This window comes from Arachis ipaensis, chromosome B5 (assembly GCF_059453495.1).
Source record: "Arachis ipaensis isolate K30076 ecotype BB chromosome B5, ASM5945349v1, whole genome shotgun sequence".
In the NCBI taxonomy this organism is placed as follows: domain Eukaryota; kingdom Viridiplantae; phylum Streptophyta; class Magnoliopsida; order Fabales; family Fabaceae; genus Arachis; species Arachis ipaensis.
The window spans coordinates 94,674,042-94,746,130 of NC_142440.1; the positions used below are offsets into that span (position 1 = coordinate 94,674,042).

The following is a 72,089-nucleotide window of genomic DNA, read 5'->3' on the forward strand; positions in this document are numbered from 1 at the left end:
GTAGCTGAGATGGTACAGTGGGGAGATCAGGAGGGATATCTGGGAAGTAAGCTGAGATCACTTTATCCCCTGGAGAGAAGTCTTCTGTAGGGATCTTCTTGTTCCTCCACCTCCTTGGTACCTTCTTCTTTGTTCCTTGTGATGTTATCTTACTCTTCGTGGCCTCTTCTTCTAAAGGAATTTTGATGTTGTCTTCATGGTACACGAAATTCTGATCTCAGGCAACGGCGCCAAAAACTCTGTACGCACGTCTTAGTAAATTGTTTTTCATTCACAACTTCGATACAACTAACCAGCAAGTGCACTGGGTCGTCCAAGTAATAAAACCTTACGTGAGTAAGGGTCGATCCCACGGAGATTATTGCTATGAAGCAAGCTATGGTCATCTTGTAGATCTCAGTCAGGCGGATAATAATTAATTATGGAGTTTTCGAAATTTAATAATAAATAAACAGAGAATAATGATAGAAATACTTATGTATATCATTGGTGAGAATTTCAGATAAGTGTATGGAGATGTGTTCGTTCCTCTGAACTTCTGCTTTCCTGCTGTCTTCATCCAATCAATCTTACTCCTTTCCATAGCTGGCTTTATGTAAGGACATCACCATTGTCAATGGCTACTTTTCATCCTCTCTGGAAAATGGTCCGATGCGCTATCACTGCATGGCTAATCGTCTGGAGGCATCACCGTGGTCAATGGCTATATCCTATCCTCTTGTGAAAATGGTCCAAATGCTCTGTCACAGCACGGCTAATCATCTGAGGTTCTCGATCATACTGGAATAGGATTCACCCTCCTTTTGCGTCTGTCACTACGCCCAGCACTCGCGAGTTTGAAGTTCGTCACAGTCGTTCAATCCCAGAGTCCTACTTGGAATACCACAGACAAGGTTTAGACTTTCCGGACTCTCATGAATGCTGCCATCAATCTAGCTTATACCACGAAGATTCTGATTAAGAGATCCAAGAGATACTCATTCAATCTAAGGTAGAACGAAAGTGGTTGTCAGGCACGCGTTCATAGGGAATGATGATGATTGTCACATTCATCACATTCATGTTGAAGTGCGAATGAATATCTTAGAAGCGGAATAAGTTGAATTGAATAATAAAATAGTAGTACTTTGCATTAATTCATGAGGAACAGCAGAGCTCCACACCTTAATCTATGGAGTGCAGAAACTCTACCGTTGAAAAATACATAAGTGAATACAGGGTAAGCATGCCCGAGTGGCCAGCCTCCCATGGAGGTCTAGAGATCTAAAAATGATCAAAAGATGTCTAATACAATAGTAAAAAGTTCTATTTATAATAAACTAGCTACTAGGGTTTACAGAAGTAAGTAATTGATGAATAAATCCACTTTCGGAGCCCACTTGGTGTGTGCTTGGGCTGAGCTTTAGCTTTCCACGTGCAAAGGCTTCTTTTGGAGTTGAACGCCAGTTTGTAACGTATTTCTGGTGTTCAACTCTGGTTTGTGACGTGTTTCTGGTGTTTAACTCCAGACAGCAGCGTAGAACTGGCGTTCAATGCCCTTTTGCGTCCTCTAAACACGGCCAAAGTATGAACTATTATATATTTCTGGAAAGCCCTGGATGTCTACTTTCCAACGCAATTGGAAGCGCGCCATTTTGAGTTTTATAGCTCCAGAAAATCGTGAAGGGAGGTCAGAATCCAACAGCATCAGCAGTCCTTCTTCAACCTCTGAATCTGATTTTTGCTCAAGTCCCTCAATTTCAGCCAGAAAATACCTGAAATCACAGGAAAACACACAATCTCATAGTAAAGTCCAGAATTGTGAATTTAACATAAAAACTAATAAAAACATCCCTAAAAGTAACTAGATTCTACTAAAAACATACTAAAAACAATGCCAAAAAGCGTATAAATTATCCTCTCATCACAACACCAAACTTAAATTGTTGCTTGTCCCCAAGCAACTGAAAATCAAATAGGATAAAAAGAAGAGAATATACTATAAATTCCAAGCTATCAATGAAACATAGCTCCAATCAGATGAGCGGGACTTGTAGCTTTTTGCCTCTTGAATAGTTTTGGCATCTCACTTTATCCATTGAGGTTCAGAATGATTGGCATCTATAGGAACTCAGAGTTCAGATAGTGTTATTGATTCTCCTAGTTCAGTATGTTGATTCTTGAACACAACTACTTTATGAGTCTTGGCCATGGCCCTAAGCACTTTGTTTTCCAGTATTACCACCGGATACATAAATGCCACAGACACATAATTGGGTGGACCTTTTCAGATTGTGACTCAGCTTTGCTAAAGTCCCCAATTAGAGGTGTCCAGTGTTCTTAAGCACACTCTTCTTTTGCTTTGGACCTTGACTTTAACTGCTCAGTCTCAAGTTTTCACTTGACACCTTCACGCCACAAGCACATGGTTAGGGACAGCTTGGTTTAACCGCTTAGGCCAGGATTTTATTCCTTTAGGCCCTCCTACCCACTGATGCTCAAAGCCTTGGGATCCTTTTTATTACCCTTGCTTTTTGGTTTTAAGGGTTATTGGCTTTTTGCTCTTGCCTCTTGGTTTTAAGAGCTTTTGGCTTTTTCTGCTTGCTTTTTCTTTCTTCCTATTTTTTTTTCACTATTTTTTTCTGCAAGCTTTGTTCTTTGCTGCTTTTTCTTGCTTCAAGAATCATTTTTATGATTTTTCAGATTATCAAATAACATGTCTCCTTGTCATCATTCTTTCACGAGCCAACATATTTAACATTCTTAAACAACAACTTCAAAAGACACATGCACTGTTCAAGCATTCATTCAGAAAACAAGAAGCATTGTCACCACATCAATATAATTAAACTAAGTTCAAGGATAAATTTGAAACTCATGTACTTCTTGTTCTTTTGAATTAAAAACATTTTTCATTTAATAGAGGTGATGGATTCATAGGATATTCATAACTTTAAGACAAAGTTACTAACTACTAATGATCATGTAATAAGACACAAACATAGATAAGTACTTAACATAGAGAAAACAAAAAACAGAGAATGTAAGAACAAGGAATGAGTCCACCTTAGTGATGGTGGCGTTTCCTTCTTGAGGAACCAATGATGTCCTTGAGCTCTTCTATGTCTCTTCGTTGTCTTTGTTGCTCCTCCCTCATTGCCTTTTGATCTTCTCTAATTTCATGAAGGATGATGGAGTGCTCTTGATGTTCCACCCTTAGTTGTCCCATGTTGGAACTTAATTCTCCTAGGGAGGTGTTGATTTGCTCCCAAAAATTCTGTGGAGGAAAGTGCATCCCTTGAGGTATCTCAGGGGTTTCTTGATGATGAGCTTCTTCATGTGCTTCTTGAGCTCCATGAATAGGCTCTCTTGTTTGCTCCATCCTTTTCTTAGTGATGGGCTTGTGAGATGAATCTTTCCATCTCCTATGGCTCAGAGGTGGAAGCAATTGCCTTCCCTTTTCTCTTTCTTGAGATTTCTCTGGCCTTAGGTGTCATTAATGGTAATGGAAAAACAAAAAGCTTATGCTTTTACCACACCAAACTTAGAATATTGCTCGCCCTCGAGCAAGAGAAGAAAGAATAGATGAAGAAGAAGAAGATATGGAGGAGATGGAGGGATGTGTGTATTTGGCCATATGGGTGAGATTGGAAGAGATTTTGAATTTTGAAGGTAGGTAGGGTGTATGGATGTGAGTGGTAAATGGAAAACAGAAGGGATGACCATGAATGAAGAGAGAGAGGGTGAGGTAGGTGGGGATCCTGTGAAGTCCACAGATGCTAAGATGATCCTGTAGAGTCCACAGATCCTGAGGTGTCAAGGATTTGCATCCCTGCACCAATTAGGCATGTAAAATGCCTTTGCATGCAATTCTGGCGTTTAAACGCCAAATTGATGCTTGTTCTGGGCGTTCAACGCCCAGATGCAGCATATTTCTGGCGTTGAACGCCAGCCAGATGCTTGTTTCTGGCGTTCAGCGCCAGCTCTTCTTCACTGTGCATTTCTGGCGTCTGGACGCCAGGATGCTGCTTGTTTTTGGCGTTCAACGCCAGAAACATGCTCTGTTCTGGCGTTGAACGCCAGACAGATGCTCCTTACTGGCGTTTAAACGCCAGTGAGATCCTCCTCCAGGGTGTGATTTTTCTTCTGCTGTTTTTGATTTCGTTTTCAATTTTTATATTTATTTTGTGACTCCACATGATCATGAACCTAATAAAACATGAAATAACAATAAAAATAAATTAAAATTAGATAAATAAAAATTGGGTTGCCTCCCAACAAGCGCTTCTTTAATGTCAATAGCTTGACAATGGGCTCTCATGGAGCCTCACAGATGTTCAGAGCATTGTTGAGACTCCCCAACACCAAACTTAGAGTTTGGATATGGGAGTTCAACACCAAACTTAGAGTTTGGTTGTGGCCTCCCAACACCAAACTTAGAGTTTGACTGTGGGGGCTCTGGTTGACTCTGTTTTGAGAGAAGCTTACTGTGCCTCTTTTCCATGTTTACAGAAGGATGTCCTTGAGTTTTAAACTCAAGGTAGTCCTCATTCAATTGAAGGACTAATTCGCCTCTGTCAACATCAATCACAGCTCTTGCTGTGGCTAGGAAGGGTCTTCCAAGGATGATGGATTCACCCTCATCCTTCCCAGTATCTAGGACTATGAAATCAGCAGGGATGTAAAGCCCTTCAACCTTTACTAACACGTCCTCTACTTGTCCATAAGCCTATTTTCTTGAACTGTCTGCTATCTCTAATGAGATTTTAGTAGCTTGCACCCCAAAGATTCCCAGTTTCTCTATTACAGAGAGGGGCATGAGGTTTATCCCTGAACCAAGGTCACACAGAGCCTTTTCAAAGATCATGGTGCCTATGGTACAAGGTATTAAGAACTTTCCAGGATCCTGTTTCTTCTGAGGTATTGTCAATTGATCCAGATCACTCAGTTCATTGGTGAACAAGGGAGGTTCATCTTCCCAAGTCTCAATACCAAATAATTTGGCATCCAGCTTCATGATTGCACCAAGGTACTTGGTAACTTGCTCCTTAGTAACATCCTCATTCTCTTCAGAAGAGGAATACTCATCAGAGCTCATGAATGGCATAAGGAGGTTTAATGGAATCTCTATGGTCTCTAGTTGAGCCTCAGATTCCTTTGGTTCCTCAAAGGGAAACTCCTTATTGATCACTGGACGTCCCAGGAGGTCTTCCTCCTTGGGATTCACGTCCTCCTCCTCTTTTGTGGTTTCGGCCATGATGGTCATTTCAATGATGGCCTTGCACTCTCCTTTTGGATTTTCTTCTGTATTGCTTGGGAGAGTACTAGGAGGGATTTCAGTGACTCTTTTACTCAGCTGGCCCACTTGTGCTTCCAAATTTCTAATGGAGGACCTTGTTTCATTCATGAAACTCACAGTGGCCTTAGATAGATCAGAGAATAAGTTTGCTAAATTAGAAGTATTTTGTTCAGAGTTCTCTGTCTGTTGCTGAGTGGATGATGGAAAAGGCTTGCTATTGCTAAACCTGTTTCTTCCACCATTATTAAAGCCTTGTTGAGGCTTTTGTTGATCCTTCCATGAGAGATTTGGGTGATTTCTCCATGAGGGATTATAGGTGTTTCCATATGGTTCACCCATGTAATTTACTTCTGCTATTGCAGGGTTCTCAGGATCATAGGCCTCTTCTTCAGAAGGTGCCTCTTGAGTACTGTTGGATGCAGCTTGCATTCCATTCAGACTCTGAGAAATCATATTGACTTGCTAAGTCAATATTTTGTTCTGAGCCAATATGTCATTCAGAGTATCAATTTCAAGAACTCCCTTCTTCTGAGGTGTCCCATTACTCACAGGATTCCTCTCAGAAGTGTACATAAACTGGTTATTAGCAACCATGTCAATGAGTTCTTGAGCTTCTGCAGGCATTTTCTTTAGGTGAATGGATCCACCTGCAGAAGTATCCAATGACATCTTAGATAACTCAGACAGACCATCATAGAATATATCCAGGATGGTCCATTCTGAAAGCATGTCAGAAGGACACTTTTTGGTCAGTTGCTTGTATCTCTCCCAAGCTTCATAGAGGGATTCACCTTCTTTCTGTCTGAAGGTTTGAACATCCACTCTAAGCTTGCTCAGCTTTTGAGGAGGAAAGAACTTGGCTAAGAAAGTCGTGACCAGCTTATCCCAAGAGTTCAGGCTATCTTTGGGTTGAGAGTCCAACCATACTCTAGCTCTGTCTCTTACAGCAAAAGGGAAAGCATGAGCCTGTAGACTTCAGGATCTACTCCATTAGTCTTAACAGTATCACAGATCTGCAAAAATTCAGTTAAGAACTGAAAAGGATCTTCAGATAGAAGTCCATGGAACTTGCAGTTCTGCTGCATCAGAGAAACTAATTGAGGTTTCAGCTCAAAATTGTTTTCTCCAATGGTGGGGATGGAGATGCTTCTTCTATGTAAATTGGAATTAGGTGCAGTAAAGTCACCAAGCATTCTCCTTGCATTATTATTATTTTCGGCTGCCATCTCCTCTTCCTATTCGAAAATTTTTGAAAGGTGCTTGCTGGGTTGTTGTAATTTAGCTTCTCTTAGTTTCCTCTTCAGAGTCCTTTCAGGTTCTGGATCTGCTTCAACAAGAATATTCTTGTCCTTGCTCCTGCTCATATGAAAAAGAGGGAACAGAAAAATAATAATAATAGGGATCTTTTTTACCACAGGTATAGAGGTTCCCCTGTGTGAGTAGAAGAAGAAAAGAATGTAATGTAAAGAAAGAAACACAAGGGTGAGGAGAGCAGAGATGTGAGATGAAGAGAAGTGTTAGTAGATGAATAAATAAATAGAAGGAGATGAGAGAGAAAGAGAATTTTCGAAAATAATTTTTGAAAAAGAGTTAGTGATTTTCGAAAATAGTTTTTGAAAAAGGTTAGTAATTTTCGAAAATTAAAATCAAAAATTAAAATAATTAATTAATTAAAAAGAAATTTTGAAAAAGAGGGAAAATATTTTCAAAAATTAGAGAGAGAGAGTTAGTTAGGTAGTTTTGAAAAAGATAAGAAACAAACAAAAAGTTAGTTAGTTAGTTGAAACAAATTTGAAAATCAATTTTTATAAAGATAAGAAGATAAGAAGTTAGAAAAGATATTTTAAAATCAAATTTTTGAAAAAGATATTATTTTGAAAAAGATAAGATAATAAGATATTTTTGAAAAGATATGATTGAAATTAGTTTTGAAAAAGATTTGATTTTTAAAATCATAATTAATGACTTGATTCACAAGAAATCGCCAGATATGATTCTAGAACTTAAAGTTTGAATCTTTCTTAACAAGTAAGTAACAAACTTGAAATCTTTGAATCAAAACATTAATTGATGATGTTATTTTCGAAAATTATGTGATAAAGATAAGAAAAATGAAAAAGATTTGATTTTTGAAAAAGATTTTGAAAAAGATAAGATTTTTAAATTGAAAATTTGATTTGACTCATAAAAACAACTAGATTTTAAAAATTTTTGAAAAAGTCAATTCTAATTTTCGAAATTTTGAGAGAGAAAAGGGGGAAGATATTTTTTTTATTTTTGAATTTTTAATGATGAGAGAGAAAAACATGAAAATGATGCAATGCATGAAAATTTTGGATCAAAACAATGAATGCATGCAAGAATGCTATGAATGTCAAGATGAACACCAAGAACACTATGAAGATCATGATGAACATCAAGAACATATTTTTGAAAAATTTTTAATGCAAAGAAAACATGCAAGACACCAAACATAGAAATTTTTTATGTTCAGACACTATGAATGCAAAAATACATATGAAAAACAAGAAAAGACACAAAACAAGAAAATATGAAGATCAAACAAGAAGATTTACCAAGAACAACTTGAAGATCATGAAGAACACTATGAATGCATGAATGCATGAGTTTTCGAAAAATGCAGAGAATTTTTAGAAAAAATGCAATTAACACCAAACTTGAAATTGACTCAAGACTCAAACAAGAAACACAAAATGTTTTTGATTTTTATGATTTTATAAATTTTTTTTTGTATTTTTCGGAAATTATTTGTAAAAGAAAAATAAGGATTCCAAAATTTTTAATATGAATTCCAGGAATCTTGCACTCTTAGTCTAAAGCTCCAATCTGAGGGTTAGACATGGCTTAATAGCCAGTCAAGCTTTAGCATGTAAATCTTTTGGATCAGGAACAGCAGTAGGTGGATTAGCAACAACTAGCTTGCTCTTGATAATGTTGGGTTGGAAGCCCTAGTCCAAATGAATTTAAACATGGCTTTACAGCCAGTCAGGCTTCAACATGCTTCATGAAACACTAGAATTCATTCTTAAAAAATTTTAGAATAATTTTCGAAAACAGATGAGAAATTTTTGAAAGATTTTTGAAATTTTTTTTTTTTGAAAAATTTTTGAAAATAAAACAAAAAGAAAATTACCTAATCTGAGCAACAAGATGAACCGTCAGTTGTCCAAACTCGAACAATCCCCAGCAACGGCGCCAAAAACTTGGTGCACGAAATTGTGATCTCAGGCAACGGCGCCAAAAACTCTGTACGCACGTCTTAGTAAATTGTTTTTCATTCACAACTTCGATACAACTAACCAGCAAGTGCACTGGGTCATCCAAGTAATAAAACCTTACGTGAGTAAGGGTCGATCCCACGGAGATTGTTGGTATGAAGCAAGCTATGGTCATCTTGTAGATCTCAGTCAGGCGGATAATAATTAATTATGGAGTTTTCAAAATTTAATAATAAATAAACAGAGAATAAAGATAGAAATACTTATGTATATCATTGATGAGAATTTCAGATAAGTGTATGGAGATGCGTTCGTTCCTCTGAACTTCTGCTTTCCTGCTGTCTTCATCCAATCAATCTTACTCCTTTCCATGGCTGGCTTTATGTAAGGACATCACCATTGTCAATGGCTACTTTTCATCCTCTCTGGAAAATGGTCCGATGCGCTGTCACTGCATGGCTAATCGTCTGGAGGCATCACCGTGGTCAATGGCTGCATCCTATCCTCTTGTGAAAATGGTCCAAATGCTCTGTCACAGCACGGCTAATCATCTGAGGTTCTCGATCATATTGGAATAGGATTCACCCTCCTTTTGCATCTGTCACTACGCCCAGCACTCGCGATTTTGAAGTTCGTCACAGTCGTTCAATCCCAGAGTCCTACTCGGAATACCACAGACAAGGTTTAGACTTTCTGGACTCTCATGAATGCTGCCATCAATCTAGCTTATACCACGAAGATTCTGATTAAGAGATCCAAGAGATACTCACTCAATCTAAGGTAGAACGGAAGTGGTTGTCAGGCACGCATTCATAGGGAATGATGATGATTGTCACGTTCATCACATTCATGTTGAAGTGCGAATGAATATCTTAGAAGCGGAATAAGTTGAATTGAATAGAAAAACAGTAGTACTTTACATTAATTCATGAGGAACAGCAGAGCTCCACACCTTAATCTATAGAGTGCAAAAACTCTACCGTTGAAAAATACATAAGTGAATACAGGGTAAGCATGGCCGAGTGGCCAGCCTCCCATGGAGGTCTAGAGATCTAAAAATGATCAAAAGATGTCTAATACAATAGTAAAAAGTTCTATTTATAATAAACTAGCTACTAGGGTTTACAGAAGTAAGTAATTGATGCATAAATCCACTTCCGGGGCCCACTTGGTGTGTGCTTGGGCTGAGCTTTAGCTTTCCACGTGAAAAGGCTTCTTTTGGAGTTGAACGCCAGTTTGTAACGTATTTCTGGCGTTCAACTCTGGTTTGTGACGTGTTTCTGGTGTTTAACTCCAGACAGCAGCGTAGAACTGGCGTTCAACGCCCTTTTGCATCGTCGAAACTCGGCCAAAGTATGGACTATTATATATTGCTGGAAAGCCCTGGAGGTCTACTTTTCAACGCAATTTGAAACGTGCTATTTTGAGTTTTGTAGCTCCAGAAAATCTACTTTGAGTGCAGGGAGGTCAGAATCCAACAGCATCAGCAGTCCTTCTTCAACCTCTGAATCTGATTTTTGCTCAAGTCCCTCAATTTCAGCCGGAAATACCTGAAATCACAAAAAAATACACAAACTCATAGTAAAGTCTAGAAATGTGAATTTAACATAAAAACTAATAAAAGCATCCCTAAAAGTAACTAGATTCTACTAAAAACATACTAAAAACAATGCAAAAAAGCGTATAAATTATCCGCTCATCACTTCACATGCCTCTGGTGGTTTAGGTTCCTCCAGCTTTTCCTTGAGCTATGACAACTGCTTGTTTCCTTGTCCATCAACCAAGGGAATCTCCGGATGAGCTTGTTGTTCTTCAGTACTTATCTCTTCCTTCAGTATCTCACTGTGATCCTTCATTGGTTCCTTGTTCTCTTGATCTGTTCCTTGTGAGTGTTTGAAAATAGTGAAGGCGAGCTGTTCATCATGGATCCTCAAGATTAGCTCCCCTCGCTCCACATCTATGAGTGCTCTGGCTGTAGCTAGGAATGGTCTTCCCAATATGATTGGGTGAGTGTGACTCTCTTCCATGTCCAATATGACAAAGTCTGTTGGGAGGAAGTATTTCCCAACCTTTACCAACACATTTTCCACTACTCCTATTGCTTGTTTTTGAGTTTTGTCAGCCAGCCTGATGACTACATCTATGGGCATTATCTCATTGATCTGCAGCCTCTTCACAAGGGATAAGAGCATTAAGTTGATGCTTGCTCCCAAATCGTAGAGTGCTCTATCAAACATTGTTTCTCCTATGGCACAGGGTATGTGAAAACTCCCTGGGTCCTTTCTTTTTGTAGGCAACTCTGGTTGAATGAGGGCGCTGCACTCCTTGTTCATCACTATAGTTTGGCCTCCCTTGAGTGAGCTTTTCCTGGGAAGCAGTGCCTTCATATACTTGATGTATGCAGGCATTTGTTGGATGGTCTTGATGAATGGTATGTTTACATGCAGAGATGCGAACAAGTCAAGAAATCTTGAGTATATTCTCTTCTCGACAGCACCATTGAGTAGTTGGGGAAAGGGTGCATAGAGTTTCAGCAGCTCCTGTTGTGAGATTTTTGGTTCTTGGTGATCTTTTTCCTTCTTCTCTGCTGAGGTATCTCCAGGTTGTTCTGACGGCTTGCTTGGCTTGACCTCAGTCTCCTTATCACTTATAGTGACCATCTTGCAATCTTCCCATCTTACTTTCTTTGTTTCACCTCTCAGATTTTTCTCTGTGTCACTTGGGAAGCTATCAGTAGGTTTGGAAATCTTTTCAGATAAGTATCCCACTTGAAATTCCAGCCTCTTGATGGTGTCTCCCTGGTTCTTGATGCTAGCTCAGACCTCCTCTTTGAATACCTTGTTGTCTTGAATCTCTTTGCCTATGCCTTCAAGTAGATTCTCAATCCTTGAGAGTCTGTCATCAAATGATGGTGGATTGGGATTAGAGGTGGAAGGATGAGGAGTGTTATTTTGGTTTTGATATGGATGTGGAGAGGTGTTGTTATGGTGGTATTGATATGTTCTCTATGTGAATTATTGGTGAGCTGCATTGTTGTTGGGGTTGTGACATCTCTGATCTTGGCTTTGATCTTGTTGATTCCCCCACCCAAAGTTTGGGTGATTCCTCCAACCAGGGTTGTAGGTCTTGGAGTACGGGTCATGATTTTATCTAGGTGAATTCCCAATGTAGTTGGCTTGCTCCTGCTCACTTTCTGCCTCTACATTCACTCCCTCTTGGGTTGTTGATGAGGTGGTGATTGCTGCTACTTGGTTCCTCTCCAACTTCTTGGTGAGGTCAGCTAATTGCTTGGGTATGAGCTTGTTTTGAGCCAGCAGTGTATCCACATTGTTTAGCTCCATTACTCCTCTAGTGTTCCCTCTTTCGGAGGCATAGAAGTAGTCATTTTCTGCTACAGTCTCAATGACATCTATGGCTTCTTCAATGGTCTTCTTCTTATTCAAAGATCCTCCAGATGAATGGTCTACTGCCTTCTTTGATTCATATGACAGTCCTTCATAGAAAATGTGCAGCTGCACCCATTCGTTGAACATGTTTGGTGGACACCTCCTTGTCAGATCTTTGAACCTCTCCCATGCTTCATTGAGAGTCTCACCATCTTGTTGCCTGAAAGTTTAGACCTCAGCTCTCAGCCGGTTGATTCTTTGAGGAGGATAGAATCTTGCTAAGAATTTGTTCACCACATCTTCCCAAGTTGTCAAGCTCTCCTTAGGGAAAGATGATGACATGTCACCATGTCATGTTTTTCTATGCTTTTTCATACAAGAAATTTATGATTAGTGCTTAAATATTGCATTCTTTGGTGCTTAAATGGTATATTTCTTTGATCTTTTGATTTCATAAACTTTGTAGGAAATAAGAAGAAAAAGAAGCAAAAAGAGCACAAAATAAGCTAAAAAGAAGAAAAGAGGAATTTTGGGCACACTTTGAAGTTGGAGCACACTTTGGAGGCTTAGGCCACACTTTTAAAAGCGTGGCTCATGACCAAATCAAGAAAGAGAAGCGTGGCCCAAAGGAAGAAAAGCGTGGCTCAAAACAAGGAGCAAGAGCACAAAGCTCTTGCCGAGAGCTTTAGAGCTCTTGTGGAGAGCTTTACTTCAAATAATCAAAAGCCAAGCTCTTGCCAAGAGCTTAAAAGCTCTTACCAAGAGCTTTTTCAGGCTTGCCTCAAGGAAAATGAGCATTGGAAGCAAATTTTCTCTAAGTTAAAATCTGGGCGCTCACAACATGACCATGCCTCTTTCAAAGGGCTATAACTTGAGCTACAAAAGTCTGATTGATGTGCTTCCAGTTGCGTTGGAAAGCTGACATTCAGAGCTTTCCAACGATATATTGCAATCCATATTTGGCATGAAATTGAGGCACGAGTGAAAGCCACCTTTAAGAGCCAAAAATAAGCAAAAATGAATCAAAGTGCTTCCACCAGGATTCGAAGAGGGATACCAAGGGAAGACACTAGGCGCTACTCTTGTGCCAAGGAAAATGGCCAGCAAGTGCTCCACCCAAGACTTGAACCATGGACCTCAAGGACAAGTAAAGCTCTTGCAAAGAGCTTTCAAGCCCTTGCAAAGAGCTTTGTTCTCTTGTCACAAGGAAGGAACGTGCGCACACGTTGGCAAGGAAGGGAACCAAAGCTCTTGGCCAAAGTTCTTGCCAAGAGCCGAGCTTTGCCCTGGGAGTGTGACCCATGGGCTGAAAATTCAACCAAAAATCCAATTTAATTCAATTCTTCACCAAATTAAAGGCCAACCAAACCCATTTCTCCTCAAATCCAAAGCAAGCAAAGCCCACATCATAACTCAAAGGCACAAGAACAAGCTAGAATTAGGATTTTCATTTAATTTGTTTCTCATTTCAATTTCATTTTATTTTTGCAAAAAGCCTATATAAGGCATCATTTCCATCTTTGTAAAGGGGAGCTTGATTAGAAAAGAGGCTAGCTCCAATAGGGAGCTGTGCACTCTTTAGTTTTCATTTTGCTTTCTTTCTTAGTTTTCTTCTCTGTTTTGAATTTTTGGATTGAGATTGGAAGGAATTCTGTTTTCATTCTCCATCTGCAACTTCTCTTGTTCCTCTTCTACAATTTACTCTTCCATTTTCATTTTGCAATTGTTCTTGTTGGATCAAGGAAGGACTTGAGATCTAGACTTGTTTTCTAGTCTCTTCCACTCCTGAGATCTTGAACCACTTTTAAATTGCTGCAAATTAAGCACTGCTTTTCTGTCTTTAAAATTCTTCAAGGTATTTCCCTTTTTTGTTTAGATCTGTTGCATGATTTTGCATCTTTTACTTCTCTGTTTGATTGCTATTTACACTTTCCTGTTGAATTTTAATTTCCAGCACCCACTCCCCTTTATATTTCATGCAATTTACATTTCTTGTCATTTAAGATTCTTGCAATTTACATTTCTTGCACTTTAAGATTCAGCCATTTACATTTCTTGCAATCTAAGTTTCTGCAATTTATATTACTTGTTCTTTAAGATTCAACTTATTTACTTTCTTTGCTCTTTAATTTCCTGCAATTTACCCCTCTCCCTTTACATTTCAAGCAATTTAGTTTCTGTCAATTACAAACAACTCAACCAATACTTGATTCGCTTGACTAAATCAACCACTAAACTAAAATTGCTCAATACTTCAATCCCTGTGGGATCGACCTCACTCATGTGAGTTATTATTACTTGATGTGACCCGGTCCACTTGCTGGTGAGTTTTGTGTTGGATCGTTTTCCACACATCAAAAGATTCCAGCCACTTGGTTGCCTTATCCTTGAGTGAGAATGGAAATAAGAGCAGTCTATAGGCGTCAGGATGAACACCATTAGACTTCACTGTGTCACATATCCTCAAGAAGGTGGTTAGATGTTGATTGGGGTCTTCTTGGACGCCTCCTCCAAATGAACAGTTGTTCTGAACAAGGGTGATGAGCTGTGGTTTTAGTTCAAAATTGTTGGCGTGGATGGTTGGCTTTTGAATGCTACTTCCACAGTTTTCTGGGTTTGGATTGATGTATGAGCCTAAAACTCTTCTATCCTCCTTATGGTTGTGAGCCTCTTCTTCACGATGGTTTTCCATGTTTTCTTTCATGTTTGGTTCAAAGTATTCCTCCTCTTCCTCAGCACCAACTACTCTTTTTCCTCTTGCTTCCCTCCTTAATCTAAGGAAGGTCCTCTCAGGTTCAGAATCAAAGGAAGTTGAAGCCCCGCTTCTCCTCCCTGTCATACAACCAACAAAGCTCAAGCAAGAAAAAAAATACAGAAAGTATTTCTGTTAGAATTACTGTTAGTGTGAGTGATGCAATATATCAAACAGTTAGTGGGTGAGTAAAACAGAGTGTAAACAACTGGAATTAAACGAAAAAGAAGGGGGAAGGGAAGAAATTAACTAAACTGAAAGTAAATTACTCAAACAGAAAATTAAATCAAACAAAATAACAATGCTCAATTTAGTTATCCTCCAACTTAATCATTGTTGATACATAATCAATCCCCGGCAACGGCGCCATAAACTTGATACGCAGAAAACTTGTCTCGTAACAAATTTCCTTCGGCAAGTGTACCGAATTTGTCGTCAAGTAAAAACTCACAATAGAGTGAGGTCGAATCCCACAGAGATTGATTGATCAAGCAACTTTAATTAGAGGAAGGTTCTAGTTGAGCGAACCAGAATTTGAGTTGATAATTGCAGAAAATTAAATGGCGTGAAAGTAAATAGCAGAAACAGTAAATACTAAAATTAAAGAGCTGAATGTAAATGGCGGAAAGTAAATTGCAGAATCTTAAATGGGAATGGGATAATTGCTCATAAAAGTAAATGGCATAAATTAAAGAGAATGGGTAAGATCAGAAATGGGGAGTTCATTGGGCTCAGGAGATGTTGCATTCTCCGGATCAAGTTCATTTTCATCTCTTCCTCAATCAATGCATTCATTGATCTCCTTGGCAATCTTAAGTGATCGAATTACAATTCCTTGTAATTCAATCTCTCAAATCTTGATCAATAGCCAATTCCTTGGTCAATTGCTCATGAGAAGAGATGAAGTATGGTCACTGATTATACCACATCCAAACCCAATTTGGTCCAGCATGAGAAAGCATTTCTAGCATGATGCCTTCATTCCTCTTTCAAGGTTCAGAAGAGATCCAAGTATGAATAGTTTCTTTTCCAAGATAACAACCCAATTAGATGAAGATCGAAAGCTTTCTAGTAAAATCAAGAGAAAAGATAGAAGAAGGAGAATGAAAACTAAAATTGATCCAATGAAAGGGGTTTAGTTGTTCATAGCTCTGGAAAATGAAAACAAAGATGGAGAATACATCATGAAAGTAAAACTAGAAGTGCAGAAAAAGTAAAATACAGAGAGTAGTTCTATGCCCAAAGGCTCTCTAAAGTTTCTAGCTCCTCCTCTAATTCAAAGCTACCCCTATATATACTACTCTTCTGATCTTCTAGTTGGCTCTTCAAGTCTTTGGTATGGGCCTTTGGATCCTGAGTTTGAAGCAGTTATCTTCTTCATTGGGCTTAGCTTTGCTTGCAGAGAGAAAGTGTGAAGTAGGCAGGGACTTTTAGCTCAGGACGTTAGTGATGTTAACGTTAAGTGAAAGTGTGGGTTCGAGAACGTTAGTGACAATTACCTTTTTCACTAACGTTGTTCACCCAAGTATGAGTCACGTTAACCTCAACGTTAGTGGCACAAACATTACCACTAACGTTGCCTCTTGGTCCTTCGCACACGTTATTGGGACTTACCTTTCCCAATAACGTTGATAAGCCTCTCCCTTCCCTACGTTAGAGTCCACGTTAACTTAGTTAACGTGGCTCGTAACGTAAGCTTGCCAATCCTTCGAGAACATTAGTGACACTTACCTTTGTCACTAACGTTTCAATGTGCCCATCTTTCTCACGTTAGAGTCCACGTTAACTAAGTTAACGTTGCTTCTAACGTAGTCATGCTAGCCATCTCCAACGTTAGTGACAAAGGTGAGTGTCACTAACGTTGGCTCATCATCTCTTCATCCACGTTAGCTTTCACGTTAACTAAGTTAACGTGGGAATTAACGTTGCTCATGGTGGCTCTTGGTGGTTCACCCCAACGTTAGTGACAAAGGTAAGTGTCACTAACATTGGCGACCCATTGCTCTCTCCACGTTAGCTTCCACGTTAACTAAGTTAACGTGGGAGTTAACGTGGCTTATGGAAGCTTGGCCAACGTTAGTGACAAAGGTGAATGTCACTAACGTTAGCTTCCCTTTTGCTTCTTAACGTTAGAAGCCACCTTAACTAAGTTAACGTGGCAAATAACGTGGCCAATTATGAGCTTGGTCCAACGTTAGTGACAAAGGGGAGTGTCACTAACGTTGGCCTTATTGTCTTCTTCCACGTTAGAGTTCATGTTAACTAAGTTAACGTTACTCTTAACGTGGGCTATGATGGCTTCGAGGGCATTATTGGCGATCACTTTTCTCATTAACTTTGCAAGTTAGCTCCCATTCCACGTTAGAGGTCACGTTAGTTAGATTAACGTGGCTGCTAACGTGGTTCTTCCTTGCTTCTTTTGTCCTGAAATAAAGCAATAAACTGCATCAAAGTTCTAATCCAAGTCATGGGAAATGCAACATCCAATTTGTCATTAAATTCATGCAAAATCCTCATGAAATCATGTAAAGTGCACAATGTATGCTTGAATCAAGGTGTAAGTGAATATCTACCCAAGACTAGCTTATTTTATAAGAAAATGCATGAAACTACCCTAAAAACAGTAAAGAAAAGGTCAGTGAAACTGGCCAAAATGCCCTGGCATCACTTTTGGACTTAAAAACGCAGGAGCTACTTACCAGAGATTGATGAATAAGGTCTTTACGGATCACATCGAAAAAATCATGGAAGTCTATGTGGACGACATGTTAATAAAGACATAAAGTGAAGAGACGTTACTGTCTGACCTCACCCAAGTATTCGACACTATAAGAAGGTATGGCATGCGACTTAATCCTGTAAAATGCACCTTCGCAGTAGAAGCTAGAAAATTCTTGGGTTTTATGCTCACACAAAGAGGAATTGAGGCAAATCCAGATAATTGCCAGGCCATACTCGATATGAAAAGCCCGACTTGCGTCAAAGAGGTACAACAGCTCAATGGAAGATTGGCAGCCTTGTCCACATTTCTAGCGGGATCAGCGATAAGATCTCTTCCCTTCTATGCTACTCTAAGGAAGGGAAAAAAGGTTCAAATGGATAACGGAGTGCGAACAGGCCTTCCAAGATTTCAAAAAGTTCCTGGGACAACCTCCTATCCTAACTCGGCCACGGGAAGGAGAACGCCTCTATTTTATACCTCGCAGTAGGAAGTCGGGCAGTAGCCTCAGCATTGGTCCGAGAAAGCGACAGTGGGCAACAACTTGTATACTTCATTAGCAAGGTACTACAAGGATCTGAGCTGAACTACCAAAAAATAGAAAAATTCGCCTATGCTCTCATCTTAACATCTCGACGACTTCGTCCATATTTCCAAGCCCACACCAGCAGGGTTCGGACCAATCAGCCAATAAAAGGCATTCTGCAAAAAACAGATTTAGCAGGAAGAATCTTACAATGGGCAGTCGTGTTGTCTGAATTTGACCTTCAATACGAAGCTCGGACAGCCATCAAATCCCAATATTTGGCTGACTTCGTTGCAGAATTTATAGACACCCCAGAAATCCCCACAGATTGGAATCTCTATGTAGACGGTTCCTCAAACAAAACTGGAAGCGGCGCGAGTGTGATAATTGAAAGCAATCAGGGAACTCAAATCAAACTTTCCCTCAAATTTGGGTTCCCTGCCTCAAACAACCAAGCTGAGTATGAGGCGCTACTAGCTGGTTTGAAGCTGGCTAAGGAGGTTGGAGCTCAAAAGCTTATCATCTTCAGCGACTCACAATTAGTCACTTCACAAATAGCGGGGAGCTACCAAGCCAAAGATCCCACCATGAAAAAGTACCTGGACAAAACCAGGGAACATCTCGGACAACTCGGGGAATATGAGGTCCGCCACATACCTCGAGAACAAAATGCCCGAGCTGATGCACTCTCAAAGCTAGCCAGCACCAAACCAGGGGGCAACAATAGAAGCCTCATCCAGAAAATACTGCAAAACCCGTCAATCTCGGAAGAAGAAAAAGTCCTAGCCATAACAAACCTGGATCAAGGATGGATGACTCCCATAATTAACTACCTCAAAACAGAAGCACTCCCCACAGATGAGAAGGAGGCAAAGAGGCTAAAAAGGGAGGCACAATACTACACTATCATAAACAATACTCTATACAAATGAGGGATTTCAATACCATTGTTAAAATGTGTACCGACTTCCAACACAAAGGAAGTTTTAGAAGAAGTACACAATGGCATCTGTGGCAATCATCTCTGAGCGCAGGCACTTACCAAAAAAGTACTCCGGGCAGGATTTTATTGGCCAACTCTACAAAAGGAAGCCATAGAGTTCGTAAAGACGTGTCCACCATGTCAGAAACATGCCAACTTTCACATCATCCCGCCAGTGGAGCTCATCAGCATAACCTCGCCCTGGCCATTCGCAAAATGGGGACTCGACCTGCTCGGACATTTCCCTCAGGGAACAGGACAAGTCAAATTCCTCATAGTAGGGGTAGACTACTTCACAAAATGGATCGAGGCAGAACCTCTAGCTAACGCCACTTCTCAAAGAAGTCGAAAATTCCTATATAGAAACATTGTCACAAGGTTTGGGGTTCCATACTCCATTACCACAGACAATGGCACCCAATTCACATATGCAGGCTTCAGAAAGTTAGTGGCTGACTTGAACATAAAACACCAATTCACCTCCGTAGAACATCCCCAGGCCAATGGACAAGCCGAAGCTGCCAACAAAGTCTTATTGGCTAGTCTAAAACAGAGATTACAGGACGCAAAAGGAGCCTGGGCTGAAGAACTTCCACAAGTCCTATGGGTATACCAAACAACGCCACATTCCACCACAAAGGAATCACCCTTCCGATTAGCTTATGGAATGGAGGCAATGATCCCAGTAGAGATTGAAGAAGGGTCGCCCAGAGTGATCCACTATAATGAAGAAGCCAACTCCCAACTTCAAAGGGAAGAACTCGACCTACTTCCAGAAATCAAAGAAAGAGCTCGGATTAGGGAAGAGGCATTGAAACGTCGAGTGGCTTCGAGATACAATCAAAGGGTAGTGCCGTGAAGTTTTACCGAGAACGACCTCATCCTAATCCGAAGTGATATCGAAAAAACTCGACCTGGAGAAGGAAAGCTAGCAGCAAACTAGAAAAGACCCTACCGAGTCATAGAAGTGCTTGGAAAGGGCTACTACAGACTGTCCAAACTCGAAGGTCGAGAGCACCCTAGGTCGTGGCACGCCTGCAACCTGAGAAGGTACTATATTTAGGGGTGATAAAGGATCTTAGGATAAGGCGCACTCTTTTTCCTGAAAAGGTTTTTTAATGAGGTGCCAAGCTAAAGACCTACAAATTGCCCGACTTAGAGGGATAAAACCCCCACATGTATATATCTGCATTTTCTTTCGAATAAAATTTGTTTAGATCCTCTACAAATTCTCAAGATGCATTAATCTGAAATGCTCATCATCCGATTATAAAGCCACAGATCGGCAGAAAGTGAAAACCAAGTTCACTGCACGATCACGATAAAGACCAACAAAGATGAAAACCAAATTCGTCAAAAGGTCGACCAAACGGGGATTAAACCCAATTTCTACAAAATCGGCAAAGATGAAAGCAGAATAATGCAAGAAGTTATCGAAAGTGATCCATAGAAAGGACCTGACGAGGTCTTAATAAAATGGATTGCTATAAAATAACTTAAAGACTGGCTGATGTAAAGAAGTCAGATCAGTCACAAAACCAAAGTTATAAAAGTAAATCCCTGGAAAGAGGTCTGGCCAGCCCTATAAAAGAGGATTACTAAAATAACTTAGAAGGGCTCGACATGATGAAGTCGGCCCAAAACATAAAGTTATAAAAGTAATCCCTGAAAGAGACCTGAGCAAGGTCCAAAAAAGAGGATTACTAAAATAACTTAGAATGGCTCGACATGATGAAGTCGGCCTAAAACATAAAGTTATAAAAGTAATCCCTGAAAGAGACCTGAGCAAGGTCCAAAAAAGAGGATTACTAAAATAACTTAGAACGGCTCGACATGATGAAGTCGGCCCAAAACATAAAGTTATAAAAGTAATCCCTGAAAGAGACCTGAGCAATGTCCAAAAAAGAAGATTACTAAAATAACTTAGAAGGGCTCGACATAATGAAGTCGGACCAAAACATAAAAGTAATCCTGAAATAGACCTGAGAAAGGTCCAAAAAAGAGGATTACTAAAATAACTCAGAAGGGCCCGACATGATGAAGTCGGTACAGAACATAAAAGTAATCCTTGAAAGAGAAAGAAGATTACTAAAATAACCTAGAAGGGTCCGACATGATGAAGTCGGCCCAGAACATCAAGTTATGAAAATAATCCCTGAAAGAGACCTGAACAAAGGCCCACACAAAATGGATTACTAGAAATAACTTCAGACTGAAGTGAGGAAGTCAACATACAAATTGGACTCAAACATCCACAAACTCAAAAGAATCAAGCGACAAGTATGAAAATACAAAGGCAATCCAAAGAGGTCAGACAATAAGACTCCAACACTCCCAAACAGATGCAGACAAACATGTTATGAAAAAGCAAAAGTTATAATAATAACAAACTCAAGAGGCTATCAAAAGTCAGCCCCAAAGAGCTTGAGAAACCACTTTGTTTTTCAAAATAAAGTTGCTAAACAAGCAACTAAGAGAGTATCAAAAAGTCAGAGCTACCAATTACAACATATAAAAGGTTCAAAGCCCACAAGCCGGGCTATCTACACAAATGTCCAGGATAATCATTGAGGATCTGAAGGCTTCTCAGCAGCATCAACACGGGGTGAAGGAGGGCGAGTCTGAAGAGGCACCGCATCCACTGTCCCATCATCCCAGTTCAAGATTTGACAATCAGGATCCGACCGGGGATGACCAGCCTCAGCTGAAGGAATTCAAGAAATCGGCACAACAGAAGTCTTGACGGCAGGCACAAGAGGAGGTTCGACATCATCATCATCATCAGGGTCATCAGGGACAATCTTGCCGTCCCTCACAACGTTGTCCAGACTGAAGAGAGTAAGATCGAGCTCGAGTGCAAGAACCCAAACCTGCTCCTTCAGGTTCTCATAAGCATCATTTACGCTGCCTACAAGGTGACCCTGGAGCTCGGTATAGTCAGCTCGGTGATGCCAAGGCATCTTAGGCTAGTTTCACTAGCATTTTTCTGTTAGTTTTAGTTGTTTTATGCATTTTCTTGAGCTTAAAGTAACCAAGAATGGTTAAATGAATAACAAAGCAATGAACCATCCAAACAGTATGATTTTGATGCAAATTCCATGAGTTTTAGTTATATTACTTGAATGCTATGAATGGAAGAATTCTCATGAAATTTTGCAAGACTTTGATGCAATTGTTTGGATGATTTCAGGAAAGAAGAGGCTAGGCAAGGAAGCAACAAAATCAATAAAGGAAGCTTGAATATCACATGTGGAGTTTAAGTTCCAGTTTAAGCTTAAACTGGAACTTAAACTACCAAGCCATATAATGCTGGAAATGGCGTTTAAGTTCCAGTTTAAGCCTAAACTGGAGCTTAAACGCCAGAATCTTGAAGGTTAAGAAATGCTGAAACTGAAGTTTAACCTCCAGTTTAACCTTAAACTGGAGGTTAAACGCCAGAATGAAAGTCTCACCAAAGAAGCATTTCCACGTTTAACCTCCAGTTTAACCTTAAACTGGAGGTTAAACGCCAGAAATGGGAAATGCACCAGGGAGCCATTTCCACGTTTAAGCTCCAGTTTAACCTTAAACTGGAGCTTAAACGTGTTCGACCAAGTTTTCTCCTCCAGGGTTGCTTTCTCCATTTCCACGTTTAAGCTCCAGTTTAACCTTAAACTGGAGCTTAAACGTGTTCGACACCTCCAGGGCTACCTTTCTCAGCTTCCACGTTTAAGCTCCAGTTTAACCTTAAACTGGAGCTTAAACGTGTTCAACCTCCAGGATGGCTTTCTCTATTTCCACGTTTAAGCTCCAGTTTAACCTTAAACTGGAGCTTAAACGTGTTCGACCTCCAGGATGGCTTTCTCTATTTCCACGTTTAAGCTCCAGTTTAACCTTAAACTGGAGCTTAAACGTGTTCGACCTCCAGGGCTGCCTTTTCTATCTCCACGTTTAAGCTTCAGTTTAACCTTAAACTGAAACTTAAACGTGTTCGACTAAGTTACCTTCCAGGGCTGCCTTCTTCCATTTCCACGTTTAAGCTTCAGTTTAACCTTAAACTGAAGCTTAAACGTGCTTCCACAAAAGGCATCACTGGAAGTGTCTGGCGTTTAAGCTGCAGTTTAAGCTTAAACTGCAACTTAAACGCCACTCTTGGAAAAGGTTTCTGGGCCAAAAATATTGCGGTTTAAGTTAGTATTTGAGCACAAACATCAACTTAAACTTACTCTGGTATGAAACCCAATTGAATATCATGGTTTATGGGATTGGGCCTGAAGGATTGATGAGTCTGAAATTTCAATTTATTGAGTCATGTGTCATTATTTGATTATCACTAAGTTGGCTCAATGAATGTTACAGAATTTGGATCAACAGCCTCATCAAGATTATGGATCATAAACCCAAGGCAAAAGGAAAGCAGGGAGAGGCCTCAAAGCCCAAGAAACACAACAGAAGATCAATATAGAAAGTGTATAAATAGGATAGAATTTAAGTTAGGAAGGACGGGGGATTGAAGGGGAATCCAGCCCCTGAGGGGGACTTATGACACGGAGAACTGGGGATCATTTTCTTTTAGTTTTGTAATTGAATTCAGAGCTATGACTCACTAAACCCCTTTCATTGGGTTAGGGAGCTCTATTGTAATTCAATGAATCAATAATAGTTTTATCTTCTTCTTTAATCTTTTCTCTTGAATTTTGTTAGAAAGCTTCTCGATCTAATTCCATTGGGTAGTTGTCTTGGGAAAGAAACTACCCATAATTGGAATCCTTCGGAACCTTGGGAAAGGAATGGAGGATTCATGCTAGAGAAGCTTTCTCACAGTGAATTGGATTGGGGTTTGGATGGATATTGTGACATGTAATCCTACCAAATTGTGGTTCATGAAACTGTGTGGTATAATCAGTGATCGAGCATCATCTCTTCTTATGAACATTTAAACCAAGGGATTGGGAATTTGTTTGTTTTTAGAGAGAATTGGTGAGCCAAGGGATTGGGATCCAATCATATAAGATTGCCAACCAAAATTCAATGAATGCATTGGTTGAGAAAGGGATAAAAGTTGTTTTGATTCGGAGATCTCAATATCTCCTAACACCCAATGAACTCCCCATTTCTGATTTACCACTTTCTCTTTACATTCTGCAATTAAATTCATGCAATCACCCCCATCCCTTTTAATTTCAGCAATTTAGCTTCTCGCTCTTTAATTCATGCAATTTTACATTCCGCAATTCTCATCTAAATCTTGATTCCGCTCAACTAGAACATACTTCTAATCCGAATTGCTCACTCAACCAATCCTTGTGGGATTCGACCTCACTCTATTGTGAGTTTTTACTTGACGATAACCGGTGCACTTGCCGGAAGGAATTTTGCCGATCGTGCAATTTCCTAAATCGTAGCATATCAAGTCTATGCGCATCACTCGGGCAGACTCTAGATCATCCCTGAGACGCATCATTTCTCTATAGGTCGTGACATAACTCTCCTTGTGCCTCAAAGCCGTGTCTTCAGCCAAGTTCACAGAAGCCGCCAAGGCAACAGAACTAGATTGGTTTTCGATTGACAATTCTCAAATTGGAAGTTAACTAGATTGAGCATTTTTTTTGTTTTGATTAATTCAGTACACGTTACTTGTTGAATTTTAATTTCTGCACTCTGTTATATGCTTTCTTTCTTTATGCCTTTAAATTCAAGCAACTAACTCACTGACTCACTAACTGTTTGAATTAATTCCTCAACTGCTCTAACCATACTCTTCCATTAACCAAGAGTATTTCACTTGTTTGTTGCCTGTGCTGTGTTCTTGTATGACAGGTAGGAGAGGAGAGACATCAACTCCTCCATATACCGAACCAGAGAGGACCCTTCATAGACTGAGAAGGGAAGCAAGAGGGAAGAGAGTACTGGGAGAAGAGGAATCTGAAGGAGAATCTGAGGACAATTTTGAGGAAGCTTTAGATCTCAACATGGATAGAGAAGTTCACAACCATGAGAGAGCTGATGGAAACAATGCCATTCCTGAGAGGAGGGTTCTTAGTTCATACATAAACCCAACCTCTGGGAATTGTGGTAGCAGCATCCAGAAACCACCCATTCAGGCCAACAATTTTGAGCTTAAACCACAGCTAATATCACTTGTGGAGAATCATTGTTCATTTGGTGGAAGTGCTAATGAAGACCCAAACCAACATCTCACAAAATTCCTGAGAATTTGCGACACTGTGAAGTCCAATGGAGTCCAGGAAGATGCCTATAAACTGCTTTTGTTCCCATTTTCACTTAGGGACAAGGCAGCTAAGTGGCTGGAATCATTCCCAAGGGGGAGCCTAACAACCTGGGACGAGGTGGAAAGCAAGTTTCTGGCACGTTTCTACCCCCCACAAAAGGTCAATAGGCTTCGATCTGAGGTTCAGACTTTTAGACAACAAGATGGTGAAACTCTCTACGAGGCATGGGAGAGATTCAAGGATTTGACAAGGAAATGCCCACCAGACATGTTCCATGACTGGGTGCAATTGCATATTTTCTATGATGGACTGTCTTATGAATCAAGGAAGGCTGTAGACCATTCATCAGGAGGTTCATTGAACAGGAAAAAGACTGTGGAAGAAGCCATTGAAGTGATTGAGACAGTGGCTGAGAATGAGTACTACTATGCATCAGAGAGACACAACACTAAGGGAGTCATGGAGCTGAACCATGTTGATACAATTCTAGCCCAAAACAAGGTGTTTGCCAAGCAACTAGCAGAGCTCACCAGGAAATTAGAAACAAAATAAGTGGCTGCAATACACACACAAGATCAAGAGGAAGAAAGCACTGAAGGAGGTGATTGGGAAGAGGCCAATTATGTAGGAAATCAACAAAGGCAACCATATGATCCACATTCCAACACTTACAACCCAGGCTGGAAAAACCACCCAAACTTTGGGTGGGGAAACCAGCAAAACCAACATAACAAGTCCACATACCAAAACTCCAACCAAAGATCATACCAAGCCACACAAAACACTTACTCTCAACCACCATATCATAGCCAAAATAATCAACCTGCTCAACCTAATCCGAACCAACAATTTCAAGATCAATTAAACAGGATAGAAGGAATGCTTGCAACCATGAGTCAAGACATAACCGAATTGAAAGCTTTTAAGGAAGAAGTAAATTCTAACCTGCAAAACCAAGGAGCTGCCATCCAGAAGCTAGAAAATCAAATTGCGTATTTGTCTAAGCAAACCCCTGGGACAAGCGTTTCTCATGCTGCCAAGGCTATTGCAAGGGAAGAATGTAAGGCCATAACCCTCAGAAGCGGAAAGAATCTAAAGGAGATCTCAAAGGAAACCACAGAGGATGAAGCAAAGGAAAATGTGAGAGATAAGGAACAAGGACAATCTTTTACATCGTCTGCAACAAAAGAAAAAGAAAAAGAGGTCCTGAAGCCTTATACACCTAAAGCACCATATCCTCAACGTTTGATGAAAAGTGAAAAGGATGGCCAATTCTCCAGGTTCTTGGAGATTTTCAAGAAGCTTCAAATCAACATTCCGTTTGCTGAGGCAATAGAGCAAATGCCACTCTATGCAAAATTCTTAAAGGAATTAATGACCAAGAAAAGAAGCTGGAGAAACGAGGAAACTGTGTTGTTAACTGAAGAATGCAGTGCCATCATCCAGCACAAATTGCCTCAGAAATTGAAGGATCCAGGCAGTTTCCAAATCCCCTGCATCATAGGAGAAGTCATGGTGGAGAAGGCCTTGTGTGACTTAGGGGCCAGTATCAATTTGATGTCTCTAACAATGATGAGAAGAATGAAGATTGAGGAAGCCAAACCAACAAGAATGGCCCTCCAATTGGCAGATCGAACTTTTAAATTCCCTCATGGGATAGTTGAGGATTTGTTGGTGAAGGTGGGAGATTTTATATTTCCTGCTGATTTTGTGGTGTTAGATATGGAGGAAGAAGCCAAAGCTTCAATAATTCTGGGAAGACCCTTCCTGGCTACTGCTGGAGCCATCATAGATGTACAAAAGGGTGAACTCACTCTTAGACTACATGATGAGAAATTGGTGTTTAACGTATTCAAGGCAATGAGCTATCCATCAGAATCACTAAGGGAATGCATGAGGGTGGATGTAGTGGATATTGCAGTACAAGAAACCTTTGAGGAAACAACAAAGGAAGTGGCAGAGGAGGAGTTCACCAAGGACATAGAAGTTAGTGACATCAAGGCTGCTGAAACAACCATGCCAAACATGCCAGAGATAGTGAAAGAAGAGAAGGAAGCACCAAAACCTGAGCTCAAAGCATTGCCCCCTAATCTCAAGTATGCATACTTGGGTAGTGATGAGAGTCATCCTGTTATCATTAGCTCTGCTCTGAGTCAAGAACAGGAAGAAGAATTGATCAAGGTGCTACAAACTCATCAAGATGCCATTGGATGGACCCTAGCTGATTTGAAGGGGATAAGTTCATCCATATGCATGCATAAAATCTTGTTAGAAGAGGATGCTAGACCCTCCATCCAAGCTCAGAGAAGATTGAATCCCGTCATGAAAGAAGTGGTACAAAAGGAGGTCATGAAGTTATGGCAGGCAGGGGTAATCTACCCCATTTCTGATAGCCCATGGGTTAGTCCCATCCATGTAGTTCCCAAGAAAGGTGGCATAACTGTGGTGCCAAATGAGAGGAACGAACTCATACCCACAAGAACTGTCACTGGGTGGAGGATGTGCATAGACTACAGGAAGCTCAATGAAGCCACCAGAAAAGATCATTTCCCACTCCCATTCATGGATCAGATGCTTGAAAGGCTTGCAGGACATGCTTACTATTGCTTTTTGGATGGATACTCAGGCTATAATCAGATAGTAGTTGATCCTAGAGATCAAGAGAAAACATCATTTGTTTGTCCATATGGAGTTTTTGCTTATAGACGCATGCCCTTTGGATTGTGCAATGCACCTGCCACTTTCCAAAGATGCATGCTGTCCATCTTTTCGGACATGATTGAAAAATTTATTGAGGTCTTCATGGATGATTTTTCTGTGTTTGGAGATTCTTTTCCTAGCTGCCTACACCACCTTGCCTTGGTGCTTAAGAGGTGCCAAGAGACTAACCTAGTATTAAACTGGGAAAAATGTCATTTCATGGTCACAGAAGGAATAGTCCTTGGCCACAAAATCTCTAATAGAGGCATTGAGGTGGACAGAGCTAAGGTGGAACTCATTGAAAAACTACCTCCACCAAGTAATGTCAAGGCAGTTAGGAGTTTTTTGGGACACGCTGGTTTTTACAGAAGGTTTATTAGAGACTTTTCTAAAATAGCCAAACCTTTGAGTAACTTGCTTGTCTCTGATACACCCTTTGTATTTGATAAAAATTGCATGCTAGCCTATGAACTTTTGAAGCAAAAACTTTCCTCTGCACCTATCATTGCCCCACCTGATTGGAACTTACCTTTTGAACTGATGTGTGATGCATCAGACCTTGCTATTGGGGCAGTGTTAGGACAAAGGAAAGACAATTTGGTACATGTGATTTATTATGCCAGTAAAGTCTTGAATGATAACCAAAGGAATTACACAACCACTGAAAAAGAACTCTTGGCAATAGTCTTTGCATTTGACAAATTTAGATCCTATCTCATTGGATCTAAAGTCATTGTCTTCACTGATCATTCAGCTTTAAAATACTTACTTGCTAAACAAGAATCCAAACCAAGACTTATTAGATGGGTTCTTTTGTTGCAGGAATTTGACATTGAAATCAAAGACAAGAAGGGTGTAGAGAACAAGGTGGCAGACCATTTATCAAGGATACCATGTGAAGAAGGAAGCGCACAAAGCACACATATAAATGAGTGCTTTCCTGATGAACAACTCATGGTAATTCACAAAGCACCCTGGTTTGCAGACATAGCAAACTTCAAGGCCATTGGGAGTTTGCCGTTGGAATTTAACAAGCATCAAAGGAAGAAATTGGTAAATGATGCCAAATACTTCATCTGGGACGAACCATACTTGTTCAAAAAATGTTCCGATGGCATACTCAGAAGATGCATATCAGAGGAAGAAGGAAGGGAAGTCTTATGGGACTGCCATGGCTCCACTTATGGAGGACATTTTGCAGGAGAAAGAACAGCAGCTAAGGTGTTGCAGTGTGGTTTTTATTGGCCCACTATCTTCAAAGATGCAAAGGAACTAGTGAAGCACTGCCATGAATGCCAGAAAGCGGGGAACCTGCCAAGAAGAAATGAAATGCCACAACAATTCATTCTGGAACTTGAATTGTTTGATGTATGGGGGATAGATTTCATGGGACCCTTTCCCTCCTCATACTCAAATAATTACATTCTTGTGGCAGTAGACTATGTCTCCAAATGGGTTGAAGCGATAGCAACTCCAACCAATGATAATAAGGTAGTCATGAACTTCCTCAGAAAACACATTTTTTGCCGTTTTGGGGTTCCAAGAGCAATCATCAGTGATGGAGGAAGCCACTTCTGCAACAAACCATTAGAGGCATTGCTTCTAAAATATGGAGTCAAACACAAGGTAGCCACACCATACCATCCACAAACAAGTGGGCAAGCCGAAATATCTAACAGAGAACTCAAAAGGATCCTGGAAAAGACTGTGGGAACTTCAAGGAAGGACTGGTCGATTAAGCTAGATGATGCTCTTTGGGCATATAGGACAGCTTTCAAAACACCAATTGGAATGTCTCCTTACCAACTAGTATACGGAAAAGCTTGCCATTTGCCACTGGAGTTGGAGCACAAGGCATACTGGGCCTTGAAACTTTTGAACTTGGACAGCAAAGCTGCTGGAGAAAGAAGGATGTTGCAAATTCAAGAGTTGGAAGAATTCAGAGCTGAAGCTTATGAGAATGCCAAAATTTACAAAGAAAGAGCAAAGAAGAAGCATGACAGCAACATAGCCCCAAGGAAATTTGAAGAAGGACAAAAAGTATTGCTCTACAATTCTAGGCTGAAGCTATTTCTAGGGAAGCTAAAATCAAGGTGGTCTGGACCATTCCTTGTCACCAAGGTCTCCAAATATGGACAAGTAGAAATCATGGAAGAAAAGTCACAACGAACCTTCATTGTGAACGGTCAAAGACTCAAACATTACTTGGGAGATATGGAGGAGAAGGACAAGGTTAAATATCACCTCAACTGAGGAAGCTGACCGTCAAGCTAATGACGTTAAAGAAGCGCTTGTTGGGAGGCAACCCAACCTGAGGTAATACCCTTTTGCTGTTTCTTTTATTTGTTTCAATAAAAAGGTGAAGTAGTTTCTGTGCATTGCAAAGAATTAAGTTTGGTGTTTCACACCAAACAATGAATTCGTGGATCAATAATTCAAAGGGGAATGTGTGACTCTAAGTTTGGTGTTCCACCATAAAGCTCAACTGAACACAACAACCTTTGAATTATATGAAAGGAACAACCATTCTAAGCAATCACAGAAATGCTTAAAATCCTTAGCAGCAACTTCATTCCAAGGAGAATTCAAGGATTCAAAGAACAGAGAAGTAAGTAGGAGACTAAGTTTGGTGTTCACACACCAACTTAAGACTCAGACACTTGCCCATACATAGTTGAGCTAACCACTCAAGTACTTGAGAAGCAAGCAACTTCATCACTCTTTGCAGGAAAGGAAACAAGGATCTTAGAAAGAACATGAAGCAACAACTAGGAGAAGAAGGAGAAATCAAATTGTTCCTGGCAACAAAGAGAAAACAAGAAATTTCACAAGGTGGTGTTGTTCCTTGACATTTCTTTGAAATGGGCAAACAAAAGCATGCTTGTTCTGGTATAAACTGAAATTGTTGAATCTGTCTGGAATGTAAAGTTTCTAGTATGTTTGTCTGTTTAGTGCTTTGAATAAAGTGAATGCCTAGATGTTGGATATAACTTCACCTTCTTAAACAAATGCTTGCCATGCTTGTTCTGTTTCCAAAAATAAAAGAAAAGTTTGAACAAAAGTAACTTGGCTCAATTAGTGACAAATCAAGTAGAATTAAGTGGTGGTATGCATGCTTGATTGTTTAGTCAGATCACTGGAAATAGAGTGTAGAATTATCATTTTTTGTGTAGAAATTGAAAACTGTCTATGGATCTTAATGAATAAATGTCTTTGGCCATGAAAAAGAAAGAAAAAGAAGAAGAAAAAGCCACTAAAAAAAAGGCAACCAAAAAGCAAAAAAAAAAATTGAGAAAATAAGCTAGGCACTAATGGTTTGAACTTCTGAGACAAATGCCTGTGGTGTTTATGTATTAAGGATATGCTTGGATGAATAGGTTCTGAGGAGTGTTTCAACACTTGGTAACTTGGGTTAACTAACCCGGGATTATCAACCAAAAGTCCATTATCAAGAGCAACCTAAATACAAAACATTTAGTCACACAAAGAGGTGCTGGGCACCAATGTCTCAAGAAGAAATGTGAACTAAAATGCCTGCAGTGGATATGTGTAGTGCACTGATAAGAAAAAGAAAATGCCAAAGGCGTGTGCAACACATGACACTAAGCAAACAAGGAGCAAAGGAGCTCAAAGAAAAAGAAAAAGAAAAACAAAGAAGAGAAAAGTGCCAAGGACATAAGAGTAACAAGAGGCCATAGCAGTGTTTGATGGATGCAATGAAAAAGTGATAATCTTACCTGATAAGAATGAAAAAGTGATACTGCAACTTTCTGCATAAAACCCTTCTGATGAACTTCAAATGCTTGCTAATATAGCCAATGTAACTGCTTTCTGTTTCATACTTTCTTCTCAAATAACTCAGGACTTGCTTAGGGACAAGCAAGTATTAAGTTTGGTGTTGTGATGCCAAGGCATCTTAGGCTAGTTTCACTAGCATTTTTCTGTTAGTTTTAGTTGTTTTATGCATTTTCTTGAGCTTAAAGTAACCAAGAATGGTTAAATGAATAACAAAGCAATGAACCATCCAAACAGTATGATTTTGATGCAAATTCCATGAGTTTTAGTTATATTACTTGAATGCTATGAATGGAAGAATTCTCATGAAATTTTGCAAGACTTTGATGCAATTGTTTGGATGATTTCAGGAAAGAAGAGGCTAGGCAAGGAAGCAACAAAATCAATAAAGGAAGCTTGAATATCACATGTGGAGTTTAAGTTCCAGTTTAAGCTTAAACTGGAACTTAAACTACCAAGCCATATAATGCTGGAAATGGCGTTTAAGTTCCAGTTTAAGCCTAAACTGGAGCTTAAACGCCAGAATCTTGAAGGTTAAGAAATGCTGAAACTGAAGTTTAACCTCCAGTTTAACCTTAAACTGGAGGTTAAACGCCAGAATGAAAGTCTGACCAAAGAAGCATTTCCACGTTTAACCTCCAGTTTAACCTTAAACTGGAGGTTAAACGCCAGAAATGGGAAATGCACCAGGGAGCCATTTCCACGTTTAAGCTCCAGTTTAACCTTAAACTGGAGCTTAAACGTGTTCGACCAAGTTTTCTCCTCCAGGGTTGCTTTCTCCATTTCCACGTTTAAGCTCCAGTTTAACCTTAAACTGGAGCTTAAACGTGTTCGACACCTCCAGGGCTACCTTTCTCAGCTTCCACGTTTAAGCTCCAGTTTAACCTTAAACTGGAGCTTAAACGTGTTCAACCTCCAGGATGGCTTTCTCTATTTCCACGTTTAAGCTCCAGTTTAACCTTAAAATGGAGCTTAAACGTGTTCGACCTCCAGGATGGCTTTCTCTATTTCCACGTTTAAGCTCCAGTTTAACCTTAAACTGGAGCTTAAACGTGTTCGACCTCCAGGATGGCTTTCTCTATTTCCACGTTTAAGCTCCAGTTTAACCTTAAACTGGAGCTTAAACGTGTTCGACCTCCAGGGCTGCCTTTTCTATCTCCACGTTTAAGCTTCAGTTTAACCTTAAACTGAAGCTTAAACGTGTTCGACTAAGTTACCCTCCAGGGCTGCCTTCTTCCATTTCCACGTTTAAGCTTCAGTTTAACCTTAAACTGAAGCTTAAACGTGCTTCCACAAAAGGCATCACTGGAAGTGTCTGGCGTTTAAGCTGCAGTTTAAGCTTAAACTGCAACTTAAACGCCACTCTTGGAAAAGGTTTCTGGGCCAAAAATATTGCGGTTTAAGTTAGTATTTGAGCACAAACATCAACTTAAACTTACTCTGGTATGAAACCCAATTGAATATCATGGTTTATGGGATTGGGCCTGAAGGATTGATGAGTCTGAAATTTCAATTTATTGAGTCATGTGTCATTATTTGATTATCACTAAGTTGGCTCAATGAATGTTACAGAATTTGGATCAACAGCCTCATCAAGATTATGGATCATAAACCCAAGGCAAAAGGAAAGCAGGGAGAGGCTTCAAAGCCCAAGAAACACAACAGAAGCTCAATATAGTAAGTGTATAAATAGGATAGAATTTAAGTTAGGAAGGACGGGGGATTGAAGGGGAATCCAGCCCCTGAGGGGGACTTATGACACGGAGAACTGGGGATCATTTTCTTTTAGTTTTGTAATTGAATTCAGAGCTATGACTCACTAAACCCCTTTCATTGGGTTAGGGAGCTCTATTGTAATTCAATGAATCAATAATAGTTTTATCTTCTTCTTTAATCTTTTCTCTTGAATTTTGTTAGAAAGCTTCTCGATCTAATTCCATTGGGTAGTTGTCTTGGGAAAGAAACTACCCATAATTGGAATCCTTCGGAACCTTGGGAAAGGAATGGAGGATTCATGCTAGAGAAGCTTTCTCACAGTGAATTGGATTGGGGTTTGGATGGATATTGTGACATGTAATCCTACCAAATTGTGGTTCATGAAACTGTGTGGTATAATCAGTGATCGAGCATCATCTCTTCTTATGAACATTTAAACCAAGGGATTGGGAATTTGTTTGTTTTTAGAGAGAATTGGTGAGCCAAGGGATTGGGATCCAATCATATAAGATTGCCAAGCAAAATTCAATGAATGCATTGGTTGAGGAAGGGATAAAAGTTGTTTTGATTCGGAGATCTCAATATCTCCTAACACCCAATGAACTCCCCATTTCTGATTTACCACTTTCTCTTTACATTCTGCAATTAAATTCATGCAATCACCCCCATCCCTTTTAATTTCAGCAATTTAGCTTCTCGCTCTTTAATTCATGCAATTTTACATTCCGCAATTCTCATCTAAATCTTGATTCCGCTCAACTAGAACATACTTCTAATCCGAATTGCTCACTCAACCAATCCTTGTGGGATTCGACCTCACTCTATTGTGAGTTTTTACTTGACGATAACCGGTGCACTTGCCGGAAGGAATTTTGCCGATCGTGCAATTTCCTAAATCGTAGCATATCAAGTCTATGCGCATCACTCGGGCAGACTCTAGATCATCCCTGAGACGCATCATTTCTCTATAGGTCGTGACATAACTCTCCTTGTGCCTCAAAGCCGTGTCTTCAGCCAAGTTCACAGAAGCCGCCAAGGCAACAGAACTAGCCTTCTCACCCTCCAACTCTTTCTCTAGCTTGGTCACCTTCACCTGGAGCTCCTCCTTCAAACCCTTCATCCGATCGAACTCCAACTTGGCCTCCTCCATAAAGGCCTTCGTAGCATGAAAAGGAAGATCTTGGGCAGTCCGATATAAGGCCGCCCCCATGTGTGCCATCTTGATGCTACTTCGAGTAATAAAATCTAGATGGCGAAGAAGAAAAACATCATCAGTAGGGATGGTACCATAAGGACCGATCTGCTGATCGACAAACTCAACAGCATCGAAGTCAGGGGCATCAAGGTTAAAAGCCTTGGTCATTTTTTGCTTTTTTGGAGGAGGAGCGCCAGTGGGAGAAGAGTTAGCACCAGAAGACTAAGGAGGATCAACTAAACGAGTTGAAGGGGTAGGGATTATCCTTCTCGGCTCTGAAGCAACTGAGATCGGTTTTCTAGGAGAAACCTGGGAAGATCCCTCGCCAGTAGCCTTGGACAAAGCAAGCTGAGCTGCGGTGGCCTTCTTGGCCTTCTTAAAGGCCTTCATAGAATCTGAAGTCTTGGCCATCTCTGAAACAAACAGAAGACCAGCTAACCAAGTTACAAATCAGAAAAGAAGACAAATTTGAAAAGAAGTTAAAATAAATAGAAAAAATGCAGTCGACCACTACCCAGCTCAGTTCGGAGAAGCGAAGGGTCCCCTAAAAACCTCTTAGTGTCAAGGTAAGGAGGTTGCCCCCAATTCTCCTCCAACACACTCACAAAGGCCTACTCGATCTCGTCCACCATCTCCCATGAATACTTCGACACAACAACATTCTTTTTCCACTCTAAAGGAAAAGTAGGTTCATCATTCTCATCCAGGAAAAAGGGGCGAGCTCCTTCAACAGCTCGGACCTTGAAAAAGTAGTTTTCAAAATCACAGAAAGATTTGTCGTACATGGAAAAACTTTTTTTCCCTGAGAAGCTCGAAAAGAAATCCAGGTAGCCTTCTTCTTAACCACCCCAAGTTTTGTTAAAACAAAAAGATAAAAGAAGAGGGATTGGGAAGGATAGACACCCAGTTCACGACACAGTAATTGAAAAATTGTTATATAACCCCAGGAGTTGGGGTGTAGTTGGGATGGAGCTACATTACAAGACCATAAAAGGTTGGTCTCAAAAGGAGTGAAAGGAAAAGTAATATTCATCTGACTAAAAAGGAAGTCATACGCATAGAAAAAGGGACGGTCTCCAACAACCCGAGTAGAAAAATAAACTCTCTCTTCAGAAGTAGGAGATACAAGCTCATAATTTTTTTGTCTCACTACTATTACTACAAACCCTATGAAACTTCCTAAGCTGCTCACAAAATTCAGAATCAACCAGTGAAATACACAGAAGAACCATAAAATCCACCCAGTTGGCCATGCCATCAGGGACTTTGGAGGAGACCTCAACAATATTTTTGCGAGAGGAAGACATAGTCAACTAATCCTACAACAAAGAAAAAGAGAGGAATTACTAAATAAACAACTCTACCATAACGAAGAAATCAACTCGGACAAAAATGACTAAGAACAACACAAACAGCAAAAAGGACACCCCAGCATCTACACCAAAAGACCCAGGAGCATCCTTTGGAGGCAATCAGGAAACAAGGGCTCGGGAAAAATCTACAAGCCTACATCTCTATACGTCCTAACAGGAAGATAATAACCCTTTTTTCAACTAAAGCAACGACACCAAGAAAAATCAAAACAAGCCACCAGAAAATCGCTATCTTCTACAAAGTTCATCAGCAAAGAAAAGAGTAACATGGCGAAAGTCATCAAAGAAGCAATCTTCGAGAAAGCGAACAGATTCATAAGCCCCAATAACAAACGTGCAGTTCATAAAAGAAGAACACAAACTAGAAAGCAATAAACGGCACGAACCCTAGAAATACAGAAGAATCATTTCAAACTTAAAAAATACCCCCACAGCAGTAACCAGCAGATGCACGGCGAAACAAAAAAGGTTCAAACTTTACAAAGTCAAGCCAGAAATAAAACAATGCAAGCGACGAAGGAAGTAAAGAAGCGGAAGGAAGAACTAACCTGAAAAAAGGGGAAAGCTCTGAAGAAGGTTGAAAGCCGGAGCGACAAAATTGGAAAAACGCCTCTCAAGCAAAGCACCAACAAAGTACCAAACAAGCGTCGCAGAGAAAAAAGCAAAAATGCAAAACAAAAAGACAGAGAGAAAAGAAGGGAAGTTACAGAGAAGAGAAAACCATTTTTTGAGTGTAAAATTCAAAATAAAGGAAGAAGAGAAATGGGGCATTAAAATCAATTAATGAGGGTATTAAACCCTCGCGCATCCCCAAGGCAAGGACGCTAAATGCAAAAAGGGTGCGCTTAAAAGAAAACGAAGAAAATGCTTCGCATTCGAAAGCTTCAACAAAGTCGACAAAATGCTCGAGTTCGGCCTCACCAGAGAAGGATCGAAGTCCTAAAACCAAGACTCGACCTCAAAAAAGAACCAAGCTCGAGCAGGGGCACTGTTCATACCCTGGGTCGAACCATTTGACCCGGGATATTTAGCGACAAGGCGACCGACCTATTCAGGTCAGACTATCTGACCTCTTCTCAAAGAGCTCAGCCAAATTGCCAGGAAAGCCCAATAAAGGGCCCAAATAGAGGAACACGACCCAAATCCAAAGGCAGCCCGAGCCTGTAGAGATAAGGGCGGTTCCCTTGAAGATAAGATGACCTCACTCAAACATAAGATAAGATAAGATAAGATAACGAACTTATCTTATCTAAAAAGGTCACTCCACACCATTATAAATATACTGGAGCACCCAGGTATAACTCATACTCTGATTCTACAAAAAACCTGCTTAATACCCTTGCTAACTTAAGCATCGGAGTCCCTTGCAGGTACCACCACCCTACGGTGACAAAGGATCAGCAACATAACCAGTCCAACAAGTCGGATACCACAGTTCTGGCCGCCATTCACCAGCCGGACACCTCAGCTCCGACCAAGTACAAAAGATCTCGTCCGAGATCGACCTACAGTTTCAGGTAACCCTCGGAACACTACTACATGTCTACATTTTAAACATTTAGTAATATTTACTTCTTAACATTTATTAAAATGTTAGTAATTATTATCAAATTAAATTTTACATAACATTTAAACTCAAATATTAGTAAATATGTCTAATTTTTTAAAAAACTTCAAAAAAATGTTAGCTAATCTCAATTAGCTAACCACGCGTGTTCTCAGTTCTCACCCTCACTTTTACTGTCAGTGTTCTAGAACGGTGAAACCACCTCTTCATCCTCCTCAATTTCTTGATCTGCTCTCTTCAATCTGTCGCTCCCCTCGTCGCTCATGGTTTGCAAATGGGAACCACAATTGCGTGTTCTGCACTGAATCCATGTCTTAATCCTCTTCAATCTCTTGCTCCTCCTCTTCGATCTCTCCTTTGCCACTGTCATCGAAGCCATCGTTGTCGCCATGGTCACCGTCAAGGTGAGATCTCTGCTCTAGGATCTGAATTGGAAACTCTCAAGGTATGGAGAACTTAATCAATTATTTTATGTTTGTGTTCTTGTGTCTAAAATTAATTTCATTGAATTAAATCTATGTCTTCTGAAAATTGGTTTTGTTAATCTCATGCTTCACTACTAATTTCATTCATTTTGAAAATGGAAAGGTTGATTTGATAGGTTTACAAGTCTTTTCATGCTTGTTCTCTTATCTGATTTTATAGTAAGCTATTCATCAAGATCATGCAATGAAGTTTCTTGTTGTAGATTGAAGAGAAACTTCAATTGCACAAGTAACTTCTCTTATCTTTCACTAGATTTATTTTTTCATTTGGCTTCTCAATTATAGCTAAAAATTATAGTTAATGGATTTTCATTATTATGCGAATGAATGCATATGTTGTGTTTCACGAAGAATTCAAATTTTTTTAGGATCAATTCTTTTACGAAAGTTTTTTGTGCTTTTGGGAGTGCATTTAAATTGTTTGATGAAATGCCTCAAAGAAATTTATGTTACTATATATTTTATATCTTATAACTTTTCAATGGTGTGTTTGTTTGTTTTGGTGGAAAGATTCATGAATAAATTACATATATAAATTACACCTTGTGTTTATTATAAAAACTTCCATATCAATTTAGCCCCAACCAAATGTGCCCTCATTGTATTCGGATAAGTGTGCTGCCTAGTTAACTAACTAGTCAATTAATGGTTTCTAGCTTGAGTAAAGTATCGTTTTTGTCCCCAACATTTGGGGTAAGTCCTATTTGTGTCCCTAACGTTTAAATCATCCTATTTATATCCTTAACGTTTATAAAAGTGATTCAATGTTATTCTACTATCAATTATACTAACAAATCAGATTATATTTTTCAATTATTCTCACTTGGATGTATTCGTTCTTAATTAGGTCTCATTTGGATGTGTTCGATTTTAATATTATACCCACTATTTGTGTTTAGATTCAATTAAGTTCCAAGAAAAGTGAATTATGTAAATGTTGTAGGAATTAGTTTCAGCATTTGATGAGCTATTTTTTGGAGTAGATCATCGATTCTATCCTAGACATTTGTATTCTAACTTCAAAAAGAGATTTTTAAAACTCAAACTAAAGCGCTCATGATGTGTAATTGATGACAGGATAATATTGAGTCACTTTTACAAATGTTAGAGATATAAATAGGATGATTTAAACGTTAGGGACACAAATAGGATTTACCCTAAACGTTGGGGACAAAAACGATACTTTACTCTTTCTAGCTTTTATGCCAACTAAAAAATATGCCACTAGATAAATGCTAAACACAATTATTCTTAGTTTTCTCTCCTATTTTGGCAGAAACCTATATAGTAGAATCAACTTCACGTCGAAGTTAGCTAGTAGTGTCAATGATATAATAATATTAACAAGGTTTATTAGGTTTTGTTGTGATATTATTCCATTCTCCTCTTCACAGATGCTGTTCATACCCTGGGTCAAGCTGTCCGACCCGGGTTGTTTAACGACAAGTCGACCGACCTCTTCAGGTCAGGACTATCCGACCTCTTCTTCAATAGCTCAACCAAATCACCAGGAAAGCCCAAAAAGGGCCCAAAAAGAGGAACGTGACCCAAATCCTAAGGCAGCCCAAGCCTATAGAGATAATGGCGGTTTCCTTAAAAGATAAGATAACTCCACTCAAAGAAAAGATAAGATAACTATCTTATCCCCAAAAAAGATCACTCTACAACATTATAAATACGCTGGAGCACCCAGGTATAACTCATACTCTGATTCTACTAAAAACCTGCTTAATACCCTTGCTAACTTAAGCATCGGAGTCCCTTGCAGGTACTACCACCCTCCGGTGACGAAGGATCAGCATCACCAACAAGTCCAACAAGTTGGACGCAGTGGCTCCGGCCACCACCCACAAGTCAGACACATCAGCGCCGACCAGCACAGAAGATCTCGTCCGAGATCGACCTATAGTTTCAGGTAACACTCGGAACATTGGCGCCGTTGCCGGGGAATTTGGAAGTCATCCCATCATCATGGTGGACAACCTTGACAACGACCACAATTCTGATTTAGAGAACAGAATGCCACATAAGAATGCAGAGGTCACAATAGACGATACTTCTCAACCTAACAAAGACAAGAATTCACCAAACACGGGAGCCATTGAGGCACTTCAGGATCGCCTAAAACAACTCAAAAAAGAGGTTGAGTATCAACGGAAACCCGAAAGAGACCTACGAAGAGAAGCTAGGCAACGCCGCAAGTTAGAAGACAAGCTCCTAAAGTTCGAAGGTGATCTCAAGGCCAAAACTACTCGATCCAGCCATGAAGATAGCTCCCGTAAAGACCAAGACCTATTCACCAAAGAGATCATGAAGACCAAAATCCCAAAGGACTTCAAACCTCCCGACATGATTCTATACGATGGCACAGCAGATCCCAACCATCATCTCAGTAATTTCAGAAGTAGAACATACCTCACTGACGCCTCAGATGCAGTCCGCTGCAAAGCCTTTCCGACTACCTTAACAAAGATAGCAATTAGATGGTTCAACAACCTGCCTCCTAGGTCCATCTCAAGCTTTGACAATTTGGCCAAGAAGTTTCTAGCCAGATTCTCCATCCAGAAAGACAAAACTAAGCACGCCCCAAGCCTATTAGGAATCAAGCAAGGAGATCGGGAAAGTCTCCGCAGCTACATGGAAAGATTCAACAAAGTATGTCTGGACATACAAAGTCTACCAACAGAAGTAGCCATAATAGGTCTCATCAATGGCTTACGAGAGGGACCTTTTAGTCACTCAATATCAAAAAAACATCCCACATCCCTGAATAAAGTGCAAGAACGAGCAGAGAAATACATCAACATAGAGGAAAACTCTCGACTAGGAGAGACCTTAAAGTCCAGATTCTCCTACTCCTCCCAGGACAAGGACAAAGAGTCCAAGAAAAAAGAAGATCAGCATGGAGAAAAGATCAAGAAATACCATAATTACACCCCTCTTCGGGTGTCTATTGTAGATGTCTATCGAGAAGTATGCCATACTGAAAAGATACCCCCAGCTCGCTCACTCAAAAGCAAGAAAGGAGGAGGAAATCGAACTGAATACTGTGAATACCATCGAATTTATGGACATTCCACCAATGAATGCTTCGACTTGAAAAATGTCATAGAAAAACTGGTGAGAGGGGGAAAACTAGATCGGTACTTAGCCAGCAGAGCAGATGAACCAAGAAAAAGAAGAAGGGACGAAGATGTCAGACGAACTGAACGACCACCTCGTACACCAGAGAGACATGTCCATATAATACACGGAGGATTTACCGGGGGAGGAATCTCCAAATCATCTCGCAAAAGACATCTTAAAGAAGTATATCATGTTGAGGGAGGAGAAGAAGCATCCGACATCCCCACTATCACTTTTACTAAAGAGGACGCAGCTGGCATCATCTCGGGACATGACGATCACATGGTCATCACTATCATATTGGCCAACGCCAATCTCCACCACACACTGGTAGACCAGGGAAGCTCGGCTGACATCTTGTTTAAAATCGCCTTTGACAAACTCAGCCTGGAAGAAAAAGAACTCAAAGCATATCCGAACAGCCTATTCAGGCTGGGAGACACTCCAATCCAACCACTTGGATACATCTTACTACACACAACCTTTGGAAAAGGAAACAACCAATATCAGCACAATATCGGCACAATCCTAAAAGGAGACGTAAAGGAGTCACTCATACAATTCTTAAGAGATAATGCCGACCTCTTCGCAAGGGAAGGCCGCAGACATGCCAGGCATAGACCCTAATGTTTACCCAGGATCTCGGCCAATATAGCAGAGACACAGAAAGCTCGAACCAGAACGATCCCAAGCTGTGGAAGAGCAAGTACAAGCTCTACTGGAGGCAGGATTCATAAGGGAAGTTAAGTACCCACTATGGCTAGCTAATGTCGTCTTGGTGAAAAAATCAAATGGGAAGTGGCCGATGTGCACCGACTACACTGATCTCAACAAAGCCTGCCCAAAAGATCCTTATCCACTCCCAAGTATCGACGCTCTGGTGGATGACTCCTCCGGATACAAATACCTCTCGTTTATGGACGCCTATTCAGGATACAATCAAATCCTGATGTACCCACCTGACCAAGAAAAAACCTCATTTTTAACCCCGAAAGCAAACTACTTCTATATCGTCATGCCATTCGGACTCAAAAATGCAGGAGCCACTTATCAAAGATTAATGAATAAGGTCTTCGTAGACCAGATCGGGAAAGTCATGGAAGTCTACGTAGACGACATGTTAATAAAGACACAAAGTGAAGAGTCATTACTGTCCGACCTCACCCAAATATTCGACACAATAAGAAGACATGGTATGCGACTTAAACCTGGCAAAATGGACCTTCGCAGTAGAAGCTGGAAAATTTTTAGGTTTTATGCTCACACAAAGAGGAATTGAGGCAAATCTGGATAAATGCCAGGCCATACTCAACATGAAGAGTCCGACCAGCGTTAAAGAGGTACAACAACTCAATGGAAGATTGGCAGCCTTGTCCAGATTTCTAGCTTGATCAGCAATAAGATCTCTCCCCTTCTACGCCACCCTAAGAAAGGGAAAGAGGTTTGAATGGACAACAGAGTGCAAGCAGGCCTTTCAGGATTTCAAAAGGTTCCTAGGGCAACCACCTATTCTAACTCGGCCACGAGAAGGAGAACCACTTGTATTGTAGCTCGCAGTAGGAAATCGAGCAATAGCCTTAGCACTGGTCCGAGATGATGACAGTGGACAACAACCTATATACTTCATCAGCAAAGCATTACAAGGGTCCGAACTAAACTATCAAAAAATAGAAAAATTCGCCTATGCTCTCACACTAACATCTCGTCGACTTCGCCCATATTTCCAAGCCCACATTATCAGGATTCGGACCAACCAGCCCATAAAAGGCATTCTACAGAAAACAGATTTAGCAGGAAAAATTTTGTAATGGGCAGTCGAGTTGTCCGAATTCGACCTTCAATATGAAGCTCGGACAGCCATCAAATCCCAGTATTTGGCCGACTTCATTGCAGAGTTTACGGGCACCCCAGAAATCCCTATAGAGTGGAATCTCTATGTAGACGGTTCCTCAAACAAAACTGGAAGTGGCGCAGGCGTGATAATAGAAAGCGACCAGGGAGCCCAAATCAAACTTTCTCTCATATTCGGGTTCCCTGCCTCAAACAACCAAGCCGAGTATGAGGCATTACTAGCTGGTTTGAAGCTGGCTAAGGAGGTTGGAGCTCAAAAGCTTATCATCTTCAATGACTCACAAGTAGCCACCTCACAAATAGCAAGGAGTTACCAAGCCAAGGACCCCACCATGAAAAAGTACTTAGACAAAACCAGGAAACAACTCAGACAACTTGGGGAATATGAGGTCCGTCACATACCCCGGGAACAGAATGCTCGAGCTGATGCACTCTCAAAACTAGCCAGCACTAAACCAGGGGGCAACGATAGAAGCCTCATCCAAGAGATGTTGTAGAACCCGTCAATCTCAAAAGAAGAAAAGGTCCTAGCCATAACAGGTCTGGATCAAGGATGGATGACTCCCATAATTAATTATCTCAAAACAAAAACACTCCCTATAGAGAAGATGGAGGCAAAGAGGTTAAAACGAGAGTCACAATATTACATCATCATAAACAATACCCTATACAAAAGGGGGATTTCAACACCACTGTTAAAATGCGTGCCGACTTCCAACACAAAGGAAGTATTAGAAGAAGTACACAGTGGCATCTGTGGCAACCATCTCGGAGCACAAGCTCTCAACAAAAAGGTACTCCGGGTCGGATTCTATTGACCGACTCTACAAAAAGAAGCAATGGAATTCGTAAAGACATGTCCACCATGTCAGAAGCATGCTAATTTTCATATCGCCCCACCAGAGGAGCTCAGTAGCATAACCTCACCCTGGCCATTTGCAAAATGGGGACTCGACCTCCTTGGGCCATTCCCTTAAGGATCAGGACAGGTCAAGTTCCTCATCGTCGGAGTAGACTATTTTACAAAATGGATTGAGGCAGAACCCCTAGCCAATGCCACTGCTTAAAAAAGTCGAAAATTCTTATATAGAAACATTATCACAAGGTTTGGGGTCCCATACTCCATCACCATAGATAATGGCACTCAATTCACAGACCCAGGCTTCAGAAAAATGGTGGCCGATGGACAAGCAGAAGCCACCAATTTACATCCGTAGAACATCCCCAGGCCAATGGACAAGCAGAAGCCACCAATAAAGTTATATTAGCCGGGCTAAAACAGAGATTACAGGATTTAAAGGGAAGGCTGAAGAGCTCCCATAAGTCCTGTGGGTATATCGGACAACTCCACACTCCAACACAAAGGAATCACCTTCCCGATTAGCTTACGGAATGGAGGCAATGATCCCAGTGGAGGTCGAAGAAGGATCACCCAGAGTAATCCACTACAATGAAGAGGCCAATTCCATACTTCAAAAGGAGGAACTCGACCTACTTCCAGAAATTCGAGAAAGAGCTCGAATCAAGGAAGAGGCGTTAAAATGTCGGATGGCCTCAAGATACAATCGAAAAGTAGTACAGCGAGGTTTTTTTGAAAATGATCTTATCTTAATCCGAAATGATATCGGAACAAGTCGACCTGGAGATGGAAAGCTGGCAGCAAATTGGAAAGGACCCTACCGAGTCGTAGAAGTGCTCGAAAATGGAAACTACAGGCTGACCGAACTTGAAGGATGAGAGCTTCCAAGGTCATGGCATGCCTGCAACTTAAGAAAGTATTACAGTCAGGAGGTAATAAAAGATATTAGGATGAGGTGCACTCTTTTTCCTGAAAAAGGTTTTTTAAACGAGGCACCGAGCCAAGATCCATGAACTGCCTAACTTAGAGGGATAAAATGCCCACGTGTATATATTTGCATTTTCTTTATTTTGAATAAAGTTTTTTACAAATCCTCTTATCAAGACGCATTAATATGAAACGAAAAAAATTCATCGCCCGATTATAAAGCTACAGATCAGCAGAAAGTGAAAATCAAATTCACTGCTCGATCACGATAAAGACCAATGAAGATGAAAACCAAATTCATCAAAAGGTCAACCAAACGGGGATCAAACCCAATTTTTAGAAAATCGACAAAGATGAAAAGGCGACAAAAACAGAATAATGCAAGAAGTTATCGAAAGTGATCCAAAGAAAAGACCTGACGAGGTCTTAATAAAAATGGGTTGCTAAATATAACTTAAAGATAGGCCGACGTAAAGAAGTCGGACCAGTCGACCACAATAACCAAAGTTATGAAAAGTAAATCCCTGGAAAGAGGCCTGGCAAGGCCTAAAAAAGAGGATTACTAGAAATAACATAGAAGGGACCAACATGATGAAGTCAGCCCAAACCAAAACTTATGAAAAAGTAATCCATAAAAGAGACCTAACCAAGGTCCTAGAAAAATGGATTACTAGAAATAACTTAGAAGGGACCGACATGATGAAGTCGGCCCAAACCAAAAGTTATGAAAAAGTAATCCATAAAAGAGACCTGACCAAGGTCCAAGAAAAATGGATTACTAGAAATAACTTAGAAGGGACCGACATGACGAAGTCGGCCCAAACCAAAAGTTATAATCCATAGGAAGAGACCTGCTAAGGTCCAAGCAGAAGGAATTACTAGAAATCACTTCAAAACATGACCAAGTTTTAAGAAGTCGGACAACAGAAGGCATGCGCTATAAGGGACCCAAGTCGGACCCAGAAAGCCATGACCTCAAGAAAATCAAATTACAGGCACCGTATCAGAGAATGCGAAGAAGACTAGTTGCACGAAGCTAGCCTCAACTAAAATAGAAATTAAAACACAAAAGGCAATCAAAAGAGATTGGACAACAAGGCTCCAACACTCCCAAGATTCCAGAAGGTGTCAAAAAGGTGCAGACAAGCATATCACAAAAGAAACAAGATTGTTATAATAACAAAATTCAAGAGGCCACCTGAAGTCGACCCCAAGAGCCTGAGAAACTACTTTGTTTTTTCCAAAAAATAAAGTTGCTAACAGAAAAGCAACCAAAGTATCCAGAAGTCTAGACTACAAATTACAAAAAAGAGTTCAAAGCCCACAGGTCGGGCTATACAAAAATGCATCAGAAATAATTAGAGAGAATCCAAAGACTTTCCAGTAGCAGCATCCCGAGGTGAAGGAGGTACGGGAGGAGGGTTGGCATCATCATCATCAGGATCATCAGGGACAATCTTACCATCTTTTACAACGTTATCCAAGATAAAAAGAGTAAGGTCAAGCTCGGGTGCAAGAACTCGAACTTGATCCTTCAAATTCTCATAAGCAGCATTTACACTGCCTACAAGATAACCCTGAAACTCGGCGTAGTCAGCTCGGACAGACTTCAAATCCTCCCTAAGACCCATCATCTCCCTATAAGTCGTGACATAGCTCTCCTTATGCTTCAACGCCATATCTTCAGACAACTTGGCAGAAGCCGCCAAGGCAATAGCCCGAGTCTTCTCACCCTCCAACTCTTTCTCCAATTTGGCCACTTTCACCTCAAGCTCCTCCTTCAAACCCTTGGTCCTGTCGTATTCCAACTTGGCCTCCTCCATAAAAGCCTTCGTTGAGTGAACTGGGACATCCTGGAATCCGAAGCAACGCTGCCCCCATGTGTGCCATTTTTATACCATTCCGAGTAATGAAGTCCAAATGACGAAGGATAGACACGTCATCAATAGGAACAACACCATATGGAGCAATTTGTTAATCAACAAAACCAACAGCATCGAAGTCGGGAGCATCCAGTTTAAAAGGTTTCACAGTCCTTAGCCTTTTCGGGAGAGGGCCGGCAGAAGAAGAAGAGGTAGCAGTAGAAGTCTGAGGGGGATCAACCAAGTGAACTTGAGGAATAGGAATCATCTTCTTCAGCCCAGCAGTATTCAACACAGGCTTCTTAGGAGGAATCTGGGAAGATCCTTCTCCAGCAACTTTGGCCGAGATGTGCTGAGCTGCTGTAGCCTTTCTTGCCTTTCTAAAGGCCTTTAAGGATTCATTATTTTTCACCATCTCTGAAAAATACAGCAAAATAAGTTACAAAGCTGAAAAAAGCAAACACAAAAAAGAAAGTACAAACAGAGCCAAAGAAGTCGGTCACTACCCAGCTCAGCTCGGATGAGAGAGGGGTCCCCCAAAAATCTCTTTGTATCGAGATGGGGAGGTTCCCCCCAAATATCTTCTTACACAGTTATAAAGGCCTGCTCAACCTCATCAAGCATCTCCCACGAGTATCGATACACCACAACATTTCTTTGCCAACACAAGGAGAAGGCAGGTTCACCATTCCACTCCAGAAAAAATGGTCGAGCTCCCTCAACAGCTCGGACCTTAAAAAAGTAATTCTTAAAATCCTAAAGGACTCATCATACATATCAAAAACTTTATGCCTTTGGGCAGATCGAAAGAAAATCTAAGAAGCTTTCTTTTTTGAAGAAATCCCGGGCTTAGTCAAAACAAAAAAATACAGAAAGAGAGTCTGAGAAGGTTTAACGTCCAGCTCTTGGCAAAGCAATTGAAAGATCTTGATAAAACCCCAAGAGTTTGGATGAAGCTGGGATGGAGCTACGTTACACGACCACAACAAGTCGGTCTCAAAGGAGGAAAAAGGAAGCGTGATGTTCATTTGATTGAAAAAGTAATCGTAAGCATAAAAGAAGGGGCGTTCCTCCTGGGTCAAAGCCAGAAAGAAAACCCTTTCATCAGAATTAAGTGCTACCAATTCATAGTTATTCTCCTGATCTCTACTACTACAGATTTGATGATGTTTTCTAAGCACCGCACAGAATTCAGAATTAACTACAGAAACACACATCAGGACGAGGGAGTCTAGCCAGTCGGACAAACCCTCAGGAACCTTGGAAGACGTCTTGACAATATTTTTACGAGAAGACATGGTCAACTAGTCTTACAGCCAGAAAAAGAAGATGGATTACTAACCAAAACAGCTCAGGCAAAAAAGAAATCATCTCGAACAAAACATGACTCAAGCATACAAACAGTAAAAGGAAAACCCCAGGACATACACCAAGGTCCAGGGGCATCCTTTGGAGGTAGGAACAGAGTAAGGACCCAGAAAAAAGTCTACTAAGCTATACCCCAACAAAACTCTCAGCAAAGGAAAAGAGTGCCCTTCCAAACAAGTAAAGACATGAGAAGAAAATCAAAGTAGGTTACCAGAAAATCGTTATCTTCTACAAAGTTCATCAAACAAAGAAAACTACCAACTCGGCGAAAGTCATCAAAGGAGCAATCTTTTTTAAAGAAACAAACAGTAGTTCATAAACCCTCAAAATCAAAAGTAAGATCAGAAAAGCAGCGACAACATGCGAAGCCCTAAAAGCGTCAAAATACCAAGAAAATCTACCTAGGAGCATGCATAAAGTCAAAAGAAAACCAGAAAATATGCATTACAGTGACAACCACGTATGGTAACGTGAAAAGGTTCAAGCTTTCCAAACGAAAACTAAAGACTTTACCAAGAATAGAACAATGCGAGCACAAGGAAAGAACGACGAAAAAAGTAAAAGAAAAACCAACCTGGAAGAGGAGGAAAGTGCTGAAGATGAAGACGAAGAGACGAAATCAAGAATTGCCTTCAAAGCACCAAACAACCACCAAGGGCGTCACAGAGAGAAACACGAAAAACGTAAGTCCCAGGCAAGCCAAAACGGAAGAATAGAAAGAAAAGGAGGAAGTTACAGCAAGCAAGACAACAGAGAAGAGAAAACCCTTTTGGTGTAAATTCAAAATGAAAGTGGGAGGCAAAAGAAACAGAGCATTAAAAGAATTAATGGGTTATTAAAACCCTCGCACATTCCCAAAGCAAAAGGGACGCATGTTTTCAAAGGAGGAAGAAAAAAGAAAAACGTTCCGCATTCAGAGGAATCTCTACAAAAGAAATCGATAATGCTCGAGCTCGACTTCTCCAGAGAAGGATCAAAATCCTAAAACTAGGGAGTCGACCTCAAGAGGAAGATCGCGCTCGAGCAGGGGTACTGCTCATACCCTAGGTCGAGCTGTCCGACCCGGGTTGTTTAACGACAAGTCGACCGACCTCTTCAGGTCAGGACTATCCGACCTCTTCTTCAAGAGCTCGGCTAAATCACCAGGAAAGCCCAAAAAGGGCCCAAACAGAGGAACGCAACCCGAATCCTAAGGCAGCCCAAGCCTATAGAGATAAGGGCGGTTCCCTTAAAAGATAAGATAACTCCACTCAAAGATAAGATAAGATAACTATCTTATCCCCAGAAAAGATCACTATACAACATTATAAATATGCTGGAGCACCCAGGTATAACTCATACTCTAATTCTACTAAAAATCTGCTTAATACCCTTGCTAACTTAAGCATCGGAGTCCCTTGCAGGTACCACCACCCTCCGGTGACGAAGGATCAGCATCACCAACAAGTCCAACAAGTCGGACGCGGCGGCTCCTGCCACCACCCACAAGCCAGATACATCAGCGCCGACCAACACAAAAGATCTCGTCCGAGATCGACCTACAGTTTCTGGTAACCCTCGGAACAGATACTGAATATACATAATTGACCTGATGATTATAATGTTGTTGCACAATTATTTGCTGTCTGGTAAATATGAAATAAGAATTTATTTTAAAATCAGAGTTTAATTAGCTTAAAAATGGTAGAGTTAAAAAAATTATTTGGTGCGTTTTAATTTGGCGTTAAATTTATCGAAATTAGTTTTTAAGATAAATATTGAATATTAATTTTGAATTGTTTTAACGAATTAGACGCTACTATTTTAGCAGCATAGTAATGACCAAAAAGAAAGAGTAACCAAATTGAAGATCCAGTTGGGTAGATAAGTAGCTAGTAAATGACAAAGGCAAGGTGCAGGGTGGCCAATGATTATTGCTTGAAGGAACCTACTACCTACCATCAATAAGTGTCATTCTCATGTACATTATTCATTAGAATATTCAACCCCCTACTACACATGTACTAATCTTTTTACAAACAGTTATTCTGAACTTTATCTATTTCAATTGCACAAGTTAACTTCTCTTATCTTTCACTGGTTTTTTTCATTTGGTTTCTCATTTATCTTTTTGATGATCCTTTCACTATAATTGTTATGCACACTGCTGCTCATTTATTCAATGTAAGAAAGATTTCACTTTGGATTCTCAATCACAACAAAACTATAGGCCTAATATATTTGAAATAAACTAATATTTTTTACATTTATGAAATTACAAGAATGTGTCATGATAGCTCTTAGGAAAAAAACAGTCATTCTAGTGACTCATCAAGTAGAGTTTCTCTCAGAAGTTGATAAAATCCTTGTAAAGTATCTCAATTTTTGTTGAGATTTCAAGCGTGAGTCATTTAATTTCATATTGGTTAAGTTTGACTTAAGTGAATGATATAAATTTGAAACAAAGCATAGGCTATTTATTTTAATGTTTTGGGTCAAGATGTAGCATTTTTGTTAAACTCTTTAGCTTTCTCTTTACCACTTGATTCAATTTTGGTGTTATATTCCATTACATATTAGAGACTAATTCATGTCAAATGTCACAAAACATGTTCCAGGTGATGGAGGGAGGGAAAATTACTCAGTCAGGTAGTTATGATGATATCCTAACAGCCGGGACAACATTCGAACAACTTATGGAGTGACCCACTTGTTAAGCAAGCACTTCTGATTCTGAGGCTCTACTAGGAACTGGTGGTTCTAATGCTAACAACCAATGGCATGGTTTCTTCAAGCTTCTCAAGAAAGGCTCACAGATGCCATTTTAACCATTTCACCCTCTTAAGAAGAATGTTCCTAAGCTAACTAGAAGGAAGAGTAAGAGGGTTAGAGAGGATCTCATTCCTTCTTTTGACTCTGAGTTTGCCAACTTCAAAACTTCATGGAAGAATTTCACTCTCTCTGAACTCCAGGCTACAACTGATGACTTCAGCTATGGTATGATTGATGAGCGGATAATTTATACCCTTTTTGGCATTATTTTTACATAGTTTTTAGTGTGTTTCAGTTACTTTTTATTATATTTTTATTAGTTTTTATTCAAAAATCACATTTCTAGAATTTACTATGAGTTTGTGTGTTTTTCCGTGATTTTAAGAATTTTCTGGCTGAAATTGAGGGACCTGAGCAAAAATCTGATTCAGAGGCTGAAAAAGGACTGCAGATGCTGTTGGATTCTGACACTTCTGCACTCGAAGTAGCTTTTCTGGAGCTACAGAAGCCCAATTGGCCGCTCTTAAATGCTTTGGAAAGTAGACATCCTGAGCTTTCCATCAATATATAATAGTCTATACTTTGACCGAGATTTGATGGCCCAAATTGGCGTTCAAAGTCAGCTTAAAATATCTTGGCGTAAAACGCCCAAACTGGCACCAAAGCTGGCGTTTAACTCCAAGAACAGCCTAAGCACGAAAAAGCTTCAATGCTCAGCCCAAGCACACACCAAGTGGGCCCCGGAAGTGGATTTCTGCACTATCTGCACTTTGTTACTCATTTTCTGTAAACCCTAGTTACTAGTTTAGTATAAAAACTACTTTTAGAGACTTATTTTATATCTTTTTAATCCTTGGAATATCTTTTGATCACTTTGATCATAGGCCATTGTACACATTTGGAGGCTGGCCTCACGGCCATCCCTAGACCTTTCACTTATGTATTTTCTACGGTGGAGTTTCTACACCCTATAGATTAAGGTGTGGAGCTCTGCTGTTCTTCATGAATTAATGCAATTACTACTGTTTTTCTATTCAATTCACGCCTACTTCTTCTCCAAGATATACTCTCGTACTTAATTCAGTTAAGTCAGAATGAAGGGGTGACCCATGACAATCACCCAATCTTCGTTACTCGCTTAGCCGAGATCGCGTGCCTGACAACCACAAAGCGATCTACATGATGTTCAACGTAGTCATTGGACGACAACTATAATATACTCTCTTGGATATCTAATAAACGGACCGAGTCCGTGAGATTAGCATCTTCGTGGTATAGGCTAGAACCATTGGCAGCATTCCTGAGATCTGGAAAGTCTAAACCTTGTCTGTGGTATTCCTGAGATCCGGACGAGCTTCAAACTTGCGAATGTTGGGTGCAATGACAGTGTGCAAAAGGACAATGGTCCTATTCCAACACTAGCGGGAACCGACAGATGATTAGTCGTGCGGTGACAACGCATATGGATTTGTTTTCATCTAAGAGGATCATACCACTTGCCATGGAAGGAGGTAACGCATGATTGGAAGAAGGCAGTAGGAAAGCAGAAGTTCAGAAGCAAGAAAGCATCTCCAGACGCTTATCTGAAATTTTCACCAATGAATTACATAAGTATCTCTATTTTATTTTATATTTTATTTATATTTTAATTGTCAAAACCTCATAACCATTTGAATCTGCCTGACTGAGATTTACAAGGATGACCATAGCTTGCTTCAAGCCGACAATCTCCGTGGGATCGACCCTTACTCTCGTAAGGTTTATTACTTGGACGAACCAGTGCACTTGCTGGTTAGTTACTCGGAGTTGTGAAGAAGTGTTGAGATCACGTTACGCGCACCAAGTTTTTGGCGCCGTTATCGGGGAATAAACAATTCGCGTACGAAGTTTTTGGCGCCGTTGCTGGGGATTGTTCGAGTTTGGACAACTGACGGTTCATCTTGTTGCTCAGATTAGGTAATTTTATTTTATTTTTAAGCTTTTTATTTTCGAGAAATTCAATATATATATATATATATATATATATATATATATATATATATATATATATATGTTCAATATTTTATTTTGTTCTTTAGAATTTTTAAGAATGAATTCTAGAGTTTCATCATGATCTGTTGAAGCCTGGCTGGCTGTCAAGCCATATCTAAATTTTTTTTGGACCGAGGCTTCCACTTATCATTGTAGGAGCTTTTTGATTCCCATCAATTTGGTTGTTGTATGTAATGCTCTGCTAAATCTTGGCTGGCCATTGGCCATGTCTAATCTTTTGGACCGAAGCTTTCACATAAAGCTTGGCTGGCTATTAAGCCATGTCTAAATTTTTGGACCGAAGCTTTAGACTAACATTGCATGATTCCTGGAATTCTTATTAAAAATTTTGAATTTCTTTATTTTCTTTTCCTGATTAATTTTCGAAAAAGCCAAAAAAATTTAATAAAATCATAAAAAGCAAAAATTTTATGTTTCTTGTTTGAGTCTAGTGTCAAATTTTAAGTTTGGTGTCAATTGCATCTTTTTAATTTTTTTAAATTTTCGAAAAATTCATGCATGTGTTCTTCATGATCTTCAAGTTGTTCTTGATGATTGTCTTTGTTTGATCTTGTGTTATTCTTGTTTTGTGTCTTTTCTTGTTTTTCATATGTATTTTTGAATTCTTATTGTCTAAAGTTTAAAAATTTTTAAGTTTAGTGTCTTTCATGTTTTTCTTTTCTTAAAAATGTTCAAAAACATGTTCTTGATGTTCATCATGATCTTCAAAGTGTTCTTGGTGTTCATCTTGACATTCAAAGTGTTCTTGCATGCATTATGTGTTTTGATCTTGAATTTTTATGTTTTGTTTCATTTTTCTATTTTTCTCGCTCCTCATTAAAAATTCAAAAATAAAAAAAAATATCTTTTCCTTATTTTGCTCATAAATTTCGAAATTTTGAATTGATTTAGTCAAAAAGTTTTAAAATTTAGTTGTTTCTTGTTAATCAAGTCAAAATTTCAAAAATAAAAATTTTATCTTTTTCAAATCTTTTTCAAAAATCAAACCTTTTTCATCTTTTTTTATATATTTTCGAAAACTTTTAAAAATTGATTTTCAAAATCTTTTTCTTAATTTTTATTTCATATTTTCGAATTTATTACTAGCATTTAATATTTTGATTTAAAAATCTCAAGTCATTACTTGCCTACCAAGAAAGGTTCAATCTTTAAATTCTAAAATCATATCTTTTAGTTTCTTGTTAGTCAGGTAATCAACTTTAATTTTCAAAATCAAATCTTTTTAAATTTCCTTTTCAATCTTCTTCAAACTAAATTTCAATCATATCTTTTTCAAAATCAAGTTCAAAATCTTCTCTAACTTCTTATCTTTTCAAAATTGATTTTCAAATCTTTTTCAATTAACTACTTGACTTTTTGTTTGATTTTAAAAGTTTACTATTTCAATCATATCTTTTTCAAAACCACCTAACTACCTTTCTCTCTCTCTAATTTTCGAAAACTACTAAACCCTTTTTCAAAATTCTTTTTAATTAACTAATTGTTTTAAATTCCAATTTTAATTTTAATTTATTCCTTTTAATAATTTCAAATACTAACCAATAATTAAAATAAAAATAAAAATATTTTCCTTTTATTTTAATTTAAAATTCAAATTCTTTCTCTCTCTCTCATCTCTTCTATTTATTAATTTATTTACTAATACTTCTCTTCTTCTTATAATTCAAACCATCTCTCCCTCTCTGTGTTCGAATTCATCATCTTCTCTCTTCTTCATTCTACTCTTCCATTCTTCTACTCACATAAAGGAATCTCTATACTGTGACATAGAGGATTCCTATTCTTTTCTGTTCTCTTCTTTTTCATATGAGCAGGAGCAAGGATAAGAACATTCTTGTTGAAGCTGATCTGGAACCTGAAAGGACTCTAAAGAGGAAGCTAAGAGAACCTAAAGCACAACACTCTGGAGAGGACTTGACAGAATTTTTCGAAAAAGAAGAAGAGATGGCCGAACCTAATAACAATGGTGGAGATGCAAGGAAGATGCTTGGAGACTTTATTGCACCCTCTTCTGACTTCTGTGGAAGGAGCATCTCAATTCCTGCAATTGGAGCAAACAACTTTGAACTTAAGCCTCAATTAGTTTCTCTAATGCAGTAGAATCACAAGTTTCATAGACTTCCATTGGAAGATCCTCATCAGTTTTTAGCTGAATTCTTACAAATCTGTGACACTGTTAAGACCAATGGGGTTAATCCTGAGGTCTACAGACTTATGCTTTTCCCCTTTACTGTAAGAGACAAAGCTAGGATATGGTTAGACTCACAACCTAAAGATAGCCTGAACTCTTGGGAAAAGCTGGTCAATGCTTTCTTGGCTAAATTCTTTCCACCTCAAAAGTTGAGTAAGCTTAGAGTGGAAGTCCAAACCTTCAGACAGAAGGAAGGTGAATCTCTCTATGAAGCTTGGGAAAGATACAAGCAATTGATCAGAAGGTATCCTTCTGACATGTTTTCAGAATGGAGCATCATATGTATATTCTATGATGGTCTGTCTGAATTGTCCAAGATGTCATTGGACCACTCTGCTGGAGGATCTCTTCATCTGAAGAAGACACTTGCAGAAGCCCAGGAACTCATTGAAATGCTTGCAAATAACCAGTTGATGTACACTTCTGAAAGGAATCCTGTGAATAATGGGACAACTCAGAAGAAAGGAATTCTGGAGATTGATACTCTGAATGCCATATTGGCTCAGTACAAAATATTGACTCAGCAAGTCAATATGATTTTTTAGAGTCTGACTGGAATGCAAGCTGCTTCCTGCAGTACTAAAGAAGCTTCCTCTGAAGAAGAAGCATATGACCCTGAGAATCCTGTAATGGAAGAGGTGAATTACATGGGAGAATCCTATGGAAATACCTATAATCCTTCATGGAAGAATCATCCAAATTTCTCATGGAAGGATCAACAGAAGCCTAATCAAGGCTTCAGTAACAATAATGGTGGGAGAAATAGGTTTGGCAATAGCAAACCTTTTCCATCATCTTCTCAGCAACAGACAGAGAATTCTAAGCAGAGCCACTCTGACTTAGCAACTATAGTCTCTGATCTATCTAAGACCACTCTCAGTTTCATGACTGAAGCAAGGTCCTCCATTAGAAATTTGGAGGCACAAGTGGGTCAACTGAGTAAAAAAGTTACTGAACTCCCTCCTAGTACTCTCCCAAGCAATACAGAAGAGAATCCAAAAAGAGAGTGCAAGGCCATAAATACGTCCGACATGGCTGAACCTGTAGAGGAGGGAAAGGCAGTGATTTCTAGTGAGGAAGTCCTCAATGGACATCCACTGGCCTCCAAGGAGTTCCCTAATGAGGAACCAAGGGAATCTGAGGCTCATATAGAGACCATAGAGATTCTATTGAACTTACTATTGCCATTCATGAGCTCTGATGGGTATTCTTCCTCTGAAGAGGATGAAGATACTATTGAAGAGCAAGTTGCTCAATATCCAGGAGCAGTCATGAAGCTGAATGCCAAGTTATTTGGTAATGAGACTTGAGCTGACTTGGAATGCCTGTTTTTGTGCCAGTTCCGGCGTTAAACGCTAGAATTCTTGAGCTGACTTGGAACGCCTGTTTGGGCCATCAAATCTTGGGCAACGTATGGACTATTATATATTACTGGAAAGCCCAGGATGTCTACTTTCCAACGCAATTGAGAGCGTGCCAATTGGGTTTCTTTAGCTCCAGAAAATCCACTTTGAGTGTAGGGAGGTCAGAATCTAACAGCATCTGCAGTCCTTTTTCAGCCTCTGAATCAGATTTTTGCTCAGGTCCCTCAATTTCAGCAAGAAAATACCTGAAATCACAAAAAAATACACAAACTCATAGTAAAGTCTAGAATTGTGATTTTTATTTAAAAACTAATAAAAACATAATAAAAACTAACTAAAATATACTAAAAACATACAAAAAACAATGCCAAAAAGCGTATAAATTATCCGCTCATCACAACACCAAACTTAAATTGTTGCTTGTCCCTAAGCAACTAAAAATCAAATAGGATAAAAAGAAGAGAATATACAATAAATTTCAAGAACATCTATGAAGATCAGTATTAATTAGATGAGCGGGGCTTTTAGCTTTTTGCTTCTGAACAGTTTTGGCATCTCACTTTATTCCTTGAAGTTCAGAATGATTGGCATCTATAGGAACTCAGAATCCAGATAGTGTTATTGATTCTCCAAGTCAAGTATGTTGATTCTTGAACACAGCTACTTTTTGAGTCTTGGTCGTGGCCCTAAGCACTTTGTTTTCCAGTATTACCACCGGATACATAAATGCTACAGACACATAACTAGGTGAACCTTTTCGGATTGTGACTCAGCTTTGCTAGAGTCCCCAATTAGAGGTGTCCAGGGTTCTTAAGCACACTCTTCTTTTTACTTTGGACCTCAACTTTAACCGCTCAGTCTCAAGTTTTCACTTGACACCTTCACGCCAATAGCACATGGTTAGGGACAGCTTGGTTTAGCCGCTTAGGCCAGGATTTTATTCCTGTGGACCCTCCTATCCACTGATGCTCAAAGCCTTGGATCCTTTTTATCACCCTTGCCTTTTGGTTTAAAGGGGTATTGGCTTTTTCTGCTTGCTTTTCTTTTTTCTTTCTTTTTTTTATCTTTTTTTTTCGCATATATCCTTTTTCTGCAAGCTTTTCACTGCTTTTTCTTGCTTCAAGAATCAATTTTATGATTTTTCAGATTATCAAATAACATTTCTCCTTTTCCCATCATTCTTTCAAGAGCCAACAATTTTAACATTCATAAACAATCAAATTAAAAAATATGCACTGTTCAAGCATTCATTCAGAAAAACAATAGTATTGCCACCACATCAAAATAATTAAACTGTTTTAAAATTTGAAATTCATGCACTTCTTTTTCTTTTTCAATTAAAAACATTTTTCATTTAAGAAAGGTGATGGATTCATTTTCATAGCTTTAAGGCATAGACACTTAGACACTAATGATCATGTAATAAAGACACAAACATAAATAAACATAGAGCATAAAAATTCGAAAAACAGAAAATAAAGAACAAGGAAATTAAAGAACGGGTCCACCTTAGTGATGGCGGCTAGTTCTTCCTCTTGAAGATCTTATGGAGTGCTTGAGCTCCTCAATGTCTCTTCCTTGCCTTTGTTGCTCCTCTCTCATGGTTCTTTGGTCTTCTCTAATTTCATGGAGGAGGATGGAATGCTCTTGGTGCTCCACCCTTAGTTGTCCCATGTTGGAACTTAATTCTCCTAGGTAGGTGTTGATTTGCTTCCAATAGTTTTGTGGAGGAAAATGCATCCCTTGAGAGGAATCTCTCCATCTCTCATGACTCAGAGGTGGAAGCTTTTGCCTTCTCTTTCCTCTTTCTAGAGGTTTCTTCGGCCTTTGGTGCCATAAATGGTTGTGGAAAAACAAAAAGCTTTAGCTTTTACCACACAAAACTTAGAAGCTTTGATAGGTGAGGGGTTTTTGGGGAAGAGGTATTAAGGTGGTTGGTGAATGGGTGAAGAAGAGAGAGAGAGAGGTGGGGTAGGTGGGGATCCTGTGGGGTCCACAGATCTTGAGGTGTCAAGGATTTCTCATCCCTGCACCATGTGGCGTGCAAAACGCCCCTTGCTGCCAATCCTGGCGTTAAACGCTAGGCTGCTGCCCATTTCTGGCGTTTAACGCCAGCTTCTTGCCCATTCCTGGCGTTAAACGCCAGTCTGGTGCCCATTTCTGGCGTTAAACGCCCAGAATGGTGCCAGACTGGGCGTTTAACGCCCATTCTGCTACCCTTACTGGCGTTTAAACGCCAGTAAGTTTCTCCTCCAGGGTGTTCTATTTTTCATTCTGTTTTTTCTTCTGTTTTTGCTTTTTCAATTGTTTTTGTGACTTCTCATGATCATCAACCTATAGAAAATATAAAATAACAAAAGAAAATAGAAATTTAACATAGATAAGTAAAAATTGGGTTGCCTCCCAACAAGCGCTTCTTTAATGTCAATAGCTTGACAGTGGCTCTCATGGAGCCTCACAGATGTTCAGAGCAATGTTGGAACCTCCCAACACCAAACTTAGAGTTTGAATGTGGGGGTTCAACACCAAACTTAAAGTTTGGTTGTGGCCTCCCAACACCAAACTTAAAGTTTGACTGTGGGGGCTCTGTTTGACTCTGTATTGAGAGAAGCTCTTCATGCTTCCTCTCCGTGGTGACAGAGGGATATCCTTGAGCTTTAAACACAAGGGAGTCTCCATTCACTTGAATGATCAATTCTATACTGTCAACATCAATCACAGCTTTGGCTGTGGCTAGGAAGGGTCTGCCAAGGATGATGGATTCATCCATACACTTCCCAGTTTCTAGGATTATGAAATCAGCAGGGATGTAATGGCTTTCAACCTTTACCAAGACATCCTCTACAAGTCCATAAGCCTGTTTCTTTGAATTGTCTGTCATCTCCAGTGAGATTCTTGCAGCTTGTACCTCAATGATCCCTAGCTTCTCCATTACAGAGAGAGGCATGAGGTTTATACTTGACCCTAGGTCACAAAAAGCCTTCTCAAAGGTCACGGTGCCTATGGTACGAGGGATTGAGAACTTTCCAGGGTCTTGTCTCTTCAGAGGTAATCTCTGCCTAGTCAAGTCATCGAGTTCTTTGATGAGCAATGGAGGTTCATCCTCCCAAGTCTCATTACCAAATAACTTGGCATTTAGCTTCATGATTGCTCCAAGGTACTTAGCAACTTGCTCTTTAGTAACATCTTCATCCTCTTCAGAGGAAGAATACTCATCAGAGCTCATGAATGATAGAAGTAAATTCAATGAAATCTCTATAGTCTCTGTGTGAGCCTCAGATTCCCATAGTTCCTCATCAGGGAACTCCTTGGAGGCCAGTGGGCGTCCATTGAGGTCTTCCTCAGTGGAGATCACTGCCTCTTCCTCCTCTCTAGGTTCGGCCATGTGAAACGTGTTTATGGCCTTGCACTCTCTCTTTGGATTCTCTTCTGTATTACTTGGGAGAGTACTAGGAGGGAGTTTAGTAATTTTCTTACTCAGCTGACCCACTTGTGCCTCCAAATTTCTAATGGAGGACATTGTTTTAGTCATGAAACTTTGAGTGGTTTTGCTTAGATCAGAGACAATGGTTGCTAAGTCAGAGTGGCTTTGCTTAGAATTCTCTGTCTGTTGCTGAGAAGATGATGGAAAAGGCTTGCTATTGCTAAACCTGTTTCTTCCACCATTATTGTTGTTGAAACCTTGTTGAGGTCTCTGTTGATCCTTCCATGAGAGATTTGGATGATTTCTCCAAGAAGGATTATAGGTGTTTTCATAGGGTTCTCCCATGTAATTCACCTCTTCCATTGCTGGGTTCTCAGGATCATAAGCTTCTTTTTCAGAGGAAGTTTTCTTAGTACTTCCTGTTGCTGCTTGCATTCCAGACAGACTCTGAGAAATCATATTGACTTGCTGAGTCAATATTTTATTCTGAGCCAATATGGCATTCAGAGTATCAATCTCAAGAACTCCTTTCTTCTGATTTGTCCCATTATTCACAGGATTCCTTTCAGAAGTGTACATGAATTGGTTATTTACAACCATTTGAATGAGTTCCTGAGCTTCTGCAGGCGTCTTCTTTAGATGAAGAGATACTCCAGCAGAGCTATCCAATGACATCTTGGATAGTTCAGACAGACCATCATAGAAAACACATATGATGCTCCATTCTGAAAGCATGTCAGAAGGGCATCTTCTGATCAATTGCTTGTATATTTCCCAAGCTTCATAGAGGGATTCACCTTCCTTCTGTCTGAAGGTTTGGACTTCCACTCTAAGCTTGCTCAATTTTTGAGGTGGAAAGAACTTTGCCAAGAAGGCATTGACTAGCTTTTCCCAAGAGTTCAGGCTTTCTTTAGGTTGTGAATCCAACCATGTCCTAGCTCTGTCTCTTACAACAAAAGGAAAAAGCATAAGTCTGTAGACTTCAGGGTCAACCCCATTGGTCTTGACAGTGTCACAGATTTGCAAGAATTCAGCTAAGAACTGATGAGGATCTTCCAATGGAAGTCCATGAAACTTATAATTCTGTTGCATTAGAGAAACTAATTGAGGCTTAAGCTCAAAGTTGTTTGCTCCAATGGCAGGGATTGAGATGCTTCTCCCATAGAAGTTGGGAGTAGGTGCAGTAAAGTCACCAAGCACCTTCCTTGCATTGTTGGCATTGTTGTTTTCGGCTGCCATGGTTTCTTCTTCTTTGAAAAGCTCTGTTAGGCCCTCTAGAGAGAAATGTTCTTTAGCTTCTCTTAGCTTTCTCTTCAAGGTCCTTTCAGGTTCAAGATCAGCTTGAACAAGTATGCATTTATCTTTGTTCCTGCTCATATGAAAGAGAAGAGAACAAGAAAGTAAGGAATCTTCTATGTCACAGTATAGAGATTCCTTGAGGTATCAGAGGAAAAGAAGAATAGAAGGATGAGGTAGATAGAAGAGAATTCGAACATATAAAGAAGGATAGAGTTTGAATTGCACCTTGAGGAGGAGTGTTAGTCTCTTAAATAGAAGGATGTGAGAAGAGGGGAAGAATTTTCGAAAATAAATTAAAAAGATTTTGAAATAATAAAAAGAAATTTTGAAAATTTGATTGAGATTTTCGAAAATTAAGATTGGGAAAGAAATTAAGTGATTTTTGAAAAAGATTTTGAAATTAGAAATCAAAAAGATATGATTGAGAGTTGATTTTGAAAAAGATGTGATTGAAAAGATATGATTGAGAAGATATGATTGAAAATCAAACTAAAAAGAAAAAGTTTTAAAATTAAAGTTGATTACTTGACTAACAAGAAATTAAAAGATATGATTCTTAAAATTTAAAATTTGATCCTTTCTTAATAGGCAAGTAACAACTTGAAAATTTTGAAGTAAATCATTAATTTTAGCAAGAATTTTCGAAAATAGTAAAAAAAATGGAAAGAAATTGATTTTCAAGAGATATGATTGAAAAGATATGATTTGAAAAAGATTTGATTTTGAAAAATTATGAAGATTTGAAAAAAATTTGAGTTAAAAACAAAATCTTCCCTCTAGTGTCATCCTGGCATTAAACGCCCAGAATGGCATCCATTCTGGCGTTTAACGCCTAAAATGCTACCTTTTTGGGCGTTAAACGCCCAGCCAGGTACCCTGGCTGGCGTTTAAATGCCATTTTTCCTTCTTCACTGGGCGTTTTGAACGCCCAGCTTTTTCTGTTTGATTCCTCTACTGAATGTTCTGAATCTTCAATTCTCTATATTATTGACTTGAAAAGACACAATTTTGAAAATATTTTTGAATTTTTAATGATGAGAAACAATAAAAATTGCAACTAAGATCAAATAAACAATGCATGCAGGACACCAAACTTAAAAATTTTCATATAGGAGACACTAACAAATTGAGAATGCATATGCGAAACAACAAAACACACAAAATAAGAGAATTTAAAGATCAGAGCAATGAAATCATCAAGAACAACTTGAAGATTAATGAAGAACATATTACATGTTTTCGAAAAATGCAAGAAGAATGCAATTGACACCAAACTTAAAAATTGATACTAGACTCAAACAAGAAACATAAAATATTTTTGATTTTTATGGTTTTATAAATTTTTTTCTGATTTTCAAAACTTATATGGAAAAGAAAATAATGAGAATCAAAACTTTTAATAAGAATTCTAGGAATCATGCAATGTTAGTCTAAAGCTTCAATCTAAAAAGATTAGACATGTTTGGCCAAGCTTCAGCAGGACATTACATTCAGCAGCTAAATTGATGAGAATCAATCAGCTTTTGTGATGATAAGAACATCACCTTGAAACTCTAGAATCCATTCTTAAAAATTCTGAAAAGTACCTAATGTAAGCAACAAGATGAACCGTCAGTTGTCCAAACTCGAACAATCCCCGGCAACGGCGCCAAAAACTTGGTATGCGAAATTGTGATCATCAACAATGGCGCCAAAGGACTTGGAGCTCTTAAACGTGAATCACACTTTGTCACAATTCCGCACAACTAACCAGCAAGTGCACTGGGTCGTCCAAGTAATACCTTACGTGAGTAAGGGTCGATCCCACGGAGACTGTCGGCTTGAAGCAAGCTATGGTCACCTTGTAAATCTTAGTCAAGCGAATTCAGATGGTGATGGAGAATTGATAATTAAAAGATAAATAAAACATAAAATAAAGATAGAGATACTTATGTAATTCCTTGGTTGGCATTTCAGATAAGCGTATGAAGATGCTTTGTTCCTCCTGAACCTCTGCTTTCCTATTGTCTTCTTCCAATTATTCATACTCCTTTCCATGGCAAGCTTTATGTTGGGCATCACTGTTGTCAATGGCTACTTCCCGTCCTCTCAGTGAAAACGTTCCAAATGCGCTGTCACCGCACGGCTAATCATCTGTCGGTTCTCGATCATGCTGGAATAGGATCCATTGATCCTTTTGCACCTGTCACACGCCCAACAATCGCGAGTTTGAAGCTCGTCACAGTCATCCCTTCCCAGATCCTACTCAGAATACCACAGACAAGGTTTAGACGTTCCGGATCTCAGGAATGGCCGCCAATAATTCTATCCTATACCTCGAAGGTTCCAATCTTAGATTAGAAACCCAAGAGATACGCATTCAAGCCATTGCTAGTAGAACAGAGGTGGTTGTCAGGCACATGTTCATAGGTGAGAATGATGATGAGTGTCATGGATCATCACATTCATCAAGTTGAAGAACGAATGAATATCTTAGAGAAGAAGTAGGCATGAATTGAATAGAAAAACAGTAGTACTTTGTATTAATTCATGAAGAACAGCAGAGCTCCACACCTTAATCTATGGTGTGTAGAAACTCCACCATTGAGAATACATAAGAACAAGGTCTAGGCATGGCCGTGAGGCCAGCCTCCCAAAACATGATCAATTGTATGAAAAAGTGTGTGTAAAAGATCTATTAAAATACAATAGCAAAAGGTCCTATTTATAGAAAACTAGTAGCCTAGGGTTTACAGAAATAAGTAATTAATGCAGAAATCTTCTTCCGGGCCCACTTGGTGCGTGCTTGGACTGAACATTGAAGCTTCCATGTGTAGAGACTTTTCTTGGAGTTAAACGCCAGCTTTTGTGCCAGTTTGGGCGTTTAACTCCAGCTTTTGTGCCAGTTCCGGCGTTAAACGCTAGAATTCTTGAGCTGACTTGGAACGCCTGTTTGGGCCATCAAATCTTGGGCAAAGTATGAACTATTATATATTGCGGAAAAGCCCAGGATGTCTACTTTCCAACGCAATTGAGAGCGCGCCAATTGGGCTTCTGTAGCTCCAGAAAATCTACTTTGAGTGTAGGGAGGTCAGAATCCAACAGCATCTGCAGTCCTTTTTCAGCCTCTGAATCAGATTTTTGCTCAGGTCCCTCAATTTCAGCCAGAAAATACCTGAAATCACAGAAAAACACACAAACTCATAGTAAAGTCCAAAATTGTGATTTTTATTTAAAAACTAATAAAAACATATTAAAAACTAACTAAAATATACTAAAAACATACTAAAAACAATGCTAAAAAGCGTATAAATTATCCGCTCATCAAGGGCCCACAGGAATAAAATCCTGGCCTAAGCAGATAAACCAAGCTGTCCCTAACAATGTACTTGTGGCGTGAAGGTGTCAAGTGAAAAGCTTGAGACTGAGCAGTTAAAGTCGTGGTCCAAAACAAAAAGAGTGTGCTTAAGAGCTCTGGACACCTCTAACTGGGGACTCTAGCAAAGCTGAGTCACAATCTGAAAAGGTTCACCCAGTTATGTGTCTGTGGCATTTATGTATCCGGTGGTAATATTGGAAAATAAAATGCTTAGGGTCATGGCCAAGACTCATAAAATAATTGTGTTCAAGAATCAACATACTGAAATAGGAGAATCAATAACACTATCTAAATTCTAAGTTCCTATAGATGCCAATCATTCTAAACTTCAAAGGATAAAGTGAGATGCCAAAACTGTTCAGAAGAAAAAAGGCTACAAGTCCCACTCATCTAATTGAAGCTAATCTTCATTGATAAGTTTGGAATTCATTGTATGTTCTCTTCTTTTCATCCTATTTTGTTTTTAGTTGCTTGGGGACAAGCAACAATTTAAGTTTGGTGTTGTGATGAGCGGATAATTTATACCCTTTTTGGCATTATTTTTACATAATTTTTAGTGTGTTTTAGTTACTTTTTATTATATTTTTATTAGTTTTTATTCAAAAGTCACATTTCTGGACTTTAGTATGAGTTTGTGTTTTTTTGTGATTTCAGGTATTTTCTGGTTGAAATTGAGGGACCTGAGCAAAAATCTGATTCAGAGGCTGAAAAAGGACTGCAGATGCTGTGGATTCTGACCCTCCTGCACTCGAAGTGGATTTTCTGGAGCCACAGAAGCCCAATTGGCGTTCTCTCAATTACGTTGGAAAGTAGACATCCTGGGCTTTCCAGCAATATATAACAGGCTATACTTTTCTCGAGATTTGATGGCCCAAATTGGCGTTCAAAGTCAGCTTAAAATATCTTAGCGTAAAACGCCCAAACTGGCTCTAGAATTGGAGTTAAATGCCCAAATTGGCACCAAAGCTGGCGTTTAACTCCAGGAACAGCCTAAGCATGAAAAAGCTTCAATGCTCAGCCTAAGCACACACCAAGTGGGCTCCGAAAGTGGATTTCTGCACTATCTATACTTAGTTACTCATTTTCTGTAAACCCTAGTTACTAGTTTAGTATAAAAACTACTTTTAGAGACTTATTTTATATCTTTCAATTATGTATTTTCTACGGTGGAGTTTCTACACCCCATAGATTAAGGTGTGGAGCTCTGCTGTTCTTCATGAATTAATGCAATTACTACTATTTTTCTATTCAATTCATGCCTACTTCTTCTCCAAGATATACTCTCGTACTTAATTCAGTTAAGTCAGAATGAAGGGGTGACTCGTGACAATCACCCAATCTTTGTTACTCGCTTAGCCAAGATCGCGTGCCTGATAACCACGAAGCTATCTACATGATGTTCAACGTAGTCATTGGACGACAGCTGGAGTATACTCTCTTGGATATATAATACACGGACCAAGTTCGTGAGATTAGTATCTTCGTGGTATAGGCTAGAACCATTGGCAACATTCCTGAGATCCGGAAAGTCTAAACCTTGTCTGTCGTATTCCGAGTAGGATCTGGGAAGGGATGACTGTGACGAGCTTCAAACTTTCAAATGTTGGGCGAAGTGACCATGTGCAAAAAGACAATGGTCCTATTCCGACGCAAGCGGGAACCGACAGATGATTTACCGTGCGGTGACAGCGCATATGGATTTGTTTTCATCTGAGAGGATCATACAGCTTGCCATGGAAGGAGGTAACGCATGATTGGAAGAAGGTAGTAGGAAAGCAGAAGTTCAGAAGCAACAAAGCATCTCCAGACGCTTATCTGAAATTCCCACCAATGAATTACATAAGTATCTCTATTTTATTTTATATTTTATTTATATTTTAATTGTCAAAATCTCATAACCATTTGAATCTGCCTGACTGAGATTTACAAGGATGACCATAGCTTGCTTCAAGATGACAATCTCTGTGAGATCGACCCTTACTCACGTAAGGTTTATTACTTGGACGACCTAGTGCACTTGCTGGTTAGTTACGCGAAGTTGTGAAGAAGTGTTGAGATCACGTTACGCGCACCAGGTTTTTGGCGCCGTTATCGGGGAATAAACAATTTGCGTACCAATGATTGTGTTAGTTTATTACATTTTTCATAGTCCGAAATGGTAGTTTACTCATTAAATCGAAAATGATTGTTGTTATTGGCAGATAATGTGATTGGGGAGGGAGGGTATGCAGAGGTATACTTAGAAAAATTGGAAGATGGAAACTTTGTTGCCATAAAGAAGCTGACAAGAGGGAACCAAGAAGAAACAACTGCAGATTTTTTGTCTGAGCTTGGAATCACAGTTCATGTAGACCATCCAAACATTGTAGTAACTATTGGAAGAGAAGTAATTCTTTGTTGTTAAGTGCTTTTTTAGGTGTTACTTGCATCAAATGTGGGAACCCGATGGACAAAGAACTGAAGATAATGGTGAATAATTCTAGTAGTGAAGTTACTCATCGTCATGAGGATGGAGCATTTGTTAAAGGAGAAGCAATGTACTTGATTTTTGATAATTTGAAAGTGCTTCAACGCTCTCCTAAAATCTTTGTGAAGGAACTTGTCCAGCTTGGCTACAAAGATTTCAACAATTTGACAGAAATTTATCAAAATGTTTCTCTGAAAGAGGTAACTTTGCTTTTCTTTTAATGAGTAAAATCAATAAATCATAAGTATATTTTGTATCCATTAAATTTTCATCACCCCATTTTTATTATCGATCTAACCAAAGACTGAAAGACATATGTAATGATTGATGAAGCTGCTAAAAACCTTTCGATCAATTTTCTTCTATGATGATTTTTTCCTTTTATTGGCATTGTCTCTTTGGATTTTGGAGTTACTAAGGAAAGCGTTAACCTGGAACATGTTTCGTGACATAACTATCTGACTTTATTGGCTTTTGCAGTTTATGATTGTTTCTCAAATTATTTTCAGGCATTGCTTAACAAGTAGTCACCAAGATCTTATTTACATTTGAGATTGTCACATAAAGTCAGTGACTCAACATCTTCTATATCGCATAAAGCTCTGCATATAAAAATGGGTCTGCATAAGGGAAGCAAGTTCTGTTCTTATTTCAAGTTTTCATTAATTTTTTTTCATCGTTTTATTTTGTGATTTGTATGTTGATATTGAATGAGGAGTGAACCAATACATGTTGATAAATACATTTTTCTAGAATTAGCATAAGGACCAAGTTTTTTATGTACTATGTCTCACTTATCTTTTTTTTTTTATATATGGAATGTTCATAGAGTTTAAGTGTTATAAGTATTTTTTATTTCTTTTCTCATTTTATTTGCATCACGAAGCAAACTTGTACAATGATTATTGATTAATAAACGAGGCTATAAAAATGTTGTTTTGTGAATTTAATGAAATATTTCATGTTGTAGTAATTAATTTTAGTATATTTATATTGTGTATAATATAAAATAAAAAATAGTATAATATAATTAAAAAAATGTTACTAAAGATCTTTTGTAACATTTTTTAAGTGTTACAAAAAATATCTATGGTAACATTTTTTTAAGTATTACATAAAATATCTATTGTAACATTTTTTAAATATTACAAAAAATATCTATGGTAACATTTTTCAAAGGATTACAAAATATATCTATTATAACATTTCTTTATGTGTTATCAAAAAAAATCTATTGTAATATTTCTTATAATATTACTATAGAAGATTTATTATAATATTTTTACTAAATATTATTAAATCTTTAGAAAAATGTTAATAAAACTCTTTAATAACATAGGATATATTTAACATTTGTTAAAATGTTACTAATGTACATAAGTAACATTTTAATATGATTTGGTAACATTTTTTAAATATTAGTAAAAGTCAAGTATGTAGTAGTGACACCTTCATCATGGTCTAACCAGTACAAGCAATATTCGAACCCCAACCTAAATTGATGAGATGAGGACATGTTATGCTGTTATATGAATTATGGACCTCTAATGATTAAGTTAATAAGAGCTTTTATTAGCATAACCGTTAAGTAATGACCCAAACCATATGTACATAGGAGTGAAACTAGATTGAAAATAGAAGATTATGATGAAATAGATCTCAAAAATGGTGTTTTATTAAAATTGGATAGTTTTAGCTCTACATATTTATGAACATGTTCAACAACCAACCATTTGAAATATTTTCCTCTCCATTGTGCATACAATAGTACGAAACTTTTTAAAATGGAAAAAACACTATACCTTTAAAAGCAATATGGGATTTCCAGAGGACAAATGACTTTCTCATATTATATATATAAGTCAAAAAATTGTAGAAGAACTAATCAATGATTGCTAAAAAAAATACTATAAATGTTCATCGGTTCAGTTCTCAGTTTTAATTCCTTCATTTTGTAAAATCTCATATCATCTCAAAAGACTTAGTAATTTGTAGTCTAGGTTTATATTTGTATAACTTATACCAAATCACCAAATACATTTATGAGAAGTTCCTGTACTTGATAATATCTTGTAACTAGATCTCAGATCTAATATGTATATTTCATATAAAAAAATAATTGTACTTTTGCACCCTAATCCATTAGTGATCAAAATTAGCCATTGAAAGATTAATCGATTAAGGCAAGAATATCTAATGATATTAGATCCTTTACTAATCTGAGCCATTATTGTTAGTCCACAATATTTTAGATTGAATTTTGATGATTAATAAATTTAAATACAATTTAATAATTTCATTAATATGCTATCTATTGTTTGCTCAAAGTATGGAATGTTCTAAGATTTTTTTTCTTAAGTTTAATATAAGCAAATTAGGTGTCTTCTAAACATAAAAAAAAAAAATCTAAACATTATAAAAGCAATCAAGCTACCTCACACTGCATGAAAAATACAGAGTACCATCAGATTTAGCGTCGAATGTTAGCGGCATATTTGCTATCGTATTTACCATCGGATTTGGCTATATATTCATTACCATAAAATATTATCATCGGAATTGATGTTCCGACAGTAATATTTGGCAGAAAAAAGAAATTATGGCGCGCCCCGGTAAATCTGATGGTAACCTTGTTTAGTGAAACGTTACATTTGGGCACACGGAAAACGTTATCGTCGAATTTTTCCAAAATGGTAAATCCGAAAGTAATCGTGCCCTAAATGAAAGCATCAACCATCGTCTCCCCCATTTCGAATTTCTCCTTATCTCTCTTCATCACCACCCTCTCTCTCTCTCTCATCACCGCATCCACCTTCGTTCTTTGCTCCCTCCCGTTGCTGCCGTCGCCGCTCTATCGTTCTCGGTGAGCCAGAACTTCCGCCGCTGGCCGCGCTCAACACTCCACGTTGATTTGGGAAGCAGAACCTCCACCGTGAGCCAAACCTCCACCACCGAGAAGCACTCCGACAAGCCACCTCCACCGCCATAACTTCCACCTCCACGGTTGTTCCACTCTTCTTGCTCTGAGATTGGTTTTGAGATTTTGTCAATTTCCAATTTAATCTTCTTTATTTTAAATTCATTATGGTTTAATTAGATTTTAATTTTTTGTTAGTAATTTGGTTTAGTTAAACTAATTTTTGCTGTTAGGTTGATTTAAATTTTTTTTATTAGGATTTCTCTTGGTTCATAGGTAATTAAGCATGCTATTGTGGTTCTTGAGTTTGTAATTTAAATTTGTTTTGGGTTCATTGACTGATATTCTACTGAACACTATAATATAATGATGAATTTTGTCAGATCCACAATAGATCAGTTAGCTCATTATTTCGAACCATCATTTTATATTTTTGAATATTAGTTTCACCATTCAATTAAATTTTTAACACCATTTTTTAATCAACACCATACCATTTAAACATACATGGTTCTACATTACAAGTTCTTGAGCAACTTTTTTCTAATTCCTTTAATTTTAGGTTAATTTAGTTTAGGTTTGAGTAGAAATTTAATTTTAATTTTGAATCAGATTCATAGTTTGTTCAGTTTAATTTTGGTTTAATTACTCTACAGGTCCCTATAGTTTCACCGAATTTTCAATTAGGTCCTTATACTTTTTTTTCTTGTCAATTGGTCCCAATACATTATTCTTTTTTTCAATTTAGTCCCTCTTAACGTTAAACGTCAAAAAAATGTTAGTAAATTGTGAAATTATTCATATACCCTTAGTGACCCAATTGAAAAGAAAAAAAGTATAGGGACCTAATTGAAAATTCGATGAAACTATAAATATCCAATGAAAGATATTCCTATAATCCTTATTCAATAATTCTACGACATGAAAGATACTCCTATAATCCCTTTTATTTTGTCACTATCATTCTTTTGCTTATTTATATACAAATTATACCAAAAATACCTTTTCTTTATTTTTAACTTTTAAAATACCTTATCTTAAAACTTAAAAAAAAAAGAATGAATAAAATAAAATAGAAATAGTAATAATAAGTATATATAAAATTCAGTTTTCATCATTCAATTATTCATTATGATCATGTAATATTTTACACTTGGTATAGCTAAGTTTGGTATAGGCTTGACAATTATATGATATAGCTCTGACATCAATATATTTTTGAGTACTAGAAATGAAAATTCAACCGAGTCTAGCATATAATAAAAGCCTTAGTTCAAACAGAATTCATATTTAGATATTATTCGACCAGTTAGCAGTACTCCCAACCCTTGACATGCCAGTTGATTCCTCTTAGCCTCATCCACCTTGAAAGTTGCACCACACACCTGACCAGAACTATCAACTATTGGGACAGGCTTCACCTCATTAAGTGGATGCTCAAAACTGCTCAAACCTCCGGATGTTATAAAGAAGAATCCTAAACAAGCAATAATACAAGTTAGTTGTTTCCGCATGATGTATAATTTGGAATAATAGGAGGACCTTGAAATGGGAAAGATATTGCAAAGTAAACTATAAAAAGCAAAGTTGGGTGAGGAAAAATAAAATATCCATGTACCTACATTTTCCATTCCTGGGTTACCAACTCTTAATTCCTTTTTTCTCCGAGTAATGATATTGATATAGCATTCTAAAAGTATTCCTAAACATCCTTCTAAATGCTAAATGAAATAAGAAGTATATAATTTCAATGTTCTGAAAACTTTAAAAGTCAATAGGTTCTTCTATCATTTAGTTAAGATGCTTAAAAGGAACTATTAGGAAGATAAATCATTTCTCTTCTTCCCCTTAATTCACTTTTCGTGAGCATATCTTTGAAACGTGAATTCTCACAGAAAATCTCAACACAGCAGACACAAAATAGTCACCAATTTTCCACATAAAATCACATTAATATTACCTCTAGGAAATGGTGTAGAAGATGTCCCACAGCTCTTAGTTACAACCTCTTTCTCATCTATAAGAACAAGATTTTCATCGGCATCAGCTCCCTAAAAGAAGGGAACACACCCATCAGCATCCTGAAAAAGAGAAGGAAGATGCATTGTACCCTAAAGTATAGTCATATAGAAGCAAATTACCGGAAAATAAATATGAGAGCAAAATAGATAGACCAAGGATTACTCACTGTAGCAATAAATGCGATTTTAGAACCACTCAAATGGAATAAACGTAAATTTTCCTTGGAAATCTCTCATGACCTGAGCAGCAGGATAGGGACCACGATTTCTGAGAGTTCTATATGCCTCTATGACAATGATCACCTCATTTGCCATTTTATTCAATCC

At 38.8% G+C, this 72,089-nt stretch overlaps 3 non-coding genes across 3 annotated transcripts; 2 read left to right on the forward strand and 1 right to left on the reverse strand.

Annotated features, from left to right (window-relative positions):
• Positions 1-6,001: 6,001 nt before the first annotated feature.
• On the forward strand, positions 6,002-6,109 carry LOC148565035 (small nucleolar RNA R71). The gene has a single exon (XR_015884108.1). It is a non-coding gene; the product is annotated as a small nucleolar RNA R71 (small nucleolar RNA).
• A 19,150-nt stretch (positions 6,110-25,259) lies between these two features.
• Positions 25,260-25,363, reverse strand: LOC148565036 (small nucleolar RNA R71). Its single transcript, XR_015884238.1, has one exon. It is a non-coding gene; the product is annotated as a small nucleolar RNA R71 (small nucleolar RNA).
• A 35,066-nt stretch (positions 25,364-60,429) lies between these two features.
• LOC148565037 (small nucleolar RNA R71) lies at positions 60,430-60,537 on the forward strand. The gene has a single exon (XR_015884841.1). It is a non-coding gene; the product is annotated as a small nucleolar RNA R71 (small nucleolar RNA).
• The last annotated feature ends 11,552 nt before the right edge of the window (positions 60,538-72,089 follow it).